The sequence below is a fragment of the Ipomoea nil genome, unplaced genomic scaffold (genome assembly GCF_001879475.1).
Source record: "Ipomoea nil cultivar Tokyo-kokei standard unplaced genomic scaffold, Asagao_1.1 scaffold2036, whole genome shotgun sequence".
Taxonomy (NCBI): Eukaryota; Viridiplantae; Streptophyta; class Magnoliopsida; order Solanales; family Convolvulaceae; genus Ipomoea; species Ipomoea nil.
Window position 1 is genome coordinate 4,558,474 of NW_017618464.1, and position 60,948 is coordinate 4,619,421.

Genomic DNA, 60,948 nt, shown 5'->3' on the forward strand with positions numbered 1-60,948 from the left:
CTGCGAACAAACTGAATTGAATGAACTGGGAATGAATTAAACAAACGCAAACATGAATCTAAAACAATGCCAAGATACGAACGATAAGACCTGCTGCCTCGAAAACTATCCACAAGAACTGCGCAATCCGTCAAGATGACAATATTGTGATGATTGTATTTCCGTCAGTTCTGTGGTTTTCTTATCATAGCTAATAATTCATGAAATATGTTTACTTAATTCCTAAAAAAAATGATTAATTATGTGAGCTAGCAATTCAACTACTCCAACAGTACAGTGATTGAAGACATCCGATGCTTCATTAAACTATAAATATGTAATTTGTCGTATGTATATATATTCCAGTGTGGAAATTCCATCCTTAATTGGCCAAACCAATCATTTGCTCAAATGATAATTATAAATCCATAAGAAAAAAAAATAAAAAGAAAAAAGAAAAGAAAAAACACGACAGTAAAGATAAGGTATTCTGTTGCCACCGGGCACCGTCCTATGATAATTTAGTTTATTGGCCCGTCATTAAGAAAGTCTTAATTTATGTAAAAAATAATTGTCAATAATTAATAGAGTGATGAAGCTTTTATTTAATTGCTTAAACTTTGCTTATATTAAATTTAGGGAAAATGACGCTTTTTACCCCTGAGTTATATACTTATAGCACTTTTCCCCCCTCAATTATTTAGGTAAGCACATTAGCCCCCTCAATTATTCTAAAAGTGGTGCCTTTTCCCCCTAATATATTAAATTGACATTTATACCCATAAAGTAAATATTTTATTTATTTTATTACTCCAACAAATTATTGCGTATACGTAGAGATGACCACGGTTCGGTTTGAATTGAATCGGATATTAAAGTAATCGAATTAATATTTACGGTTATAATTCAGATCTAGAACCCAATATTTAAATGTCAATTTATTAAAATTATGTATCAAAAAAATTGAATCTTGAACCGTGAACCGGTGGTTCTGGATCTGATTCGCGATTTTGAACCGTCTTTATTTTAAAATTTTATTTTTTATTTTAAAATAGTCTAAATTCAACAATAAATGTATTTTATTTTTTCAGTTCGGAACATGAACCGTCCGTTCCGGTTCACGATTTTAATAAACTCTAAATATCGAATTTCGATTCTAAATTGTAATTGGAATATTTCGGTTTGGTTACTATAGTGTTTGTTTAGTTTGAACCAAAATATGGTCATAATTTGTTGGAAAAAAAATAAATTAAATATTTAGTTTAAGGGTAAATATGTCCATTTAACATTTCAGGGGGAAAAACAGCCACTTCAATAATTTAGGGGGAAAAAATGCTATAGGTATATAACTCAGGGGGAAAAAGTGTCATTTTCCCTTAAATTTAAAATTACTTGATAAACCTCTTGTGTGATTTTCTTCTTCTTCCAAAATGTTGAATTCTCAACTCCAAAGGTCCCTCACATCCCAACTCGACAGAATATTTGGGAGAATGTAAATCACGGTAACTCAATGACTCAACAGATAGGACCAAATGACGATGCGCATAAGTAATTGGATTATTTATGATAGCATATATTTGTGCTCATCTATGTTTGTTTTTGACTCAAATGTAGGTAAAGGAAGGTGGAATAATGCTCAATATGGTGTATTTTTTATGGAAGGAAGAAAAGATCGGGTAATGGTGTAAGCAAGCATGAAAAGATCGGAGGTTAATTTTCAAAAAAATGAGGAATTAGGGCATAAGGCAAGAACCCGAGGAAACACAGAGAAACAAAATGAGCAGAATGATAGCGTGAAGGTAATATGAAAGAGCTCATCCGCATTTTGGTTTCTGATCATGAGACTCACGTAGTGCCAGCGTGAGTGTACTGATTAGATTCTGATCCCTGAGCCTCACGCTAGCACTCACATGGTGAGTCTCAATGATCAATTTTCATGTTGTAATTCATTCAAACTCAACACTATTATTTGATTTACAAAATTTAATTTCGAGATCTTATTTTATGAAAAATCAAACCTCTCTTGCTCCCAACCACAAATCTTGATTTTTCATTACAACAAAATGTATTCTTAAATAACTTAACCTTTCGGTACAAATGTACAAAGCCTGAAAATGGCAATGGCCGAAATTTGAAGTCCAAAATTTCCACCACCACCACCGCCACCACATAATCAAAGTTGGGCGGTGGTGGAGAGTACTATACAATTATACATCATCAGAAACACAATAGCAACATTGATAACGTTATAGAATTGTATGGACCTCCTTGTGCCAGCAAGGATCCATGTCCCAACAGCTAGGACGACCAAAACCGACGTCTCTTTCATTAACACACCATTAACATTAACAAAATGATATATGTAGTTATCTATTTCCATTAAATATAACTTCTGTCACATGTACAAATTTAATTGGATAAAGAAAAATAAATGAACAAAAACTGTAACTCATTTTGTTTTTTAAATTAATCAGAAGATCACACCTAATATGGAGTATAAAGACCCCACCGGACTTAACTTAGTGGTTTGTTGTTTAACTTAATGTCATGACTGAATGTGATCGTGTAGAGATTCGAATCTCACTGGAAACATGAATGAAATAAAGGAAAAAAAAAAAGGGATGCACATTGAGACGGATTGAATTTTTCATAAGCACTAACATTAATTAGCTTCATTGCCATAGCCAAAACTAATCATCATCATATTATATATTCGTTCCTGGTCGGCGGCCACCATGATAATGAACTACTTAAACGTATAATTCATTATTAAACTTAATTAATGTTCACCAAGAATGTGTATATAACCATCCTTCTTCCTCCCTCAAAGAACTCACTCACTCACTCATTCATTCACATACTAACATATTGAGATCGAGTTTGTTTGGGTACTTGAGAGGAGAAAATGGAGCACAGAGAGGAGGATGTGAATTTGGGGGCTAACAAGTTCTCCGAGAGGCAAGCCATCGGCACGGCGGCGCAGCAGGATAAGGACTACAGCGAGCCACCGGCGGCGCCGCTGTTCGAGGAAGGCGAGTTGATGTCTTGGTCGTTCTACCGTGCCGGAATCGCCGAGTTTATGGCCACCTTCCTTTTCCTCTACATCACCGTTTTGACCGTCATGGGAGTCGTCAAGTCGGAGTCCAAATGCTCCACCGTCGGCATTCAGGGCATCGCCTGGGCTTTTGGCGGCATGATCTTCGCCCTCGTTTACTGCACCGCTGGCATTTCAGGTATGATACCAATTATCAAGATCAAACGTTTTAAAATTATAATTTATAGTCAAGACAATACTTTATTTACTTATACTTGAAATTGAAGCATGTGCTCCATCTCAATTAAAAGTCTAAGCTGATAGTTGAATTGCACTTTTATATATATTATATGCTCAACACTTGGAAGCAGTTAGCTCCCAATCAGCGTAATTTTAATGGCAGGATGCTGGATTTGGCTCATCAGGCCGGAACCCTACAATCACATTAGATCTTCTTCACTTAATTTGCATGGTTTATGAATGTTTGTATGTAGGGGGGCACATAAATCCGGCGGTGACGTTCGGGTTGTTCTTGGCGAGGAAGTTGTCGTTGACTAGGGCGGTGTTCTACATGGTGATGCAATGTCTGGGGGCAATTTGCGGCGCCGGAGTGGTGAAAGGCTTCGGGAAGACGGTGTACAACGGCAAGGGCGGCGGCGCCAACGTTGTCGCCCCTGGTTACACCAAGGGTGACGGCCTTGGTGCCGAGATTGTGGGCACCTTCATTCTTGTTTACACCGTTTTCTCCGCCACCGATGCCAAACGCAACGCTAGAGATTCTCATGTCCCAGTAAGTCTTATAACTACTTACCCAGATTTAATTTAATCCATGGATACTCATATTGAAGTGTAATTGGTTTAATTTGTAATAATTACTATGATTGTGATTAGGTTTTGGCACCTTTGCCTATTGGGTTCGCTGTGTTCTTGGTGCACTTGGCCACTATCCCAATCACTGGCACTGGCATCAACCCTGCTAGGAGCCTTGGTGCAGCCATCATCTACAACAGGGATGAAGCATGGAATGACCATGTGAGTGTTTCCATTCCCCCACTTTGTTGCTGTTTTCTTTGTGCTTTTTGCATATGGTACACTTTGAGACAACCCCAGTCAAGTTGGTTTCATAATCATATGGTTCCAAGTTTGACTTCTAGTAGGAGCGATCTATTGATTTTCTTAATTTGAGCCAGTTAACTATGAACAACTTAAACTGGTTTACCTTATTGCAATCCTTTGGTGATTGGGGTCACACAGCGGATTTGAACTGGTCAGCTATGAATAACCTTAACTCATTTACTTATGATCCTTTGACCGTCAGGATCATAAGACAGAATTGAGCTAGTCAGTAATGGAAAACCTAAACTTGTTTACCTTCTCGTACCATATAAGGTCACAAAGTGGAGTACGTTCACTCTCTACACACTCTCGGATAGTGGTTGTCACTAATTTTATCCAGAACAAATGACAATGGTCGTCTTAATTGGCCTTTAAATTTTTAATTTTTTTATTTATAGATGGTAATAAGAAGGGCATTTTATAACATATTTGAGTGTGGTGTGTGCAGTGGATATTCTGGGTTGGACCATTTGTAGGGGCAGCACTAGCAGCACTATACCACCAAGTGGTAATCAGGGCAATCCCATTCAAGTCCAGCTGAATTATTTCACAATAGTTTCTTGCGTTGCCATCCACAATTGATATATGCATGCCACAATGAACTTTTTCAATTTGTCGCTACCTGTTTAATTTGCAGAAGGGGCTGAGAAAAGTATGTGTAAAAATGAAAGCTCCATTTCACCTTTTTCCTGTTTCTCTTTAATTTTCTTGTCTGTCTTTGCGTTTGTATGTATTTTAATGTACTTACGCAGTGGGAGGGAATGTGTGTGATGGGAACATAATGTGTTTTTCATTAATGTCCAAAGGGAGAATTCAATCTTGCTTGCACGCTGTTGGTCCCAACAGGAGAAAGTAAGCTAAGGTGCAGTGGTTATCTTTATGTCATCAATTATTATTGTTTGTATGTGTGGACATGTAATGAGCTGAGGTTACTAAATAAGCATTACCATGTTGCGTTCCTTTCAAGTATCAATCCTCTCTGATCTGTCCAGTGCCTTTTTTTTTTTTTTTTTTTTTTTTTTTTTCTCCTTTTAATGAGAAAAATTTGCAATACTACTTATGTGTGCACTAATTAAGAACACCAAATGTGTTGGCAAGAATTGAATTCGTAATATTCTGGTACGAGAGTGATGCTTCACCCGCTTATTCATCCCTTTCAGGAAAAATTTAGTGTCCAATGCTCTTTTTTTAAACCGAGGGTCGTGTGCATAGGATAACCATTACCTTGCGATTTTACCCAATAAAGAATCACACGGAAGTAAATCAGTCTATATTGATCATATAACTGATCGATCAATTTAAATCAACAAAGTTAATATACTGGTCTCGTTGAAGTCAAACATGAAACCTTGTGATTATGAAGACAAGAACGCAAATAACTTGGTTAGAATTATTGTCTCGTTCAATGCTCTTTTTAGATATATTTATGAATTGAAGTCGAAGAAAAAAGACTAATATCATACAATAATGAGTGCTCAATTTTGAAAAAGTTGCATGATAAAAATTTTATTCTTTTTTATCAATGAGACAATGACACCCGAAAATACCTTCGCACACAACTTTAGTTGGGAAGGTTCTGAATTAGTGATTTTCAATCTTATCTTTTTTACTTTTATTTTTTAATTTAAACCCAAAAAAAAAAATTACAATTCTAAATGGAAGGTACCTTGTAATTTGATGGTATCATTGTTACCATTCTAAACGAGAGAGTGCAATTAAAGATGTTGACAATTCATGTTGAGAGGCCTCATCTTGTATGTCTAACTATAGTGTAGGTCAAATTTGTTCAAAGTAAATCGAAAGGGTATTATAGACTTATAGTAGAAGCTAGGTGGTTAATAGCAAATTTAAATCTAACATAATGAAAGTAAAATTAAATAGAATTTAAAGTATGTGGTCCAATGGTACCCGGGTTGGACTTCCATTTGAAAGGTTGTGAGTTCGAGCCTCAGTGGAGGTATTACAGATACTACAATGTAATAGAGCTAGTAGCATTCAAAAAAAAAAAATAGAATTTAAAGTCAAACATATTATAGATAATCATAACTTATTTACCATTGTACTTGGACTACAATCAACAAAAGTAGTATGAGCATAGAAATGTCAAAAAAAAAAAAAAAAAAAAAAACTACTAAAATATCCCTAAAATAATAAAACAATTTATCTAATAATTCTGAGTAAAGTGATGTCAAGTGGACTATTGGCTTAGACCAAACTCACTTAATATAATTTATTAAAAAGATTTTAATTAATAACTTTTTAAAATTATTTAACTTTATATATGAATTATAATTTATACTTAGCTTAGCTTTTTAGAATTTTAATTTTATATAAGTATTAAATTATATATTATGTGTTCATTTATAAATTTTAAAAATATATATATATATACTTTAAAATTAAAAATATACTAACTCAATAGGATTGACAGTGGGTAATCTAACCACTTGTACAATTGTAAAGTCACGAGTAACAATTTTAAGCTACAAGTCTTTATAATATATATATATATATATATATATATATATATATATATAAAGTAATATGGACCTAGACTTGATTGGAGGTCCTGAAAGGGTTATTGGGTTACAATTATATTCTAGTGGGTCGGGGAAGGTAGGAGTTGGATAGACTTGTATATATTTTTGAAAATTCTTTACAATTTGAATATTTTAGAATTAAAATAAACTTAAGTTAGAACAACTTATTATAAAGAATTTTGAGCGGCGGAAAATGTGAACGCTTTTTAAATATTAAGCATAATTTAAAGAGTTTTAGGTTTGGTTGTTTTAGACTAGAATATAAATGTTGTAAAATAAAGAGAGAAAGAGAAATTTTTGAAGTTGTTGGCCAATCATTATTGTGTGGATCATATTTTATATACTGTAAAATAATGTACATCCAATACAAAAATAATGTACTTTTAGTATATTAAAAATGTACATTGTATTTAAGAGATATACACTATTTGTGTACTGAGTGTATATTATTATAATGTACATTCAATACACAAATAATGTACATTTAGTATATTAAAAATATATTTTTTATTATTGTCCACACAACACTGTCTGGACCATGATTTGCCTATTTCTCATAGCCCCTACGTACGGGATGTGTCGCTCCAACCCAAATACTATACCATGTGACCTATACTTATTAGCCTGGATTAATCCCAAATCGACACTCACATTATCATTTCTAAGTAAGCTTTAATAATCATTATAGTACCAAAACAAAAGAATTAGTTAGTGTGTCAAACCTTGGGTTTAAATTTTAAAAAAAGTTCCAAAACAAGCAAGTGATTTTTACTTTGATCAAATCCCTTAATCCCGTATGCACTACTCATCGCCGAACCACTTCCGATGTATTTTTGCAAATTTGTTTAATTTAATTTTACTGACAAAAATCTAACATTTAATAAAACTTAGGCGTAATATATATAATTAAAAATCTATTCCCCTTCAATAATGATGGAGATGAGGTTATGCATTATCCATTTAATTTACCTAGAGAGAATGTATATACTATACCTAGATGAAGTTTACATTATGATTCTAATTGATAAAAAATTATAATAACATAAGTCAGACTATATTGCTCACTCATATATATAACTGATTGGTTCAAATCAAAAAGATCAATAGACAGTTTTTAATATGAATTAAATTTGAAATATTAATTTAATTATCTGATAAATTTGAGATGTTATGCATTATTGAAGTTATGATTAGACAAATATATATATGTAGGCAGTAGGCGGCAGTGGAAGCTCCTGCTCCGCTGTAACCTTGGATAGAATGGAAAAAAGCAGAGATAACATTAGACTGCGATCCGATATATATGAAGTTTTGTAGTATTCTTAGGTTGTCAGAAATACTGAAATGAAGTAGTTGTAGTGTGGCGCTGTCATGCATGCATTTGATCACTACTTTTTGTCATTAATTAATATAAAAAATTTCCAGAAATACATTTTGATGTCTCAGAAATGGGGTTTCTAAAACTTCCATTACTGGGCACTGACCATCTTAGTGGAGACAACAAAGTAAATGACAGGAATTAGGGCGGCCTTGATTTCACGCCGGCCTGCTCCATCTCCCTTTTCATCAATCTCCATTAACCAATTCAACGAGCATGAATACCAATACGAGAAGCTCGGTTCCCCTTAAATAAAGTTACACATTTAAATCTTATACGTGTAACATAAATTATGTCTATATATACACACATATGTCAGCTTAAATTTTTAATTAAGATTAAACACATCATTTAATTTGAGATTAGAGTCAATTCCATTATGAATAGTCTATATACAAAACCTTTTGTTTAAATTATCAGATGTGGCACCAATGTTACGTTAGTTTGACGATCAAAGAAGTGGACGATTAGCCAACACCACTAATCAGAGACAAAGTATATTGTTAAGGGCATTTGGAAAAATAGAATGTTGTTATTGCTTAGAGTACACTGGAAAAGGTTTTGAATGGTTTACACATTATTTTTTCAAGGTATATATACAACTCATCTATCTACCAATTGATATCCTCAAACATAAAGAAAATAATCCTTTAAATTATAAGGAAAACGACTCCTAAAATCAATCCAATATCTTTCATGTATTACTTTTCATAATTAAGTACGGTGACACATTCCTCAAGTCTCGAACTGAGTTACCATGATTTACATCATCCAAAATGCTCTGTCCGATCGGAGCGTGGGGTTGAATTGGGGTTAAGGATTCAATTTTTTAGGAACAATAAAACATGGTAGAGGAGTAATTAAAGGGGTAAAAAAATGAAAATGAAAATGTAATGATGAAAATGTTAATTAAATTGAGGAGTATCAACATGGGACAAATGGAAATGACAAGGTAAATCCGACCATGGCACTTTTACCAACCTCAACTTTCCATCTTTCCTATACCAGCGTGGCAGCGTGCTTCATTATGTATTCCTTCAAAAATCTTACCTCCCTACGTACTCTTTACAATTTTCTCATAAAAATAAGTTTTGTTTTTTCTCGACAAATGCAATTTTACTTAATTATTTTACATAATATATTTTAAAAAACGGCAAAAAAATGTATTGAAAAAAAAAATTATAATCTTTTAATACCAAAATCATAATTCACTCCATCGTCAAACAAAAATCAAATTTATAATCTTTTAATACTAAAATCATAATTCGCTCCATCGTAACACAAATTATTTTTGAATTTATGCTGTTGTTAAGTTTTTAATTCACATATTTAATCCCATTTACTAGTACTATGTTAAAGTGTTAAACCATCGAATATGTAGTAGTCAAAGTGCAAATTAAGCCAAGTGCTAGCTGACAAATTAACTGAATAATATAATTATTTGGGAGTGGTAAGATCGAAAGTTCATTGGGAATGGTTGGTTGCCGCGACCAAATTTCTTTAACTATAACCTATAATAATAATATATATATATATATATATATATATATATATATATATTTTAAAGAAATGTTAATTTACGACATTAATATATAATCATCTACATCTACATCTACAAATTTACATCTACCATGCATCTATGAACCTAATAAAAGCCAATAAAGTTTTTACCCTATATTATATCATATATATTATTCTAAATATTATAGATATTTAGAATAATAATATATATTATTCTATAGATATTTAGAATAATAATATATATTATTCTAAATATCCCTGCAATCCATCATTGTAAACTTTATTAACGAAATATTCTGTTAAATATTTATTATTGTTAATTTATTCACTGATTTTTATATAAAAGGTCTTAGGTTCGAATCTCATTGCAATCAAAATTGATATAATTGTTAAACATATATTATGAATATGTTAGAGTGTATTAAAAAATACAAAATAAAATTTAACATGAACTTCGGTCAATTAATTAGAATCAGACATTGGGCATTGATGAAACAGTACACCTAATTACAGTATATACTCAACACAAATGAGAAATTATGCCTATTATCATTGCCTTTTTGGGGAATGAGGACTTGGTTATGTTTTTGAAGGTGCACTGCGCCAAGACACTAAAATTACAGTGAAGTACACCAAAGGACTAGATCAAATCAGGAATTCATTCTTGGCAGAAGTTACAACAAGAGGAAGCAAGGATTACACCAATTAATTAATAGGGTTTCGTGTTGCAAAAACTATGTTTGCATACTATCCACTGTGATTGCTTCCCTCTAAAACTGTTATTGTAACACAGTTAATCTAACATTTCTGCCACATGTCATAGTTATGCACTCTTGAAATATTTATTTTTATGAAAAATTTGATAATCTTGCATTGATATACGCCAGCAGGGCCGCTTCATTAAAAACAGAGACCCTGTCTAATAGTTTAATTTAGACCTTTATTATTTTTGTTCCGAGATGCAATCTAAATATAATATAGTAAACTGCAAAGACAAAGACGATAATAGAGAGACAAGAACATAGAGAGGGAAAGAGATTTTTTTTAATATTTAAATTTTGCTATAATAATAGAGATTTCTATTTATAAAGGTAAGAAACATAATCTCAAAAGACCTCTGAAAGATGGATATATAGAAGTCTAAAAGATCTAGAAAATCTCTGAAGTAATTGAAGTCAAATCCATTTAAACTTCAAGTTATTGTATTCTATGACAAAAATAAAAATGTAATTAATTTTTGTTGTCCAAATATATAATGCATAAATATTTAACTAAGAAAGAATATAATTCAAAAGTTAATTTAAAAGTGTCATTTTTCTTTCATATTTAAATACAAAATTATTCACCAAAATTTCAATGTCAATTCCTTCTAAAATTTTATTTTCAATTACAATCAAGACCAATCTATAAATTTAAAAAATAATAATTATCAAGTATAAAAAAGAATAGATTATATATAAAAAAATATATTTTTTTAAGTAGGGGCTCGGTCAAAAAATTGGGGGCCCTGTGCGGTCCTGGCCATGTGCTATGTACGTTAGGGTACTGAATGATACGTTGATAAATTATGAAACACTAATTTAAAAATACATATTGGACATTGGACTATTCACGCAATGCGCGTGTGGTAATTAGTCTATAGTTGAAGAATAAAATTAAAACATTTTTAGTATGTCTTGATATTTCTAAGGTTTAGATTCGAGATCTTTGAATTGATTAAGCATATTCATGTTTTCTCATTCACACGCATCCATGTCATGATGCCAACAAAGGTGACAATCTCTTTGTTATATTTTTCTTGTTATTATTTGTTTATCGAGACTAAATTTATAATACATGCGGTAAACTAGTGACTTTTTGTTGTTGTTATTATTATTTTTTTACCATCTTATCTCTCAAGCTCTCAGCTAAATTAAAGAGAAAAGAAATATTTACAAAATTAAAAGTTCGATTGTTGTAATAAGAGTCAAATTTTACTTCTGCGACCTGAATTCAATCTACTTTTAAGTTTAAATGTGGTGTGGGAATTGGGATGTAAATTTGGTGGGTTTTATGTCATTTACCATCTTGTCTGCACGCCCTAAAAAGAGGCTCAATTTATACTTTTCACTCCCAACAATCTCTGACTGGACAGTACAGTTACTATATGAGTCAACTAAAACTCAGTGTTGCAACACAGATCACAACCATCCAACTAGGATCAGACAATGTGAACTTTGACTTTCACCACTCTCAAATCTTCTTTGCCTTTAACATTTTATTATTCTGCATTCAAACTAGTTTAATTAAACTTTATTTCTTAACTCTTCTTTATGTCCTGGTGGATTTGGTCTTATTGCACTACCCCATTACTTTATTCACAACAAAACAAATCTTTTTATATTTTTATATATGTGTCTTAGTGCATGTGTATATGTATATGTTAACCTTTAAGATAATTTTTTTTTTTTTAAATTAAGGAAGTTAACTAGTTAAGATAACAATTAAAGAATCAAAAGTGAAATATAATTTGGTCTCATATAATCAATTTTAAGAATTATAAATTATTTTTTTTAAACAATCAAATAAATATTATTGACTAGCAATTAAATGGTAAATATAGGACAATACGTGGGACACCATCATAGAGCTCCCGACTAACTTGAGAACCCGTACATTTAGCTATAATATAAGCTATGAGATTCACTGGTCGCCTAACATGGTAAATAGGTCGGGAATACTACCCAATGAGGACATGCATCAAGAATTATAGCCTTTTAATTGTTTGAAATGTTGCAAATTTGGTATCTATCTCTACTAACCAAATTCATAAATAACATTTGAACTAGGTTTTTAGAAAGAAAGAAACTTAGCTTGCTAATATCTGTTTGGGTGATTGGTGAAGAGAATTTTTTTTTTAATTTTTTATTTTTGAAAATAAAAGGTTAATTCATTAATCATAAGTACAAATGTTTACTATACAGATCGTTAGAATGGTAATGCATTCTTTACAGTCAGACATAGAAACAAATTTTCTAGCAATGTTATAAAAAACTTAGATCGCAGACTGTTTTACAAATTTGAAGTCGAAGTTGTTAGATGCATTCGGTGCTTCTTCACAGATCTGGTCAAACATAGCGAAGCCTGACTCTGGTGTGACCATTTTATCATTCCAAACGCTTATGAGGAGAACTCGCCAAAGAAACGAGATGAAAACTCGCCAAAGAGACGAGAGGGAAACACTCGCCAGAGAAACGTGAGAAAACAAACTAGTCAAAGGAACAAAGGGATAACGTAGAACCAAAAGAAAACAAAATAAATGAAAAAGAAGGTAGAAAACCTGTAAGATCTGTAGAGTCTTTGAAGTCTTCTCTGAAAACGATTAGAGATTATCTGAGATCTAACACTTATTCCTAAAACAACCAAAGGATGTAATCTACTAATGGCACCGCCGGCTCAACCCTCCATCAGAGCGTTAGCCGGCAGCACCAAATCGCCGGGCCTTTACCTCGTGGGAGCATACGAAAATGGGAGAGAAAGCAGTTGAATTTTCATTGGTGAAGAGAATTGAAGATGAGTGGAATGCCAACACAATTCTCTAAAAACCCTAATTCAAATACTTTCCATAATTTTCATTAGTAGAAGGGTCTGGTAAACTAAATTGCACAACAAATCAACAATGACTAAAGAATTAAAAGTACAAATTTTCAAAGCTAAATCGTAGAAACCATAATCAAACTATGCCAAAACGTTATTCTGTGAGAAGTTTAATTAAGATATAAAAGCTTAATCACAAGTGATCAAACATATGAACATATTATTATATGAATAGACTTGGTTTATACACACAAACTGCAACCAACTCAAAAGAATATGGCCCTGTTTGGTAAAATGGCTGTTTGCTGATAGCTGTTTGCTGGTAGCTTATTGTATTAATTAGAGGGTATAAATAGTTGATAACATTAGCTAATTGTAGAAAAGTGTTTGGTAAATTAGCTGTTACCTGATAGCTGTTTGGTATAATTTCTTTTCTCAAAAAACTAATTGAAAAAGTTGCTAGGAGTAGCTTTTTTAATTTTAGCCTATTAGAGTTGCAAAAAACTAATTAACCAAACATTTATATTGATATTTTAACTAAATCAAACAATTAATAGTGGTCAAATAAGTCAAAATTGGCCTATAAACCAATTTTTTACCAAACAGGGTCTATATCTGCACAAAAATCCCACTAAAACTTGAAAAAGGAAAGAGACGTTGGATTGCAGCATCGATCCTGGGCAACAAAACAAATGTTTATTAAACAAAGTAGCTTAGTACACGTAATTATATTAGTACATTATTAGTATAAACAATAATGTACATATTAAAATGCAAAAATTGAGGATCGGACTCACTTGTTTGTCTTCTCGCAGACCGAAACTTTGAACAGTGGCAGCTTTTGTGCATGTCTATCTCCTCTGCACAAAAAACTATGCAAAAAACAATCCTCAATTCCCTACCCTAACTTTCCGTAATTTCAACGCACTGCACCACTCTCACAATTCACAAATAAAACAAAACCCTATACCCTTCTGCCCATCTTAGATCCCAAAATTCATTTTTTTTTTCCAATTTTTAATATAATAATAAATATCATCTCAAATTATATGTTTAAATAGATACTATTAGATATGTCTCATATGTTACTAGAAGATATCATGTATTGGAATGTAATAATGGAGAGGAGTGCAATGAGTGAAGCAATATGATAAAATGGTGATTTTGTAAATGTACCGTAAGTTATAGTTACATATAAATATGATACCTGTAATCTTAAATGTATTATCATCTCAATCAATAAATAACTGCTTTGCTCGCATGGATGTATGCTCATTTCTTGAGCAATCAGAGAAATACGCAACCACCATAGTACAGTGGAGTAAACCAATATAGGTTGTCCATCAGTTGCAGCAACATACGTTGTCAATAACCAATTGTTATATTACAGACCGAGGTCTACTTTATATTGTGGATCCTGCTTTAAAAATCACGTGTCTACCGTTAATATATTATATGCTTTCAATTTATAAATTATATGCATGTAAAGGCACATAATATATTAAAGGCAAAAACATAATCTAAATATCATTTTATTAGATCATGGTCCACAATACAGGAAAAACTCTGGTCCATAATATAATTTGTCGTCTATAACTAACAAATTCAAATCAAAAAGACCAATAGGATTATAAACCATTCTTAGAGAGAGCAAAACTTTTAACTTTTTAGTTACCAAATCAACAGTATACCCCTTGACATAGGTACATATACATTTCCAACCATATAAATCTTGTTTGTTTTGTTTCTGTCTTTGTTTTGTGAGTATCTTTAACTTAACTATAGATTTTTATTTTTTTTTAAATGTGAAAATAGAAAATATTAATTAAATAAGGTTCCATGCCTCCATGGTGGACTATATATATGTCTATATATATCCATGCAAAGCGGTATGAACTCTTTGAATTGCTTTAATTTCCAGTAAGGAGCTAAGTAAAGATCCAATCAAAAGCTTCAAAAGAAGTGTGAATAGGGTATACATATTGGGTAGGTAGAGGGTATGGAAGAGGGAATGTCGGGATTTTATGTTGGGGCGCCACGCGGCGGCGGCGGCGGCGGAGGGAGTAAATGTGGGCGGTGGAATCCGACCAGTGAGCAGGTTAAAGTTCTGACGGAGCTCTTCAGGTCGGGGCTCCGAACTCCGACCACCGATCAGATCCAAAAGATTTCTTCTCAGCTCAGCTTTTACGGCAAGATTGAGAGTAAGAACGTGTTTTATTGGTTCCAAAACCATAAAGCCAGAGAGCGACAGAAGCGTCGCAGAGTCGTCTTGGTCGACGAAACCAAGGAAGATAACCTTATTCCCCAACACCAACGTAAGGATACCAATATCCCATCAACCAAACGTAAGTTTCCTCGTCTCTTAGTAGCTTTATTCATTGATTTCCACAGTCTGGTTGTTGACTTAGTAATCACAATATTACAAGTTCAATTCACAAATCAGTGTACACCTTTAATAGTTGTTGCGGGTTTCACTCGTCACTAGTTTTAAAAAAAAAATCATTGATCAGTCAAATATCACTCTTTTTTCTAATTATGTTTATTAAACAGGTTTTTCAGACATAAATACCAAATACAATGAAGTATCTGATGCAGAAAGAGTGATAGAGACTCTGCAACTCTTTCCCTTGAACTCAACAAGGGAATCTGAATCAGAACCGGAGAAACTGAGAGTTTTCGGGAACGAAGAAGATGGATGCAACAATAACAAGGAAAATTCTTCATTTGGATACACCATTAATGGTGCCGAAGTGTATCATCATCATAATCCTATGTTAGATCTTCGTCTAAGCTTCCTTTGATTCCATATACATATCATTAGGGTTTCGAATTTAGCTAAGCTAGCTCATGATGTTCAAGAAAAACCATCCATGCTATTGTTAACAATTGTACCACGTTCCTTTGGTGCATCATCTGATCTTTAGATGCGAACTTTCTCATAAATTAAATATCAAAATCATCTTGTAAAAATAATGTTTTTTATTTTTATTTTTATTTTAATTTTAGTTTGATCTTTGTGTTTACTATGTCGGATAGTTTAATATTTGTGTGTGAAAACGTGAAGGGTTGGAAAGAGTAGTGCATATATCCTCTTTCGAGGAATATAAGAATTATTATTATTATTTGTGCACGTCGCCAAAAATGCAACAATTGCCTCGTGGGCAGTTTGACGATTGGAGTGAGTGCATGTTCTAAATGGTGCAGCCAGCACACATATCATATATGATTTTTGGTCCGACATTGTTTTAATTAATTATTTAAAATATAGTATATGCTTGTCGATATATAATTGATCACATCCTCAGCAAGTAGGATTAATTATGGTTTCAACTTTTACTTGGTTAATATAATTATGCAAGTGAGTCGGTCCAAGTTGTCGTTTGCATTGATGAAATATTAGATTGCAAGTGGGGCGATAGTTTAATGGTAGTATATATATTCCCAAGTTTGGTTGTTTGCAAGTCCGATCCCAATTGGCAAAATATATTAACCAATAACAATTTATATTTGCTTCATATACTACATTAGCTCCTATCCCGTTCAAGTGATTTAATTAATTATTGATAGTGATGGCGATAATATATGATGTGTTGGGTGCAAGAGGTTTAGAGTTCGGCCTTGGTACAAGAGGTCAATTGCAGTTTGAGTTTTCAAGACACGTCAACTTATTTCAAGACCAAGCTAATAATACAATGGGGCTTGGATGGGTTCTTCCGGATGATCATGGCGTGTTCCTAGTTGCGAAGAATATGTGTGTGCATGGTATTTATGATGTAAAGGAAGCCGAAGCCTTTAGCATGAGGGAAGCTCTGAGTTGGTTCAAACATATGGGATTAATGGGTGAAGTTGATGTGGAAATAGATTCACAAATACTCTTTAAGGCTACTTCTAGTCCTTCATTTTTTTTTTTATCTGCTTTTGGTTTAATAGTAGGAGACGATATTAAAGAATTAACATCTTTGATTATTGATGTTGAATTTCGGTTTGTTAAGCTATACGCGAATTGCGCCGCCCACATTATTGTTCGGAAGCCATTTCTGAGTCAAGTTGCGAGGAGTGATTTGATATTCCTCATCTTTGTCTTGTTCATTGTCCTGCTGATGATTTAATGAATTAAGCTTTTTTATTCTCATAAAACTAGAAATAGATTATTGCATAAGAATTGAAAACAAAGTCAAGTTGGACAATGTCAAATCAATACAATATGTTAGTTTGAGAATATGCTACTATAGCTAAAGTGTGAGCTATCATATTAGTGCTTTTTAGAACCAAGAGAACAGTACAATCAGAAAAGTAGAGCATGCATGATATTCCCGCAATCACAAGCAGCAATGCCATTGGAGCTCAACCCTAAGAACAGTTAAAATGCTATGTAGGGAAGAGCAGTCGATTTGCACTTGAACAGAAGTTATCAAGTTTTTAAATTTATTTTCTTATTTTTAAAGACAATCAATTTGTTATAATTAAACAACATGATTTGAGGGATTTATTTATTTGTTTATTTTTAATTTAGGTCGAGTACTATAGTTAAATTTGAGAGGTATAAATACCTTGAAAAAAAGCTTACAAAGGGTTTAGAACTCTTTTTACGGAAAGCAATAAACACTTTTTTTCACACTTTATCCAACTTGTATTGGGTATGGGCATAATAAAACCATCAAATGGGAGAAGAAGTTAGAACCCTAACTCAATATTGAATATTTGATGACCAAGTTCCACCCAATCATTATTGTGTGGACCAAGGTCCATATAAGTTGTGTGGACCATATTTTGTAACTATAACATAATGTACATTTAGTACAAAAATAATGTACATTCAGCACAAAAATAATGTACATTGCATTCAGGGAATGTACATTATTTTTGTACTCAGTGTACATTATATTTTATAATGTACATTCAGTACAAAGATAATGTCCATTTAATATATTAAAAATGTTTTTTTTACTATGGTCCACATAACACTGTGTGGACCAATAATTTGTCAGGTCCACCCCGTCATTCCACATAGGATAATATTCAGATCCATTTTTAATATGGGCCAAACTTTGAGATGTCCCAAATATTCCAATTTCGGGTGGCCCAATTATATTAGCCCACCCAAAATACTAAAAATCGAGTCCAAAAATTTCAAAAGAACTCTGACAAGTCCCCCGAGATTTGTTATAAATTCGGGAATTCCCGTACTAATTATATTTTTTTTCTTTTCTAAAGCTTCGTCGTTGTTGGAGTGGAGCTCAAGTTTGGTTTTCCAGTTTTTCTTCAAATCGAATCGAATCGAAGGAGGAAGAAATGGACGTAATAAAATCGCAGCAAATATCTTCGCGGCCGATCGAGAAGGTGATAGTCCACCCGCTTGTTCTCCTCAGCGTCGTCGACCACTACAATCGCGTCGCACGCGACACTAAGAAGCGCGTCGTCGGCGTCTTGCTCGGAAACTCATCCAGAGGCACCGTCGATGTTACCAACAGCTACGCAGGTCAAGATCTGACTCACCTTTTTCCTTGCTTTTTGTTTTTGTTTTTTAAATTTTGGTTTATTTGTGCTAGCGAGCTTGGATAGCTGTAACTTGTGAAATTGAAGATATTGTTCGATTTGAAAACTTAGGTTAAATTATCGCTGGTTATGCTGGCATTGATATTACCGAGGAGTTTGTTTTTGTCTTGTATGTCTGAAGTAAAGGTAGTCTAGGCTGGAAATTGGAATTACCAAATTAGGTTGTCTGTATTTGAGGTGCATTTATTTAGTAGTTCTCGAACTAGATTTTGGTGTAGCATAGTTTACAAGGCCTTGCTGGTGTTAGAGTTCTGAACCCTAATGAGAAATTTGTGGATTATGAAGCAAGTGCTGCTAATGTTTGCCAGAAATTATGCATTGCTTGTGGTTTTTGAATATGTGCATTTGACTCTTCTGGAGTTGGTTGTTGTTTTCTTGTAGACATGCATATATTGTCTGTTTCTGAATGTTTTGCTTGTACATGCAGTGCCTTTTGAAGAAGATGACAAGGATCCAAGCATCTGGTTCCTTGACCATGACTACCATGGCGCAATGTTTTCCATGTTCCGTAGAATAAATGGTATCACCACACTTATTTCTCGTTTGGAATTTTAAAGAAGTATGCATCCATTTCATTGTATTTAGCTAAATTGATTTGTAATTTGTCTCAGCCAAGGAGCATGTTGTTGGATGGTACAGCACTGGTCCAAAACTACGCCAAAATGATCTGAACATCCATGCACTCTTCAATGAGTATGTCCTTAAATTTTTCAGAGCAAATTATGATAAGTAACCTAGGACCTAGACTCATCCTCTAGTTTCTGCGTTTATTTTTTATTTTTTAGGATTGTGATTTAATTGTGGAAAAAGTTCCTTGTGGTACATGTGCACAATATATTTTTAATAAAAAGCAATGTACCATTTATTGTTGTTCCAAACTTATTGTCTAATAAAATGCTATACTGGTATTATTGCAGCTATGTTCCTACTCCAGTCTTGGTTATTATTGATGTTCAGCCTAAGGAGCTTGGCATACCAACTAAAGCGTACTATGCTGTTGAGGAAGTAAAAGAGGTAAGAACATAAAAACTTTTACCTTGCCTTTTGAGGAAGGAAAAGAAACTAACCAGAACTGGGAGATTCTTTCCATTCACTGGTAGCACAATTTAGTGCTCTAACTGTCTTAACTGAGACTTATTTATCGGTTGCACAAACTTGCAGAATGCAACACAAAAGAGTCAGAAGGTCTTTGTGCACGTGCCTTCAGAAATTGCTGCCCATGAAGTTGAAGAGATCGGTCAGTTGGCTTATCCCTTTTTGGTAGATTGTTTTCATTGTTGGGTGGGTGGGGTTTGGGGGTGTTGTCATCACCTAAACCCTGCCCAGCCGGGCTGTGCTCCGTTTGCTCTTTTGTTTGCCCCATTTTCATTGACTTTTCTCCATTGTCTGTGGACTACAATCTTGTTTCTGCATTTTACCACTTCTTTTGCTGATGAATAGGGGTTGAACACTTGCTGAGGGATGTCAAAGATACTACAATCAGCACTCTTGCGACAGAGGTTTCTTTTTCTCTTATTAACTCATTTTGTGTGTGTGGAAGGATAAAAATTACTACTCTTGAACTTAAGCTGAAATATTATTTGCAGATTAAAAAATGTTAGATAATATTTCAGTATGTGTTAAGTTTGGTCTAAATTCTAATAAGTTTTTCATTGTGGTCCTTGAAAGCTAGTGGTTTCAACTTAGTTATTAATGATTAATTTTGGTTTCAATCAACTGAACATTCCAGACAAACTGGACAAGGTTTTAACATGACTCCCATGTTCACAATGGTAAGAGTATTTTAGGGATCTTATTTTGGAGTAGAAAAGTAGTGCCAAAATTCAATTACAGAAAAATAAAAATAAAAGTAGAGGCAAAAATACCAATTTTCCATCCAGAACTTGTTCCATCACACTCGAAGATGTCCCTGCCCACAAAACATTTAAGATTTTCACAGTGATTGTCAATAATAACTACAATGAAAACCAAAAACTTATTTTGACAATTCAAATGCTGCTATAGTAATCAACATGAAAAAAATTTTGAGAACACAATTGTATCACCCATAAATAATCCAAGCATATCAATAGGAAACAAGATTGAAACTAGTACTAAAAAGTTTGAAACACTAGGTGAATAAGTTATACATTCAAGGAAAATTGTTTTTGTTATTTGCAATTCCACCCGAGTTTTCCCTTAAAAATGTTATGTCCACAGTAACCTTACCTCTGTGCACATGATAATAATTTGTTATCTGAAAACACTCCATTTTGGACAGAAAAGTGGGTTCAGGACCAAATTGAAACCAAATCTAATTGTTTTGGACAATTGTTACTTTTAAGAATAATTGGATGTTCACTAAAATTTTTGAGATCAAATTTAAATTTTCTTGAAAAAACTTAAAATTAGTGATGGCTTGTACAGGTAACTGGGAAACTTGCAGCATTGAAGGGTTTGGATGCTCGCCTTCAAGAGATTCGGAGTTACCTTGAACTTGTCGTCGATGGGAGACTTCCATTGAATCATGAGATTCTGTACCACTTACAGGTAAACCAATAGTGTTTTCACATAAATTTGATATGCCAATGATAACGTTCTTGCCATATCACTTGTTTGACCACAAAAGGAAGAAAAAATGTATCCATGTGACTTCTTCCAATGCCACCTTGCAGTGATTTGCATTATTTTACTGCTGTCAAACGCAGTTCGTAATATATTTAATTTATCAAATTCTATTTGCAGGATGTTTTCAACCTACTTCCAAATCTTAATGTGGCTGAGTTGATTAAATCCTTTGCAGGTGAATTGACAGAATATCTAATATGCTTCTGGAAAATTGTGTGATGCTTTCCTCTTCTTTTAACCTGGAACTATTTATTTGTTTTCTTGCTGCAGTTAAAACAAATGATATGATGTTGGTCATATATTTGTCTTCTCTTATTCGGAGTGTGATTGCTCTTCATAACCTGATTAACAACAAGGTATTTTTGTTTTGTTTTTGTTTTTGTTTTTGTTTTTTGGATGCATTTTTCTGCAGGTTTTACCATGTTGTGTGGCCTTAGGCATTTTTCACTGCTATACCACAGCTGATGATACGTTTATTGCTGACCTTGTGTCTTAAGAATTTGATACGGAGTACTAATTAAGCATGCAGAATATACTATTAATGTGCATCAATATCCTTGAAATTGACTTTCATGACAAGCAAGATGTTAGGCAACCTGCATGACTGCTTGTTCAAAACATGTTCATGTTCTATTAAGTACTCCGTAATTGTCAAGTAACAGGCTTACACGCATGCATTATGCAGTTATTTGCATGCCTATTTTTCCCTCCCAAGTCCCACCAATTATGATTCCTTCTGTTCTTAAGGCTTTCCCGCAATATTGCATAAACCTATTTTGACTCGTGATTTTCTCTCATAATTTCAGCTGCTTAACAAGGAACACGAGAAGGCAGAAGACTCCAAGCCTGTTGCTGTACCCACCGCAGCTGGAAGCTAGAAATGAACTTTACGCATCAGCAATTTGCTGCTTTTGGCTAGTGGTGTCTAACTGTGTAATCTGAACCCAACTTCATCCTCATGTGTTGCCCAAGAGGGTTCTTTCGTAATATGTTAGCACCGTACTGTTTTTCTCCCGACTCCCCTTCCTACAATTGAAATTGTTGTTCTTGGGAACTTAAAAATAGAATTTATAGTTGAGTGTCTTTCTTTCTGTATTCTTAGACACAGTTAAACTGTATTCTTTATTTTCATTTGATCTGAAGTCTGAACAAAAGCTTAAGCTTGAGATTTGGGGACTGTACCACTTCCATGGGGAACTATGAAAATCATCTCACTTTTGAAGTTTGAAATTGGGTAGTTGAAGTTTAAATTAATATATTGATGATGTGCATCATAAAATTACACTTTTTGATAAGAAACTAAGTGACATTCATTAATAAACTTTCTAATGCAAGACAATAAACGAAGGTGAAAGATTCAACAACACCCTACAATAAGAAAGCTAATTTGATGAAATGTTCAACATCTGTCAGATATATACACAAGAACTATAATCTATCATATCATTCAATATAAACAAGCCTGGAAAATATTTAGTTTCAATTGTACATTTTGCATTACAAGCTACAATTTCAAGGAGTTTTAACAAATTTCAGTGCATTAGAAGCTACACTAAGATCAATCTCCTCCACTATAATCTGGACGAACAGACTGTTCAAACTCGGCATCCATTAACACACCATTCATAACATGAACAACAATCTTCCCTCTCCTTAAATCCACCATTTCCGATCGGACTCCATTGACCACCAATGAACCCTTCGAATCCTTCACAATCAACAAAGTGAAACCAGACAATGAATCATATCTAATCTCCTCCCCAGAAACCACATTCTCCAAATGAATGATCCTCGGCAAGGCGGAAAACCCCAGCACGCGAGTAAGTACTGCATGAGTATCATCCACCTTCTCCTCCGCCAAGCTTTCGTTTAACCGCAGTCCCAAATCACGCTCAAACGCTTCCTCCGACGGTAGAAATAAAGTGAACCCCAGATCTTCAGGTAACATCTCAATCACCATTCCACCGAACTTCCCCACTTTCGCATCTTTGGAAGTCGACTTGATTTTCTTACCGCCCCATGAAAGGATTGCATTGTCCTTCTTCAATGGAAGTTCATGGATTTTGAGGATTGAAATGAATAGAATGAAGGTGAAAACAATAGAGACAAGTACGCACATAAATTTTACTGGATCTATCGTGTTCTTACCTCTCCTCATTTTCTGACCCTAATTTGGTTCTTCTCAGTAACGGGCCAACCGGCCAATCGATTATCTGGACCGACGCAGGCTGGAATATTATTTTTAAATGCCTATGTTACCAAAATGACAATTTGACCCCAAAACGAAAATACGGAGTACTAAATTATCCATAAACAATCCACACCTTGCATTAACCCTCTGCATGTTTGTTATTCACTGCTTAGACTTTGCCATCCATTTGATATAACCTGAAAATGGCTCTCCATTATTCATCTTGGCTCCATTATTCGTCTTAGGGAAGGATATCTGCAGAACTTGAAGGCCGAAACACTGAGGTAATGTTTTCTTTACAAACCTGCAAACAATGCATTCTTATTTAGAAAATAATATTTTCTTTCTTTATAGGCACATATGTGCATGTAAACATTCCTAAAGACTATGTCCCACAATTTAGAAAACTATTAAAGGTAAAGTCTATGCTGTAAAAGATTTTGTGGTCATGTATCACTCATACATGCTCAACAGGTTCCATTATCAAGAGGTCTCTTATCTTTTATCTTTTTTTTTTTTTTTTTTTGTGTGTGTGTGTGTAAATCAAGGGGTGATCTTACTAACTGTAAACCATCAACACGTCTATGCAGCAGATATCTGAATGTGACGAAAAGTACTGTGATGCATTGGATGACATTCCTAAAGATTTACAGATATAGAAAGTTGAGGTAAGCAATCAATGAAAACAATAAATTACATCAAAAAACATTGTCAATGCTAGAGGTAAACAAGCAGATGAGTGTAATGTTCATTGTGTGCATGGATATGAAATCTGAAATAGAAGAGGTAGCGAAATAATAAAGTGTAAAGGGTCTCTTCCTTAGGGATGGCAATATGCCCCGTCCCCGTCGGGGATCCCCGGCCCCGTAGGGGATGGGGACGGGGACGGGGAAAAATTTCGGGGATCGGGGACGGGGATGGGGAATTTTTGAATTCCCCGGCGGGGACAGGGATGGGGACGGGGATACCCCTCCCCGCCCCGCCCCGTCCCCGAATAATTATTATAACTAAAATAAATTTTATATATATATATATATATATATATATATATATATATATATATTACATAATGCTACGGTACACAGTACATTGCTAATACTACTTATTTTAGTTATAATAGTATATATATATTACTTAATGCTACTGTGTACAGTAGCATTGCTACTGTGTACCGTAGCATTATGTAATATATATATATATATATATATATATATATATATATATATATATAATTTTTTTTAAAATTAAGATTTAAATTTTTATTTTAAAATTAAAAATTACACTAATTTTATATTTTAACTAAGAATTGATCGAGGACGGGGAATCCCCGTCCCCGCCAAATTCCCCGCGGGGACGGGGATGGGGACTATTTTTAATTCCCCGCCGGGGATGGGGACGGGGACGGGGATGGGGACGGGGTTTCGGGGACGGGGACGGGGAGTATACTCCCCGCCCCCGCCCCGCCCCGTTGCCATCCCTACTCTTCCTTGAACAAGATGTATGCATTTAAATACAATAGATAAATTATTCAACCAGCTGAGTACTACCGTTTTACCTTTTTTTTTTTTTTTTTTCTTTAACACAGTATATGGTTTATTTCCTTTTAAATATTGCAGGGGAATTTTGTTCATGCGATGTTTCAAGGAGCATCTAGAGAACTATTAGACTGTTCTAGGCTTATTGATTTTGTTCATGCTTCTCTTAAGAAGATACATCTGGAAATGATTCACCAATTGTTGGAAGTTATTGCAATTTTGTTTTTTTTTTTTTTGCAGGGGTAGCATGTACCAGTGAAAAGGTGGAAGATTATTCTTATCTTTCAATAAAGAATAGTGTCAATTAAGGGTATTCAGAAACCAAGTTACATGAACAAAATGCAATGAACCAGTGGAGATTCTCTTTTTATACATGTAAAGTCAGCTAAGTATTGATTTTTTAGTGTTTTTTTCTTTACTTGCAGTCTGTTTTTGAGAGTATGCACTTTTTAGAATTCCTTTATATGCTATGTTTTTTTTGGTTTTATTTCTTATTTTGTTATCTTTATTGTTCTATATTGTAACTCCGTATTTTAGTTTACAACCACTATTCTATAGCTTTAACAACAACAAGGGTAAAATTACTTATGCACATGTTGTTTGGATAGAATATTAAGGCTACTTAGTAAATATCATTCTTATCAACTACAACAAGAAGGCTAAAAACTAATTATGCAGATTTTGAAGAAAAAATTGATCAAACTAAGTTTTTGAAAATAAAAGAAAAAATATACCTTTGATAGCTATGTCTTGACGAAATATTTCAAAATATTTCCCAGATTGTGTAAAATTTTTGAAACATTTATCATTATTTTTTCGAACATGTATAGATTTCGAAAAAACAAAAAAAAAACAAAAGGCGCAAAATTTCCGATCTGTTTTTCGGAAATAATACAAAACGAAACCTGTACGCTTTTTGCGAGCGGCGCTCCGGAAGAGCGATGGCGGCGCGTCTCGGGTGATGCGGTGGGTTTCTTGGCTGATCGACCTCCTTTTTTTCCGATCTGCACCATCGATCGGTGGTGCTGGGGTAACGATCGGCGGTGGTTTGATGCTTTGCGGCGATGGCGACGCAGGAGACCTCCCGTCTGGTCAGCGCCGTGATAGTGGCGAGCGATGGTGATGGCTTCGGCCGGCGACCTCTCACCTCTACGCGTCTCCCTCTCTCTCTCTCTCTTGTCTGGCCGCGTGTATGCTGATGAAACTTCTATGGTGTCAATGTTTCATCCTTTATTTTATTAGCTGAACCCAAGTTTTGGATCTCTTGGCCCTGTCTGTTTTTTTTTAATAATGTGTGTTTTTTTATAAGACCATAACTGGCCCAATTTGTTTTTTTTTTGGGCTATATCTTTTAAAAATAATATATATTGCTTTTGGGTCCTTAGACTTATTTATAGTATTTGGACTAATCTTTCTTGGGCCTGTATTTCTTGGTGTTTGGTCTACATGTATAAATTCGCAAATTATGCTATGGACTCGTGTCCACTATGCATTGTGGACACGAGTCCGAAACGCCGTCGTTTTAGGGGAAAACGGCGGTATTCTAATTTTAAAAAAAAAATTGCGTTTGTTAAGCCGTTAACGGCGTCATTAATTTTATTCTTTCCTTATTTCGTTTTGGCAATTTGAGATTGCAATTCTATATCGCAATTTTTCCTTCTTTCATTCTATATTGCAATTCTATATCGCTATGATTTCTATCTATTCTTTCCTTCTTTCATTCTATATCGCAATCGCAGAGTTTGTTGATCATCTGTATTTGAATAAAGAGTTCTTTGATGGATGAGGCAACAAATCAGAGCGATGGAGGTATTTTGCGATTTTGAATATACTTGATATTTTGTGTTTTGAGATTTATTAGGTAAAAACTGAATTCGATTGTATATTTGTGTGCGTTAATGCGATCAAATTTGGTGTATGTGTATGGTTTTTTTTTTGAATTTGTGGTTGTTGATTGCGTACAATATGTGAGATTTTGGTGAGGTTTTGCTGGTTATTGAAATCAATGTATGCGATTTTGGGTAGATTTTACAGGTGATTTCAGATTTTGGAGTGTTTACAATGCTCATAAATCTCTGCAGTTTGCTTGTGTCATAATATTGCAACTATACATTCATAATGATTGACTTGTACATTCATACTGTGTGAACTATATATTCATAACATTTTTTGGTACTCTGTAGCTATTTGTTAAGTGAATGTCAGTAAGTTGCATGTTATATGTTCAACAATTTTACAGTTGTATGTTTATATATTTGATTGCTATGTGTACACTGTTTATGTATTTTCAGTGAACGAAGGTTTGGTGGGTGATTCATTAAGTACAGATCAAGGAGATTTAAACATTGATGGATCTTCTTCCATTCCAGGTTTTTTACCAGTGTTTACTCTTAATTAGAATGTTTTATTCAATAAGTACAGATCAAGTATGGTGATTTGTGATGGTTTTTATTTGCTAGAATGATGTTTTTGACCATATATGTATTGTGCTTATGTGAATAGATTGATGAAGTTATGAATATACACTATGAAATTATGAGTATGTAGGGTGAAATTATGAATGAACAGATATGTAGTTTTGAATATACAGTTATGCAATTATGAATGTACAGTTTTATAGTTATGAATATACAACTATGGAGTTATGAGTTTATATTCATAATGTTCAGTGAATGTTATATATATTTTTTTATCATTTGATGGAAATTCTGTTCCTATGTAGATCATGGCTGGATTTATTCGGCATTCCCCTCTCCCCCTCTACGTTGGAATTATATTTCCATCAAATGTTATTATTTGTTATACTTGAGGTTATATATTTTGTAATTGCAGTTGATGAAGATTTGGTTGGTGTTGTAGTAAGTAATGGTGATGAAGCTTTTGATTTGTATAATGAACATGCATATAGAGTTGGTTTTAGTGTGAGGAAGGGTAAACAACGTTACAAGGCATCTACCAAGACAATTCAAATGAAGAGGTTTTACTGTTCTAAGGCTGGTTTTAAGTGTAAGGCAGATGGTGGTGTTAAGCTTTATTCAAAAATTGATACAAGGACAGGGTGTGGTGCATTTGTTCAGTTTGATGTGGGGGGTGATGGATTGTGGACAGTTGCAAAACATATGAAGGTGCACAACCATGAGCTATGTGATTTAGATAAGAGTCATCTACTTCGTTCACATAGGAGAGTGGGAAGTAACCAGCTTTCATGTTTAAAAGATTTGAAGCAGAGTGGAGTTGGGGTGGCAGGGGGTATTAGGTTTTTGAAACACCAATCAGGCGGGTCTCCATTGGTTGGTTTCACTAGTCGTGATGCTTATAATTCGTTGGCTTTTGACACAGTTAAGAGTTTAGATGGAACTGATTCAAATTCGTTGATTGAAATATTTAGGAGGAGGCAGTCTAATGAGTCTGACTTTTTTTTCGATTTTGAAGTTGATTCTGACTCAAGACTGTGTAATTTTTTTTTGGAGGGATGGTCAAATGAGACGGGATTATGAATTGTTTGGAGATTTGTTAGTGCATGATACAACATATCGCACTAACAAATATGATATGATATGTGGGCCGTTTGTAGGGATGAATCATCATTGTATGAATGTAATGTTTGGTTGTGAGTTTTTGAAGAACGAGAGGATAGAATCCTTTGTGTGGTTGTTTAAAGCCTTTTTAAGATCTATGGATGACAAGTGTCCACAATCGATTATGACGGATCAATGTGCAGCCATGGCTGCTGCTATTTCTATAGTTTTTCCATCATCACGCCATCGTCTTTGCATATGGCATATTGGTGAGAATTCGAAGAAGCATATCAAGACGTTAAGGAACAATAAGGAGTTCATGGATATCTTCAACTGCTTGCTGAAATACACAGACACTGAAGCTGAATTTGAATTCTATTGGACTAGGTATGTTTCTGTTTATGGGTTTTTGTTTATGAATGTACAGTTTATAGGTTATGAAGTTGCAGTATAGAAGTTATGAATTTACAGTTTAGCTAGTATATTTGGAAGTAGGAATATATGCCATGGATATGAAATATATGCAAGTAGGAATCTGCATTATTTGAATTATGAATATACAGAACATCAGTTATGAATATATAGTATAGAAGTTATGAATATACAGTTTAGCTGTTATGAACCTACATTATATTAACTATGGATATAAAATATTTGCAATTATGAATCTGCATTATATGAATTATGAATATACAATACATAATTTTCAGGATGGTGACTGAATTTAAGTGTCACAAGAATACATGGCTAGGGAAGCTTTATGATTGTAGGGAGAAGTGGTGTCCAGCTTTCAATAAGGATTATTTTTCTGGGGGTATTCTATCTTCACAAAGGAGTGAAACCACTAATCATTCAATTTCTAGAAGGCTGTCTAAGACTGCTGGTTTGTGTGATTTCTACTCATCGTTTGTTAGTGTTATTTCTGAGTGGAGAAGTAAAGAAAATGGTGAAGACTTTCGATGTGCTCAAGGTGTACCTGCCATGATGATTGACAATGTGAAACTTCTTTCACATGCTAGAGAGGTGTATACAATTGAAATCTATTTTCTGTTTGAGGAACAGTTAATGAAAGGCAGTGCGTGCCACCAAGAGATTGTGTTGAATGATGGGTGTCAATATAAGTATCATGTGTGGCGACCGGATGTAGATATTATAAGGCATGAAGTTAGTTTTAAGCCAATTAATATTGACATTTCTTGCAGTTGCAAACTGTTTTCTGAAATGGGAATCCTCTGTTGTCATTGTCTACGCATACTTGATATAAACTGTGTTCCTAGTATTCCGGACAAGTACATTATGAAAAGATGGACCAAAAAGGTTGCAGCTCTTAGGAATGTGAACTTTGATTTACTGTCTTATAATGTTGGTGTTCCCCCTTCAATTTGGGTTGTTGAGATTAGTAGGAAGTTTCAAAAATTGGTTGTTTCAAGTCAAGACAATAGTGTAACTAGACAGTTTTGCGATGAAGCTGTTGAGAATGCAAAGAAATTGATTGAAGCTGAGATTGGGGAAATGAATATTGAAGGGTGTGGTGCTTCATCTTCAAATGGTATTGTTCAAGATCCTTCAAGCCGGAGATTGAAAGGTGTGCGTAATAAAAGGAGGAGTAGTATTATTGCAAAGAAGTACACTATAGCAAGGGGAAGAAGGAGTGCTGCAAACAAGATTGCTTCAAATATAAAGGGTGCCGTTCAATCACTGGTTTTGGAAAATATATCTGAGATTGCTGGTGATGGATATCTTGTACACCCAACTTCTAGTAGTTCACAGTTTGTTCGGTTTAATAAGAGTTTAGATGAGAATGTAGTTGCAGACTGAGATTGTGATATGTCAGTTGGTTAGATTTGAACTTTATATTCAAAACTTTTATATATACATTTACAAGTTTTGCAGTATATATTCTTAATACTTGTTCTTTATTTTTTAAAGAGGTTTAAACATCTATGTTGACAGTGTACATTCATGATCATATAACTGTACATTCATATTTCCATAATTGTATATTCATAATATCATAGTTATGAATTACGTAATTTAGTTCAACAAATTAACAGTAGAATCGTATTATTTTTCATGTTAATTTACAAGTTTTTTTTTTGTATATATTATTAATATTTAATTATTATGTCTATTAAGAGGTTCAAACATCAAAGTTGAAAATAATAAGTTTTACCACTATATATTCATAATTATAAGGTTATAATGTCAATGCTATGTGTTCAAAATTCCAAAGCTGTGTATTCATAATCACAAAACTGTACATTCATAATATCATAATTGTACATTCATAACCACAAAACTGTACATTCATAATACAAGTACATACATAATGCCATAACTGTACATTCATAACCATAATACTGTACGTTCATAATCTTATAGATATCAAATATGTTATACATGTTCACAAATTAATAATAGAACCATATGCTTGAAACATAAAGTCATAACACTAGAACCATGGTCACAAGTGCAAAAATAGACATGTTTGAAATATAAAGTCATAATAATAGAATCATGGTCACATGTGCAAAAATATACATCCCCACAATCCAACTACACAATTCGTAATATCAAAAATCAGAATTCACAATTGTTCAGTCAACCATGTTCAAAATAACAGTATTTCAAATTCATTTCAGGTCGGACAGATCCCTTGCTGCTTTCATAACCCTGTGCATTTCTGTGTTCTCTTCCCACGTTATGATTGTAGCAGCATACTTTGCTCGCAACCCATAGATGAAATCAGCCTACAAATGAAGAACATTAAATAATAAGTCTCATGCAATGGAAAAAAAAATAAAAAAATAAAAAATAAAAAATCTGAAAGTAATATGTTTTCCTCTTACATTTACACTAGAATTTCTTTTGAATCCTGGGTTCCAATTCTTTAGAGTTCCTTTATATGATTCCATATGTCTCATGACATATATTCCACAGTCAATGGAATTTTCAGTCTCTTTCCAGGTCATAGGAAGCACCTCTATAGGAATATCTTCTATTTTCTAGTACAAGGATGAACTGTTTGCTGTCAAGTATTCCTGGAATGCAGTTAGCTACACAAAAAATATGTCAGTGTTCATTATGCATCATACTTCATATATTTCAAATGACAAGAAGTTAAAGTTTTTGGATAAGTTACCAATAATCGAGGGCAATCTTCATACTTAAGTTCTTCTGTAACATCAGGTGGTAGGGCCTTGTTGTCTATCACTTCAAGCTTAGATGAAATCGTGTTGATGCAAATAACAAAGAAGTGTCCATGTCGATACACAGGGAAAAATATCTGTTTTGAAGAAAAAAAAAGTTATAGTACAAGAATTATGAATCTACAGTATGGATATTATGAATATATAGTATAGCAATTATGAATATGCAGTGTTTTGGTTATGGATATTGAGTGTGGGTAATAGAGCTTACCAATTGTGCATCACTGATATCAAGATTTCCAAAAATACTCAGCTCATAGTTTAACCTCTCATTGAAATTTTGCTTCTTTTTATCAAGTGGGAGACTCTTCATCCATTCGTCTGTTGGTTCAAGTTGCAGCTAATGAAAAAACATTTATGAAGAGAATGAGAACTTTGCATACTGTAAATTGAAATTCAAATAACAGTTGCTTGCAAGTCAAAAGATACTTACATATACCATTGTGCTGAAGAACACACGTTTTGGCTGTCCCGGTGCTCGTTTGATGTTGCGTAATGTATGCCTATAAGACCACACATCTATCAGACTGTTTGATATTTCTCCTTCACTCATTGTTAGGAACTGTTGTCTTGTCAAATAGAAATCCTTATAGCTGAACAGTAACTCACTATAACACCCAAAAAAAATAAAAAATAATCAGTTAATACATGGTAAATACTTAAGTAATTAAATAGTTTATTAAATATTTAGATTTCAAACGTACTCATTTGGATGATTATCAGAATCTTGCATGAATGCATAATTTGAAGCGATCCTTTCCTTAACAGTGGTATTGCGAATATATTTTGCATTCTTTGTCCAATAAGGAGATCGTAGATTCAACGGGATATTCTTGAATGTTCTTTTTGGCCTTTTTCGGATGGTGACATCCTCAATATCAGTCTCACTCTCATTCAATGCTCTGTATTTATACAAAAAATACAAGTAGGAAGTTATAATAATACAATAGAATATTTATCAATTTAATAAGTATATGTTAACAATTTACCTAGTGTATATTCATAATTCATAAAATGTAGATTTATAATACATAAATTGTAGAATCATAATTACGAAACTGTATATTCATAACTACTCAACTGTAGATTCATAATTACTTAACTGTAGATTAATAACTAATAAAATGCATATCAGTTACATGCAATAGGTATCATATTAGTTGCATTCAAAATATATGAAACCTAAGCATATATTTACATATCAATATCATCAAGCTCAGCAGTAGGGGCAGCAGCAGCAGCAGGGGTGGCAGGGGAATCTAACGTGAATGGAACCCTAATTAAAGGAGCTTTTCCCTTGTTGCCGGAGGTTGAAACAGCATCAGTTGATTTTTCTTTAGAGTTGTTGGAGGTTGTCAAACCAGCTCCACATGCAATGCTGTCAACAAGGACATCCAATTGTATTCCCTCCGTTGTGCTATGCCCTGCTGGTCTCTTATGTAATGGGGCTGGGGTTAGGGAAATTCCTAGATCAAAAGATGGAGCTTCTATTTCCATTTGCCTGGTTGTTTTCTGAAAAGCCTCTACCAAAGCATCCACTGCAGCTGTAAAAGTTTCTTGACCAAAGAAAATGTCATCTAGCTGCGATGCTGTTGGGGTTGGAGCTGCTTGCATTGTGCTTGCCACAGAAATCATATTTGAAATACCAGAAAAAGTTTTCTTTATCACCTCCACAGGTGCCCCCTCCCTTCCAACCTCAGTCATTGCTTCTCCAAACTCAATGACATCGGCAGCAAGCCTTTGCAGTACTTGCGTCACTCTATCTATACTGGATGATGGCACTGAAATCGTTGGAACTACTTGTGCAGAAGGACAAGCTAAAGCAGAAACATTGCGAACTGTAGTAGGGTTCTTCATTCGTGGGATAACCTTTCCCTTTCCAAATCCACCAGAATTCTTCTCTGCATCCACTCTTTTTCTCAAAAGTTTAGTTGTCCACGAAAGAATGGTAGGGTGTGTTCTAATGACTTTCATCCCCTTGAATTGGACTCTATCAACATAGAAAAGCTGCAAAATCCCCCATAAAATGTATGAACTGCATGTTCATAATGATAAAGTATGATAAAGTATAACACAATACAAATAAAAAACAATATTGATGAGCATATAATCCTTAAGTAGAGGGGGGATGGGGAGTGCCGAATAAATCCAGCCATGCTCTACAAAAAGAACAATATGTCCATCAAATTAAAAAATTCAGCCATGCTCTGCAAATGATATAACTGTACATTCATAAGCATATATTTCTATATTCACAACATCCAAACTACAGAGTACCACATGCATAATCTTTGAACTGTATGTTCATAATGATATAACTGTACATTCATAAGCATATATATTCTATATTCACAACATGCAAACTACAGAGTACTACATTCATAATCTTTGAACTGTATGTTCATAATGATATAGGTGTACATTCATAAGCATATAGTTCTATATTTACAACATAATAATATAAAGTAGAGACATATCAAGGACTTACAAGGAGGAATGTGACTGGACCAGTAAACACAGCACCAGATTTTTTCTGTTTCTTGTCGATTGATTTGATAAGGTACTTGTAGGTATAGCTGCACCAATTGTAGTTCTTGATCTCACTAACATCAATCAAAGAGTTCAGGATTCTGACATTGCAGTACCGTGTCTGGAATCCACTGAGCATTGAAGAAACAATCAAGACCATGAAATCTCTCTTAAACTCATCTCCATAATCTCCCCTGTCAATAATTGTGTCTCCCATCCTTGTTATGATTGGTGATCCGGTTTGTATTCCCCACCGTTGTCTCCAAGTACGTAATAGAGCCCTGTACTCAGCTTTTCCATTCTCTTCAAATTTTGGAGCCTCCTCCACCTCTTTTACGCCTCGCGGGATGCCTAAAGTGCATTCAATGTCCCTCTCAGCAACATGTAGCTTATCACCTTCCAATGCGAAGTCACACTTGAAAACGTCAAAGGCGTGGACTAGATACTCCACCAACTGAGACTCACTGGTGTTCAGTTGAAGACTTAAGATTGATTCAAACCCAATATCAGTTACAGCCTGTTTTTGCTATGCTGATAGTCTTTTAATAAGCTGATGCATAACTCTTGGACCCATTCTAGTGCTAAAGTATTCAATATCAGATCTATGTTCAGCATTTCGTGGTTTTGTGGCTGGTCTTGTCCTCTTTTTTGGATTGACTTGACTTTCTGAATGCGGCTGTGATGGCCCTGCAGTCTGTGAGTTTAAGATTGCCTTCGTTGTCTTTCTTCTCTTGATTTCTCTTTCTGGTGGTTGCTGTGATGTATTAGCAGCATTTGCAGCTTTACCTCGTGTCATTTTTCTTCGAATTTCCTTTAGTGCGTCACTCAATGTAGGCTCAGATTCCATTGCTACCATTGAAAACATTAGGAATGCATGACTTTATGTATGATAAAGTATAACACAAGACAAATAAAAAAACATCATTGATGAGCATATAATCCTTAAGTAGAGGGGGGATGGGGAGTGCCGAATAAATGCAGCCATGCTCTACAAAAAGAATAATATGTCCATCAAATTAGAAAATCCAGTCATGCTATGCAAATTACAGAGTACCACATTCATAATACATGAACTGTATGTTCATAATGATCCAACTGTATATTCATAAGCATATATTTCGATATTCACAACATGCAAACTACAGAGTACCACATGCATAATCTTTGAACTGTATGTTCATAATGATATAAGTGTACATTCATAAGAATATAGCTCTATATTCATAATATCCAAACTACAAAGTACCATATGCATGATCTCTGAACTGTATGTTACAAAGTATATAACCCTTGAAGTACCATAAGCATATAACCCTATACACGCAGTCTGCAGATTACAGAGTACCACATTCAAAACCCTTGAACTATATATGTTTATAATGCTATAACTGTACATTCATAAGCATATAACTCCATAATCACAAAATTTATGAACATTCATAACATTTTGAAAACTATAATCGTAATATTTGAAGTTTATATACTAATATATACACAATATTCCAGAATATGCAGAATGTACAGTGTTAGAACACAAACACTAGGTCAAAAACACAAAATGTATACAGAATATCGTTTAGTATGTAGAGTCAAAAACACAAAATATTTATGCTGTAAAAAACTCACTTTTAAGAGGTAAGGTTAGACACAGAATACCTGTTCGTTGAGTATATAGAGTAAACAATAGAGGCCTGTGGTGCGATCGACGGTGATGGAGTCTATTTTGAGAAAAAAAACAGACAAAAATGACGAGAATGGGGGTGAATGGAGGTTTTGCGAGGAAGGAGATGGAAACTTGATCGAAAGGAAACCGCGAAATGGAGTATAACAGTGACGAATCGGGTTTTAATATTCAACATTCAATTTAAAAAAAAAAAAAAAAAAAAACGATTGGCTGGTGATAACGGTGCCACTTACGGCTCCGTTAGTGCGCTAGTATGAAACGATGTCGTTTCAATCCGTGTCCACAGTGCGATGTGGACACGGGTGCATAGCATAACGATTGTATAAATTGATTTGGGCCAGAAATTTGATTTTTTTGACAGAATTGAGAATTATATTGCTTTCAAATTGCCATTCAATTTATTATTGAATATGCTCATAAATTAAGTTGCTATTGTGTGCAATTTATTTGAATAGTATTTTTTTTTAAAAGTTCCTATGCATATTCTATTAGCATAATATATAGTTTTATTATTATGCGAATTATTCTTTAGAGGTGGACCTTCGTTTTTAGCTAGTCTTAGTATATATAGATCTTGGCTGCTATCACCAAGTGTGAATTCACCAAACTTGGTTCAATGGGAGCAATTACTCAGAAGTCCACGAGCGATGAGGCCTTGAAAAAAATATTTTAAAAATTTTTAGTGACTTTGAAATATTTTGTGAAGTTTCCATAAATTTATGGAAAAATAAAAATATTTTTAAAATGTGAAAACACTTTTTCTTGAAAGTTTCTAAGTAAAATGAGTTAAATTGTTCTAACCTGCACTGTTTATGGTTGAACTAACTTAGCTCATGATCTATAATTGATTGGATTGACTCAATCAGTACATTAACTATGTACGGCTCAATTTAGTTTATTAGTCTTGATGGGCTATCTCAACCCACTATTATATTATTTAAATATGAACACTGGGATTCAATTTTTAGAAAGAAAAAGTATGAACATTGAATTATAATCTCTAGAAAAGAATAAAAATAGAGTCCCGTGAGACACAAGTTGATACTATTAATTAATTAATTATTGTCGTTGTTGTTAAGCATATATTTTCAACAATTATCAGATGGGCTGCGCGCAACTATTCAGTAGGAGCCTCAACTTTGTGGTACAATTAACCAGTGTGTACGTACTGCATTTGAACTTATTGTACCGTCCAACACTCCACCTAGTTTTACTTCATGTCTCCTCTTTCTTTTATCATTTTCTAAAGTTACACATGCAAAATATGCTATTTCTGTATACATTATATATGTCTGAAATTGACCGCATAACAACGATATTTTACCTACCATAGTTCATGATGTTCAATAATCATACTAAATTTTAATTAATTTAAAATTAAGGTGAGTTTGGAAACTCGAAAAATGACTTTCGAAAGTTATTTTCTTTTTCTGTGTTTAGAGATGCAAGAGGAAAATATTTATTCTGGTCAATAAACAAAAATCAATTTGGCAAAAAATATCTTCCTAACTAGATTTTGAGCCATAGAGTTGTCAACTGAACACAATATTTTTGCCTATATTTATTATTATATAAAACAAATAAGATTTTCATTTTCAGGAAAATGAACTAAACAGAAAAATGTAATTTTTTTAAACTTTTAGTTAAATAGAAAATATAGTTTTCTCACGTTCAATCAAACATTAGAAAAGTAAATTATTTTCTAAAAAATGAGTCATTTTCTGAAAATCAATTTTCAGGTTTCCTAACAATCCCTTAAGCAAGGTTGCAAAAAACGTTAGGCGCCCTCTAGGCGCCGGGGGGCGCCTAGCTCCTAGGGCGCCAATTATTATTTTTTTTAATTTTTTAAAAAATAAAAAAATTAAATTAAAAATTGTGAAATTCACTAATAAAACATAAGGTTCCTCTAGTTTTTTCTTACAAATTATTTACTAAGTGGTTGTAAAATTGTTTTGAATATTGTTGAAACCATCTAAATACATAAAAAAAAATTAAAATTAAGAGCAAAAGAAGCATTTTTGGAGAAATACATGATTTGAACAAAAAAATTGTTCAAAACAGACAACCGAGTCAAAAATTATGTCTTCCCGAACTTTTAACACTTTAAAACTATTAGAAAAAAAAAAAAAAAAAAAAAAAAAACCGACCGAACCGGCGGGCCGCGGAGGAGGCCGATTCTGGCCTTCCTCGCGGCTGCCGCCTAGGCGCGATTTTTGCAACCATGCCCTTAAGTATGATTGAGTTCATTTAATATATACATAATAGATTTTTTGTAAAAAAGAAAAAAAAAAAAAGATCAAAAGTGTAGTTTATCCCTATTATAATAATACATATGCATATTAAAAAAGCGGTGGAGGGAGGTGGGGTAAGGGCCCTACCCCAGGGGGTAGCTCCACCCCTGGTTAGATAGAAAATTCTCAGATAGAAAATTAGACAGAATATGACCAATAATTGGACGGAAATATTACAGAATGTTAGTTGTGTTTCTTTCCAAGTTCTAACTGTTGGTAGGAAAATCCTAAATCATATGGAATATTTTTTACTTGTTGCTAGAGCTGCTCGTTGATACAAGGCTGCATGACTCGGAACTTCTTCAAGCTTTTCTTTCTATTCGAGAACAATATACAAAATACACAACATACTCAGTGTAATATTATAAGATAAGCTATATTAATTTTTTTTTTCAAACTTACCAATCTTCAGCGATTCTCCGTCAATAGAATAAAATCACAGTTGTGATGTGAACACCTAGTCCACCGCAGTATGAAATGTTATTCCTCTTGTTTTTTTCTGAGAGCTTTTTGAACTCTTCACTCTCTCAAATGGGAACTAAGTCAGTCGTCATGTGCTCTGGAATCCAGTGTGGTTTGGGTTTATTGTTGTCGAGTCCTCGCGAACTTCTCGTTTGATGGCCTGTAAGCTACTTTGCAGCTATTTTCTCAACATTCACGCATTGAATGAATGAAGTTTAGTGACTAAAAGTTAAAATTTTTATTAAAATATCGACCAATATTATGATTAAACGAAAATATTGAACGGAACTAGTCAGACTTTCAGCTGGTGTACTATATAGTTCGTGCGCACAAACTTTCTGAAGCATATGCAGAAAGCAGTCAACAGGCATTGAGATGATCAGATGCAAGGTATCTTAATATACATGCATGGTGTTAAAAGAAGAAATATGTATCACACGTACGTGAACGCTGTATGCTCTTGTCTCGTTCACACGAATTTCTTGACCTTATTATGGTTTGTTTTTTTTGAACACACCTTATTATGGTTTGGTTGGTAAAAATCATGTGTTGCTATCTTCGTTGACTACTAATAATTTACTCCGTAGTATATATTACTCTTAAAATAATCTTTCATCTTATTTTTAAGATGGCAAGTCAAATTCTCAATCATTATTACTTGAATTTATGTATGTTTGTCTTTTTTTAAAAGTGAAATGAGTTACTACAAGAGGGAAGAAAAAAGCACGAAAGTATTCCGCGGGACTTAGTTCAATAGTTTATATATTAAGGGTCGTTATTCGAAAAGTTTTGTTCTAGCGGTACACTAAATACATGGGGTTATTTGGAGATCGACCCAAAGTCCAAAAAATTGATCAGAAGTAATGAAGACTCCTTGTGTGTAGAGTGTACATAAAAGAATAGATACTGAGAACTGATCAAAGGTCTAACTATTTAGCTCTTGATAAAGATTTTTAGGGGTTTAAAATTAATCTTGTGTAAGTAAAGAAACTTAATGTATTGTATACATGTAAAAACAAACCAAATAAAAAATAAAAAATAAATAAATAAAAATAAAAACAAAACAAAAAACAAAAAAAAAAATAACAAAAAAAAAAAAAAAACATACATTTTGTGGATAATCATGTATGTGTTTCAGATGTTCCTTGAACTGGCAAACAACCTCAGCTCTTTGTCTAGCAAGGCTGTATGTATGGTCCCTTTCCGCAGATTATAACTTTTTTGTGGACACAAAGATTCCTATAATGGAACATTCTTCTTGTTTTTATATAAATTTTGGATAATCAAGTAATAAATGTTCTTATTTTTTTAGTACAAGATACTCGTAACTAAACTTGCTCTTATGTATTAATTCATAAAAATAAGAGTTATGCTATTTATCCCTCTAAAATTTTCCCTCCTTACATTGTATTTTTTAATCAGACAATTAACTTTCTTTTTAATTATTGGTGTGGTCACTCAATTCATGGACAACATATCAATGATCTTAAGTCACATCATTGAATAAAATATTAGGGGAAAGATTTGGAGGGGAAATTATTAGTTTCTTTAAAAATAAATGTTATTTTTGAATTTACGAGAAGGGACAATTTTGTAGACGTTATATTAACTCACATTTATATAATTAGTCAAAGTTCCCCGACCTATTCAATTCCTAGCAGGGTTTAAACCTCCACTCTACCAAAAAAAAAAAAAAAAAAAAAAAAAAACACTAATGATTTGTTTGAAAACTCGAAAAATGATTTCAGTGTTTGGATGTGCCTGAAAAATCAAGTCAACGGAAAATGTTTTCCTTTAACTTTGGAAAATATGCTTGGAGGAAAATGACTTTTTTTTTTTTTTGGTTTGGAGAAGTCATTTTTCAACTTTTACACCAACATCACACCACCACCATTAACAACATACCACCACCATATATACCGCCGCAATCACCGCCACCACACCACCACCATCACACCACCACCACCAACAGCATACTACCACCACCCTCGCCGCCACCATGACACCACCAGTTATTAGAGTTAATTCCATAAATGGTCCTTCGACTATTGACTTTTACTATTTTTTGTCCTCGACTTTTAATTTGACCAAGGTTGGTCCCTTAACTATTGATTTTATTCCAATTTTGATCCGTTTGTTAACTCTTGTTACATAGGTGTTAAAATTGAGGGCAAAAATAAAAAATAGATATATTATATCAATAAAGAAAAGCTTTGTCCGTCTTCTTCTTCCTTATATCTTCTTCTCGCTTCTTTGGTTCGACGGCAGCTGTGGTGGAGTAAAGCAACCGATGAGCTCACCCAGTAGCAACAACGGAGCGACGTAGCATCCTCCAGCGGCGGCGACCCCTGTATTTCCGGCGATAGAGAAAAACAGTAGGGCAGTGGTAGTGCGAGGCTGGGCAGAGCAATCTGACGAAGATCTGAAAATCCCCCTTCTTTCCAGCGGTGTCTGAGCAGCTCCGGCATCCAACATCCTAAGCCCTCAATTTTGAACAAAACTTTTTGCCATTTCTTCATGGAATTAACTACCCTTCGTTCCAATTATTTTTCCCTTCGTTCCAATCACTTTTTGCCATTGCTTCAAATTCAGGCAAAAAGTTACGGTTCTAAATATGATGGAGGAAAAAGGAATAAAAGAATAAAAGGTTAAAATATTTGGTTTTACATTTTTTCCCCTAATTTTAAATAAAAGGTTTATGTTTAATTATACAATTCTACTCATTTTCCAGAAAATAAACCAAATACACCAAAACAGTTTTCCATAATGCAATCAAACACTCACTACAAGAAAAAGCGCGAATCGCGACGGAAATTTTCCGTCGCGAATGGGCATTATTCCGTCGCGAATCGCGTTTTGCGACGGAATGGCGACGGAATATATTCCGTCGTCTATCGGCTTGTCGTTTTTTGGTAGACGACGGAATAATTCCGTCGCAAAGTTTGGCGATAGAATTCGCGACGGACTATTTCCGTCGCCATATGGCGACGGAATTATTCCGTCGCAAATTTTGCAACGGAACTGTTTCCGTCGCAAATCCGTCGTTATTTCTGAACCGAATATTTCGTCGCCATATTATTTTTTCGGTCGCTAATTCCGTCGCTCATTTCGCAACGGAAATGTTTTCCGTCGTAATTCCGTCGCAAAGTTTGGCGATAGAATTCGCGACGGACTATTTCCGTCGCAAATCCGTCGTTATTTCTGAACCGAATATTTCGTCGCCATATTATTTTTTCGGTCGCTAATTCCGTCGCTCATTTCGCAACGGAAATGTTTTCCGTCGTAATTCCGTCGCTTCATTGGCAACAAATATTCCGTCGCAAATCTTATATTCCGTCGCAATTCCGTTGCGTTTTTTAATTATTTTAAAATAAAATTTTGATTTTAAATAGTAATGAATGTTTTTAAAATAAAAGATAACATAATTCTAAATTAAATTAAAATACTAATACATTACCAATCCACATTTCATACATAATATAATCGTCAATTAAACTCTAAACAACATAATAATACATTGTCAATCCACACTTAATACATAATATAATAGTCAATTCAAGTCTAAACAACATAATAATACATTATCAATCCACACTTAATACATAATATAATAGTCAATTCAAGTCTAAACAACACTAACAAACAGTCATTAAAATCAATTGATTTGAGATGGAGGTGATGATGAAGTACCCGCTCTGCCAACATCTCCCATTGCGATTCAACTTGTTCCTAAAATATGTTAGAAATTTAGTACAAAATATATGTAAAGGCATATATCTTTTAAAAACTTAAAACGAATCAAACTTACATGATTTGTTTGGCTTTTTCAGCTATGAATGTTTGCCCATCGTGTTGTTTGGTATGTGTATGTCTGAACAGTTCATAATATGATGGACAATGACCCAATTGTCCTTCCTACAAATTATATTTAACAAACAAAAGCAATTATTAAAGTAAGAAAAAATTCGGCAGAGTTTCCTTTGTATATAAGACTATCTCCCTGTTCAATATATAATACAATTCAATTATAATCTCCAACATCAATCAATAAACACAATAAAACACAATCACAATCAACAAAAAACATAAAAGTTGGAGCCAAATGAGATGTGACGACATCTTTTACATGGACATTGAATTTTAGTTCCATCCATGAAATTCGGCTGACTACATGCAAACTCAATAAATGTTTCTAATTCTTCGATAAAGACTTGATTAAGATCACCACGTTGAGTTCGTCTTTGATACATCCAACTTCTATCCATATTACTCATTTATAGATGCCTACATATTTACACATATATTATCATGATTTTCAAAGTAATGATTATGCAATAGAAAAAACAAAAAAGAAGCAATCAAATTAGTCCTTAGAGAAATGTTAATTGGACTTGTAACATACCGATCTTAGAGAAATCTTAATTGATAGGCTAACTATTTTACCAAACAAGGCCATTATTAATTATATCTTGGGGATTTGGTATTGTTTTTAGGTACAGTGATAATATATTCAATTTATGAAGAAAACTAGCACAAAACAACAAACTTTATTATATGTTGAGTGACTTTGATTTGCACTGTATTGTCTATGGTGATCTATCCATGTGCAGCTTTCTCCTAGTCATTGCACTAATATGAATGACCAAAATAACTAAAACCATATATACAGGGATTAAAAACGAAAACTATACCTTTCATTTGAAACTCAAACATAAGGTAAACTATATAGTCCAGAAATTTCACAGAGGCAATTAATATAAAAAGCATACAAGATATGAGTCAGATGGATTTAATTGTCTTTGATGATAAATGAGTAACCAAAAATAAAATAAAATCAATTCATTAACCACATCAAAGTTAGTATCTGATAGAATACATTTGCTCAATTGTAAACCTGAGTTAGTATCTGGTAGATGAACCACACAAGACTTGGACAGCACCAGACAACACTAAATTTACTTAAAAAAAAAAAATTAACTGCGTAGACGGAGTGAAATATTACGAGATGAATTACCAGACGGAGGAGGTCGACGGTGCCTTGCTGCGACGGCGACGGCGACGGAGTGCGACGGCGTTCTGCGATGGTCGTTCTGCGTAGACGGAGTGAAACGGTGGTCTTGGTCTATCTGCGTCGATGAGGCAACTTAAATTAGGGTTTTTATTTTCCTTCTTAATATATTTGATTTTATTTGATGATTTTAATCTGACTTTGAAAACGACACCGCTTATATAGATAATATAAAAGAATAATTTCTTTTAAAAACATATTGCGACGGAATTAATTCGGTCGTTAATTCCGTCGCAACATTTAGTCAAAACATCACAAATTAATTTTTTCACGACGCAAAAAATTATGTCGCCATTTCGGTCGTTAATTCGCGAAGGAAATAATATCGGTCGCTATTTCGTCGTGAACTGGACGACGGAGTTTAATCCCGTCGCAAATTCGGTCGTAATAATTTACCGCCAAACTTTCGCGGGTTTTATTTTCTCTTTGCGCCAAACATCGCGACGGAATTAATTTCCGTCGCGAATTCCGTTCTTAAATTGCAACGGAAATTATTCCGTCGCGATATCCATCGCTATATTGCGACGGAACATTGTCCGTCGCAATTTTCCGTCGCAATACGCGATTTTTCTTGTAGTGACTGGAAAGAAAAATGTTTTCTGAAAAATCTCTCATTTTTTAGAAAATATTTTTCAAGTCATTTTCCTGCCTTACAAACGACCCTAAATGATAATTGATCAACTATTTATACTAAACATGACTTAAATCAATATTTTAATATTAATATTAATAAAGAGAGTCAAAACACTTTACCACTGAAAATAGGTAGGAATTGAATAACGCATTCACAATTTATATAGTTTTTTTTTTTTTTTTTGAAAGCCACAATTTATATAGTTATTAATGCTTTCCGTTACACATTAAGAAAAAAGTTGAAAAACAAAAATTTAATCTAACATGATACATTATACTCAGGGGCGGAGGTACAATGGGAACAATGGATGCAACTGCCCCCACTCACCCCACTCCCACCCCTAGCCCTTGTATATATATATATGTATATGTATATATAGTACCTGGTAGGGAATATCCCGACCGACATAGCTTCACCACGACCGAGGGGCCTTTTGTCTCTTTCTCCTTGTCTTTACAGGTAACAGGTCGGGCTCCACGAGAAGAACCCGGTCGTAGACCGACCGGAGTTGCCCGAGCGACGGTGTCGACCACCGAGCGGTAGCCCTTTGGCGAAAGAGCTGACGAAGGACACGTGGCGGCTCTTTACATCGACAGGCAGGGCACCCGGGAGGATGACACGTGGTGGCTACGTGGAGGACATGCCGAACGGCTGGAATCCTGTCCCCGGCATAGCGGCTATAAATACCCACAGTAGCTACAGTGTAAGGGACTTTTGGACGATCGATAGGTTGTTGTTAGAGAATCCCGACCGCAGTCAGTCGGTACTCAGAGCAGCCAAGTAGATTGTACTTAGGGCCTTTACCGGGATCAATAAAGATTTTACTTGCTTTAATTGGTCCCGTGGTATTTTATATTGCTTACACAGAATTAGCAGTATCATTTTGGCGCCGTCTGTGGGGACCGTGCAAGAAACCAACGTCTTGACGAGCACCCGATCACCATATCGACATGTATCCGTGGGCACACAACAACTTTGCCGACGACCAGGCGGACGCGGCGAGCTCCTCGCAAGGTCAGACGATGGACCTCAACCTCAACCTTTCGCCACCGCATCCGTCAAATGCGTACCCGGCCGCCCAGCAGCCGGTAAATTACATACAACCGGGATACCCACCACCCGGTCTGCCATACCAGCAGCCGCCGATGATGTATCCCTCCCAGTATCCGTACCCGGTCCCACCTCCACCGTACGGGTACTGGCCAGGCCAACCAATGTGCTACACTTCCCCGGTTGGTTATCCACCATATACGCCAGCTTGTACAGCTCCAGCCGCCGCCCCTCCAGTACAACCGACCGCACAAGTAGAGCCGCAGCGTCAGTCCACTTCCCGGGCTCGACGCTCGGCTCATTCGCGGTTGGGGTCGGGGGGTGCTGATGCGATGGAGGCACCAGCTCAGGCCGTTCAAGCGGAGGACCCTGAAGAGGTTGCCCGAGCGGTAGCTTTCGATCGTCTCCGACCAGAGATGCGCCAGCGTTTGGGACCCCAAGACCCGAATCGCGGGCAAGAGGACGTACAAATGCAGGAAGCTAGCCACGAGGCTTCATCCGGGTATAGCGGGTCGAGATCTCACCGACGACGACGCGCTCGGGATACAGCCCAAGCCGCTCAAGCTGCCGAGCTCAACGAAACCCGTGGATTGCTCTACAACCTCCAGGCTGAAGTTGCGCAGCTCAGGAGTGCGTATCCTACAGCACCCCCGGCCGACCGATCGACCCTACACCAGACGCCTTTCACAGCAGCGGTAATGGCTCAGCCTTACCCGCTCGACTTAAAGGTCTCGGGAGAGAAGAGTTACGACGGTCGGACGGACCCTGAGGCTCACGTGAATGATTTTTTCAGCAACATGATGCTGAAGGGCGTTTCGAACGCCGTGATGTGCAGAGCCTTTTACTCGACCCTCACCGGTCGGGCAGCAGAGTGGTTCCGTACCCTGGCCCCGGGGTCGATCGATAAATTTGAGACCCTGGCAATCAAGTTTGTACGGAAGTTCATTACTTCCAAAGTGGTGAGGAAGTCCTACATGTACCTCGAAAAGGCCAAGCAGCTCGAAGGGGAGAGCTTGACCGACTTCCTCATCAAGTGGAAGGCAGCGGTCGGGGAGGTCGAGCCCATGGATGATGCGACCGCCACTCACATACTTCACATCTCCCTCCGGGCGGGGTATCTATACCAGGATTTTATCCTCCACCCCCCGACCACCTATGAGGAGGCCCTACGAAGGGTCACTGATTATGCCAACGCAGGTGAGGCGAATGCCGTCAAGCGCTCGCAGGAGGTCGGCTCTTCGTCCCGTAAACCGGCCGGCCGGGCGGAACATCGATCGGGAGATGACAATCCCCGACCCCGCACCAGGCATGGCGAGTTTACGGCCTTGAACCGATCCGCAGCGGAGGCCATGCAATATGCCCAGTCCTGCAATCTCATCAAACTTCCCCATCCCGATCGAGACGGCCCTGACAAGAGTAAGCATTGTGCTTACCATCGATGCGCCGGGCATGACACCGAGGAGTGTACCCACTTGCGCCAATTATTGGAAGATTTGCTCAATTTGGGAAAATTGGACAAGTGTGTGGGGAAGAGAGAGGAAAACAAGAGGAACACCGATCGGAGGGATCATAGACGTTCTCATCACCGCTCTGATCGATCTGGGCAAGACAGAAGGGATGGTCGTCATGATGACCGGCGGGACCCCGACCCTCCGTCCGGTAGCCGCCCGTCCGGAAAGCCTACCATCCACGTCATTTTTGGTGGGCTGGAAGATGCTTCCCGACCGCGGACTAATTGCCCGGTCGCAATAGTGGATTCCCGGGGAACCGGGAAGAGGCAGAAGATGGAATCCATAACCTTCACCCTTGAGGACCAACCTACCAGCAGTGATCACGGCATGGAGGCGCTCGTGGTCACGATCGACGTTAAGGGGACGGACGTCCAAAGGGTTATGGTTGACACGGGCAGCAGTGTGAACGTCCTATACTTGGACGTGTTTGAGAAGCTTGGCCTTGACAAGAAGGAGCTGACTCCGGTCGGTGTACCACTATCGGGATTTACCGGGGCTCTTATCTACCCCGAGGGAAAAATAACGCTCCCGGTCGAGATCGGCACGCCTCCAAAGTCGATCCAAACGGAGCTGGAATTTGTTGTGGTCAACCTCCATTGCGTCCACAACATTATCTTGGGCCGACCCGCCATTATGAAGATCGGTGGGATAATTTCTATGCCCCACCTGTGCATGAAATTCCCCACCCCTAACGGGGTCGGCGTGGTCCGTGGCGATGTCCAGTCCGCCCGGAAGTGTTACACCCGAGCGGTCAATAGACGTGACTCCGGTCCGTCTTCCCGGGTGAACACCATAGCCAAAGAGGAGGCTAACGAACGGAAGGAGCAGCCTGAGCCTTCCGAAGAAATTGAAGAAGTTCCCCTGTCCGAGGACCGCCCGGACAGAAAGATAAAGATTGGACGAGCCCTCACCCCCGAGATCCGAGCGGAAGTTCTGGCCGTGCTCCGGGAGTATGCAGATATCTTTGCATGGGGGCCTGAAGACATGCCCGGGATCGATCGGTCGGTCATTTGTCACAAATTGGCCGTCGATCCCGCAGCTAAGCCGGTCGTGCAAAAGACACGACACCTTTCCTCCGATCGCCGTGAGTTTGTAAGAGAAGAAGTCAAAAGGATGGCGCCGATCGAGCACATCCGTCCGGTGATCTATCCTGAGTGGGTGGCAAATATTGTTCTTGTTCCTAAGCCCCCAGCATGGAGGATGTGCATCGACTTTACGGACCTCAACAAAGCCTGTCCGCTCGACCCGTATCCTCTACCGAGCATTCATCAGATGGTCGACGAGACGGCTGGGGCCGAGTTAATGAGCTTCATGGACGCCTTTAAGGGATACCATCAGATCATGATGCACCATGAAGACGAGAGCAAGACAGCCTTCGTGACCCCGGATGGGCTGTATTGTTACCGAGTGATGCCGTTCGGCCTCCGAAACGCAGGAGCGACCTACCAAAGGATGGTCAACATGCTCTTTGCTGATCTGCTGGGCCGAACGATGGAGGCCTACATCGATGATATGCTGGTCAAGAGTCGCGACCGATCCGATCACACTCGGGACCTTCGGGAGTGCTTCCAGATCATGAGGAAGTACCAATTGCGGCTGAACCCGACCAAGTGCACATTCGCGGTTCAGACCGGCAAGTTCCTCGGCTATATGATGACCAAGAGAGGAATCGAGCCCAACCCGGCCAAAGTAAAAGCGATTCTGGACATGCAGCCACCTTCCACCGTTCGGGAAGTCCAGCAATTGACCGGTCGGCTGGCAGCCCTCAGCCGGTTCCTCTCCAAGCTAGCCGAGCGCGCCTTACCTTTCTTCAAGGTATTGCGAAAGGTTAATGGATTCGTCTGGGACGAAGAGTGCCGAGCGGCTTTTGACGAGCTGAAGGAATATCTCGTGTCACCAATCGTGCTCTCAAAACCCGAGCTCGGGGAAGAGCTAGACGTGTACCTCGCCGTGTCCGATCGCGCAGTAAGCGCAGTGTTGTGCCGAACCGATCCGGAAGGGGTCCAGCGACCGGTGTACTATGTAAGCCACGCGCTGCATGGTCCCGAGCTCCGATATTCCCGGCTAGAGAAGGTCGTCTATGCCCTATACATTGCTGCAAAGAAATTGGCTCCCTATTTCCAAGGTCGAGCAATTCGCGTGTTGACCGATCAGCCGATCGGGCCAGTCCTCCGAACTGCTTCATCATCAGGTCGCCTAGTCAAATGGGCGTTAATGTTGACCCAGTACGCGATCGAATACCGACCAAGACCGGCTATTAAAGGTCAAGCTCTTGCGGATTTCTTGGTTGAGTGCACCGCCCGGGATACCCGGCCTCCCGAGGTTGCGGATCCCGAGGCTGAGTGGTGGTCGCTGGCTACAGATGGGTCGAGTAGCAAAAAAGGGGCAGGAGGAGGAGTGGTGGTCACGAGCCCGGAAGGATTCAAGATCTATTTTGCTCTTATGTACCAGTTCCTCCCGACCAACAATGAAGCCGAGTACGAAGCATTCGTTAATGGCTTGCAATGCGCTCGGGATTTGGGGGCTGAATACATCCGAGCTCAAACCGATTCTGCGCTCGTGGTCGGGCAAGTTCTCGGGGACTATGAAGTCAATGGTGAGCGTTTGCAGTTGTACCGAGACCTTGCCATGGAAAAGCTCGCTCAGTTCCGGGGGTATACCGTCCGACACATACCCCGGTTGGATAACGCCGATGCGGATATCTTATCCAAACTGGCCCAAGACGCCCCGGAACACATTTCGAAGATAGCTCGGATCTTGGTAATCCCAAGGCACAGTATTCACCGTCTACCGGTCAATCCCATCCAACCGGTAGATGACAATTGGATCACCGATCTGAAGGAGTATCTCGAGCACGATCGCCTCCCCGACGACCCGCAGCGTGCTCGGAAGGCCAAGCTAAGAGCCCCAAGGTTCCAAGTCTTGGACGGTCGTCTGTATAGGCGATCGTATGGAGGCCCCCTCATGCGTTGCTTGACCGCATTTGAGGCTGAGTTGGTCATGAAGGAGCTACACTCGGGAATTTGCTCTTCCCATCAAGGAGGTCGATCCCTGGCCCGTCGTATCATGTTGATCGGGTACTATTGGCCGTCCCTCCAGCTAGACTGTGAAAAGTTAGCTCGGGAATGTGAGACGTGCCAACTGTACGCCCGGATGCCTGGCCGACCGGCAACGTTTTACCAGCCAGTCACGACCGCAATACCTTTCGCTAGGTGGGGGGTAGATATCTTGGGCCCCTTCCCTCAACTCTCCGGTCGGAGAAAATTCGTGATCGTCGCCATAGATTACTTCTCCAAGTGGATAGAAGCCGAGCCCTTAGCCACGATCACATCTCAGCAGTGTGCTCGCTTCCTTTGGCGCAATGTCATTTCCCGTTTTGGCGCGCCCGTGCATCTCATTAGCGACAACGGTCGCCAGTTTGTGAGCCAATACTTCCAGAATTTCTTGGCCACGATCGGGACGACTCACGTCCGGTCGTCAGTCGCTTACCCACAGGGAAATGGACAAGTGGAGAATGCTAACCGGACGATATTGGAAGGTCTAAAAAAGAAGTTACACTCGGCCGGTCGTAGTTGGGCCGATGAGTTGCCATATGTTTTGTGGACTTATCGGACGACCCCGAGGGAAGCTACTTTGGAGACCCCTTTCGCCCTGGTTTACGGAGCCGAGGCCCGACTTCCGATTGAGGCCTGGATTCCGACCGATCGAGAGAGAACCTATAATGCGGAAGAAAACGAACACGCGATGGCCGTGGACCTTGATGGGATCGAAGAAAAAAGAGAGCTAGCCGCTCGACGCATAGCCGAGTATCAGAAGCGCGTCAAGAGTTCTAAAGATGTTCGGGTCAACCCTCGTTATTTTCAAGTCGGAGACTACGTTCTACGACGAAGGGAGGCCAGCCAACCTCTAGAGGGCGGAAAGCTAGCTCAGAACTGGGAAGGGCCGTACATCATCAACGCTGTCATACGGCCGGGTACATACCGACTAGAGACAACAACTGGTCGGCTAATCGAGGGGACTTGGAATTCCGAGCACCTCGTTCTTTTTAGGCATTAGCCTATTTTTTGTATTTTTAGACGAAGTGGGGGCTCGACCTGCGAGTTAGTCCCGGTCGTCATTTCTATGTAAATTTATGGTTGTAAAATTAATTCAACCGCCTGCGAGTGGGAAAGTTTAATGTATATACGATCGATGATTGCTCGACCGTTTGTATGCGGCGGCCCGATCGGTTATTTTCTTTCACCTCCGTTACATTCATCAACCGGGCGAAATCTATCGACCGGTCAGAACGCGCTCCACATTGGCGGACACTCAAGTCACGCCGCTGATCGGGGAAGCCAGGAGCTCTCAGCATTATTCCCCGATCCGTCCAACTTCTGTCCACTATTGCACCCACTCGTGCCTCGAGCGCACAATAGTGTGGGGGCCGGGATAAGGAAGTATTCGCAGGCCCGTCGCTCGGTTACATCCCGACCGTAGAGGCTTTCAAAAATTTTTCGACAAAGGCCCGGGGATCGGGTACACCCGATCGGTTGGCCAGATTTGACGTCGAAATATCAGGCGCACGACCAGGCCATAAAGTCGTAAGGTCGGGCGTCGAGTGGGTCGAAGCAGTGCAAGATCGGGCCACAAGGCCGCGAGGTCGAGCATTAAGGATCAGCGCTTACGCGATTAAAGATAAAAGTGCGAAAAGAAAGAACGAATAACACGAGTTAGAGCAAAGACAAATTTTATTAACAAACAAAAAGGTGCCCGGTACAATTCAGGACCGGGCTCCCAATCAATAGTCCTTTACAAAAAAGAAGAAGAAGAAAGGAGCCTATTCTACTTCTTCATCTCCCGAGCTCCGGCAGCCGGTTCCTTTCCGCTCGGGGTGGCCGCCGTTGATGCCCCGGCTTCAGACGCCTTGGCTTTTGGGGCGAAGGGAGAGGGACCGGGATCGGCTAGGTCCGGGGGCAATGCCGAGAGGACCAGCTGAAGGTCTTCCCCGTCTAGAGCCTGCTCCAACCGGGAACGGACTCGTTCAAGCATCTTCCGCTTCCCGGCCGTAAAGCCCCAGCGACCGAAAGAGACGATCAGCTCTTCCCCGATCTCTGTTCCCCGGGCTGCTGTGAGGAAGGCCGAGCCCAACTCCCTGTCTTTGAAGGCTGCCCGCGCCAGCTCGCTCGGATTCTCGAGCTGAGCCTTCAGCTCCTTGGCTTCTCCGATCGCCCGGCTGGCGACCTTCTCGGCAAGAACCCGCTCCTCGTCGCCCTTCTTCAGGGCCTTTTGGGTCTTCTCCAACTCGGCTTGGAGGTCCTTGATCTCCTTCAAGCGACGGGCGGCCGTCTTCTTGTGGTGATCAGCTTCCTCGGCCAGCATGGCTCGACCTTGTAGGAGCTGGGCGGCCCGGGATATCTGCAAAACAAAAGACGTTCGGGATCAGCCCGATCGAAAGCACTTGAGCAAAAAAGCTGTTGGCTGAGAAAAGTTTACCTCGGCCAGGTCGTGGCCGATCCGCTCGGCCACTTGGGTCGGGGTCATCTTCCCCAGATCCTCCTTGGCCGGCGCGGCGTTGCCGATCCGGGCCAGCATGGACGCAGAGTCCCTTTCTCGCCCGACCGAAGGGCTCGGGCTGCGCTGCTCACGGCGGCGCTTCAGGCTGCCCACCTCGGTCGCGCCCTGGTCGGCGACCTTCTCCTTGCCCCGGGCGACCTCTACCCGGGTGACCAGGACGTCAGGCTGCTCGACGACGAAGCCCTCACCCGTCGTCACGGTCGAGGCGCTCAGTGGTCGGGCCAAGGGGATCTCCTTCTCCCCGGCCGGCTTCGCCTTGGCCTTCTTCTTGCCGCCAAGGGAGATCTTGGCGGGCGGGGGAAGGGGGGCCTCTTCATCACCAAAGTCCGCCATAGCTGCAAAACAAAGAAAATCGTTAGTGTGGTCGAGGCATAAAGATGAGTCGGGGGGGGTTTAGCTCGAGTTAAACCTTTCTTCGTTCGCCTCGCAGGTTTGGCGACCGTCACGCCCATCGGCACGGGCAGATACTTCTCCGGCAACTCGTATGTGGGGGGCGGGAGTTGAGCCGCCTCGAGACTTTCAGCCGTCCGGAAGATTGTGTATTCGTGCACCTCGCTCGAAATCCGGCTGACCGTGTCCCTCAGCGCTTGCGTCTCGACCGGCACCACTTGTTTCCGAAAGTGGGTGCTCCAAGCGCGATCAACCGGGAGGATCCAAGGGTCGTATTTGAGGGAGAAGATCCTATTCTTCCACCCCCTGTTGTTCCCGGGCAGTCCTTTGATCGCGCACATATCGGCCCGGGACTGCAACATCAGGAACCCGCCTCCATAGTTGCCCGGGAGGACCTTGATTTGGTAGATGAAGTTGAACAACTCCATCGTGCACTCGGCCTCGTGCCGAGCGCATATCTGCGGGAAGCAGGCGAGGATCCGGTGGGCGTTAGGGCAGATCTGGGCCGGGACGACCCGGTAATAGGCCAAGAAGGCGTTCAGGAGGGGGGTGAAGGGAATGGCGATCGGGGCCATCAGGGAGTCGTAGTGCATCCCGATCCATTTGCCCCGATGCCGATCGATGACGTTCCCCAGCTGCCGGCTCGTGTCAAATTCTACCCGACCCACGAGCCTTTCGGCGATCCTAGCCGCCTCGCCCTTAGTGAGCTGGCTCATTTGCTGTTCGACGTTCTCGCTGTTCAAGAACTCGAACTCCGCGACGGCTGGCCCGGCCGTGTCCTCTTCGGTCGGCTCAGGAGCCGGACTCGGGTGGTCCCCAACCACCCGAGTGGGCGTTTCCCTAACGCCTTCAGTCGGGGATCCTTGTCTCTCCGACGTGGTTCCTTCTTCTTTTTCCTCGTCGGAGCTCCCCGATCCGCTTGAGCTGGAGCTCGACGACCCGGATGAGCTGGACGACGTGTCTTGTGCGGCGGCCCGCTCGGGAGCTGGACCCGGTCGGCTGGTAGCTTCGGGGGAGTAGGACATGATGTCCACCTCCTCGTCGCTGAGGTGCTCGACCTCCTCGTCGTAATCCGCGATCGATGCGTTTTGGCTATCCGAGTCCGACATAGTTCTACCTAAAGGTCGGTCGGGAGTTAGTATAGGGTTCGGGGAGTTAGCTTGAAGTTAGTGCTATCCTACTTCTACGCTAAGTGAAGAATAAAGAAAGAGTAAAGAACTAGGAGCTTACCGAGTGAAGAAACTTGGAAGAGGATCTGAAGTTTTGCTTTGCTTGATCGCCTTGCTGAGATGCTCTGCTCGGGATTCTTAGAGGATACCGACTGAAGCAAAAGAGTGAGGAAAGTTCAAATGAGGGCCTCAAGGGCCTATTTATAGGAGGGCATTTAGGCGGGAAATGGGCCAACTTGCCTGACACGACCCGCGCTGAATCCGAGGCGACGGATGGGATCGCCGAGGCCGGCAGAGGCCGACACGTGGCGTAGGAGGGAATGACAGCTGGCAGGTCGGCTTGGTGGCTGACGGTTGGGCTTCTTCATCCCGTCCCGTTTTTTCCCGACTGATCAAAAAGGCCCGGGCTGGGGGGCTCTTGGTAGGGAATATCCCGACCGACATAGCTTCACCACGACCGAGGGGCCTTTTGTCTCTTTCTCCTTGTCTTTACAGGTAACAGGTCGGGCTCCACGAGAAGAACCCGGTCGTAGACCGACCGGAGTTGCCCGAGCGACGGTGTCGACCACCGAGCGGTAGCCCTTTGGCGAAAGAGCTGACGAAGGACACGTGGCGGCTCTTTACATCGACAGGCAGGGCACCCGGGAGGATGACACGTGGTGGCTACGTGGAGGACATGCCGAACGGCTGGAATCCTGTCCCCGGCATAGCGGCTATAAATACCCACAGTAGCTACAGTGTAAGGGACTTTTGGACGATCGATAGGTTGTTGTTAGAGAATCCCGACCGCAGTCAGTCGGTACTCAGAGCAGCCAAGTAGATTGTACTTAGGGCCTTTACCGGGATCAATAAAGATTTTACTTGCTTTAATTGGTCCCGTGGTATTTTATATTGCTTACACAGAATTAGCAGTATCAGTACCTGTAGTAGATATTTTTTTTTGAAAATGTACCTGTAGTAGATATAAATATATGAAAACAGCTAAAAGTAAACAATAGAAATGTTAGATGAGTTGGTAGATATGTGTTTGACCTTACCAAATGGTGGGGTTTTGAACCTAATGTTGCTGATTTCAACTTTTAATTGCTTCTTTATGGTTTTATAATCCTTATTGCTGTTTTCGACACTTTCAATTGCTTCTTTATGGGTTATATATATAAAACTTTTTTTATATTAATAATGAGATGTATAATTTATAATGTATTTTCTATTTGAATTATTTTATCAAATTAATTACTATTAACAATTGCCCTAATTACTAATTGCTAAGTCATGTGAATTACTAATATGATAACTAGTAATTACTAACTGTGGATTATCCCTAGTTAATTACTAATTTGTCATATGTTGAAATGATTGCTTATTATCGTATGTTGAAAAATATATTTTTGATCAAGTTTCAAATGAAGCAATTATACAATAATTTCAAAATATGAGAGAGTATAGAAGAGTATTATCTCGTAGTTTATCATAAACATTGTATTGTAATTTATAATGTATTTTTTACTTTAATAATCTTATTTGTGTTTGAATTTTGTATTTGAACATTTTTTAATTTAATTTTTTTTTTCACCCATGAAGAAAAATCCTGATTCTGCCATTGATTGTAATTGTGATTAATTAGTTATGTATGGTCCCATCAGACACACACACACACAAAAAAAAAAAAAAAAAAAAAAAAAAATGATTTCAGTCTCTATCTATATTTCGCCGCCACCCTTTACTACGGACTATTAAATTTTCCATTTTAATAATAATGATTCGAAGAATAGAATTAAACAAAAGACGAAAATGGCAAAACTTAGGAATATATATATATTGAAAGCCTTTTGGATATATAAAACTAAAATTTATGACATCACCATACAATACATTTATAGTAACAACTAAAAAAAAAAACATTTAAAAAAAATGCACGAAACCATTTCAGTAACCCGACACATATTGCATAAATTCCGGGTCGGACTCAATGCCCGCCATTGTTTCCGGTGCCAGCACAACCTCTAAATCCACCGTCCCGTTGCCGTCTCTCCCCGGAAAAGCCGAAATCTTGCCGTCGAACTTATTGGCCCGTCCACTCCTGACGGCGACGGGTCTGCCCCAACCGAAATCGTTGTCGTACATCGGGAATCTCGGAGAGCTGCCCATCGTGATCATCGCCCCGTCGAAATTCCCCAACGGGAAACACCGTGGGTCCCTCTCCCAATCTCCGATGTACTTCTTCACCGTCGCGTCGTCGTGCGCCTTCACGTTCTTGTTCAACTGCTCGGCGCACCACCGGAGATCGTGAGACAGCACGTCGCCGGCGGTGGCGTAAGTCGGGATGCTCTGGATGGCGTTGCCGAAGTACAGCGGGTCGAGCTTCGGCTCCAGCCGGTGGCGGCAGTTCACGGCCATGCGGAACGTCGTCGTTTTGGAGGACGGCAGTTTCCTCGCACGTGTCACCGCACGCCACAGCAATGCGCAGAGCGATTGGAACGACGAAATCTCGGCCGTTGTGGCAGTTCCGTTTTTCGCGGCGGTCCTTATCCGGTTTAACGGCGTTACATTGGCGTCAACGGTTTTCAGGGGGTCGTTCCTCTGTTTCCCCATTAACTCGACGGCGTCAATTTCTCCTCCGTCAACTCCCCATTTCTGATGATTCGTATGGGCTTTCAGCTTCAAAATCGATTCTCTACTGAAGCTTAAAATTCTCTCCCGTAACGGCGCGTCGACGTTGAAGGTAACCTTGGGGCCGCCGGAGGGAAGTTCCAGCACCGCCGGCGAGATCAAAACCGATTCACGGCTAAGATCCGGCTGCCTCGTGATCCTCTTGACGCCTCTAGAAACCTCCGCAAACGTGTTGAAGAAGTTCCAAAACGACGTCCCGTCGGTGACGGCGTGATTGACGGAGCACCCAACGAACACCCCGTCGGCGAGCTCCGTCACCTGAACGGCGAGAATCGGCAGGAAATGGCCCTGATAGCTCACCGTCCGGTCAAACTCAAAGAACCCCCTCACCACCTCCGGGACATCAACGGAGCCAATAATGTCGCGCACGAGAACATGAGCGGCGGCGGCGTGGACGAAACTGACCCCGGCGTCATTGCAGGTGATGTAAACGTAGCCGTCGGAGTCGGTAACGAGGCGGCCGGCGAGTGGGGGGAAGTGAGTCAAGGTGTGGGAAAGGCTGGACTTGAGCAAGGAGATGAAATCGGAGAGCGGAAACGGAGGGCGGGTGTAAAGGCCGCCTTTCTGAATGTAGTGAGTGGAGAGCATGGGGAGATCGGAGACGGAGAGCTTCATGTCCGGCTGGGAAGATTCCCGGGCGGGGAAGACGGTGCATTTGGAAAGGAGAAGTGTCTCCATGGTAGGGCAAGGCATGGTGAAGATAAGATGTTGTGAGTTATAGAAATGGTGAAGTGGAGGTGATGGGAGTAGTGGATTGGAAGCAGAGGTTTATATAGGTGAGAAATGGTGGCAGGGTTCATGCACTGAGCTGTCTCTTTCGAGTTGGCGGACGCACTGTTCACTCACTACATTCTATAATTATAGCTGTTAGTAAATTTTGTTGAGCAAATACCCATTAACATTAATATGCAATCCAACTATCAACTTAAGTTTTTTTTAGTTGAGATAGAGCACACGCTTCAATTTGGTATCATAGGTATGCCAAAGGTCAAGGGTTCAAATTTTAACGCCACTCATAAGCGATTACGGTTACAGTCTACTTGGGTTCGAATTTCAAATTTCAACGCCACTCATAAGCGACTACGGTCCACGCGCGTGTTGCTTAAAAGTTATTGAATTTTAGCATTTTGAAGCACTAAGCTCTTATAAAAAGCTGATTAATCAAATACTTATATTAAATGTTTAATCATGTCAAACAAGTTAAAATTGACTAATAAGCTAATTATGTTACATCGTTACCAAGCTGTAGACCTTAATTTTGAGGGTCTCCAATATTCCTGTTGTGCAGTTTTGACAACTTAAGTAAGGGTGTGTTTGGTTCACACATAGGAATCAAAATCGGAATGGGTATCAAATACTTGGTAATGGTAATGCGTTTTGGTGAAAGTATTTAACATGTTTGGTAGTAGAATGGAATGAGAATGGTTACTAATAGTAGTGCTTGAGAATGAATAAGAGAATGAAACCCTTATTTTATTTGGGTATGAGTTTTTCAATTGATGGGGTATTCAAAACCCATAATAATATTCTAAAAACCTATCAACCAAACAACAACAATCACTTTCATATCCATTCCTATGAACAAAACCCACCAACCAAACACACCCTAAATTGTGTAACCTATTGATTTACATGTTCTCAAAAATAATAATTTGAACCATTAAAATACTACATATTGACGGAGGGAGTGCTTACTACACAGATGGAGAATTGGAGTCAGTGCACGTATGAAATAATAATTTCCCTGTTACAAATGACCAAAAAAGGATATCAGAAAAAGAAAAATAAATAATAAAAACAAACACCACGTGGCATGCATGCAAACAATGTGATTTGAAACGTTTCCGTTTCGCATAATTTCTGAACGAAAATTATATTAAAGTAACATATTTTATAAATATACTGCAATTCTAGTCTGAATCTTGTGTAATTATCTGTTTAAAATATTATAAAATTTCTTCCTAAAATTTGAACAAGTGCACTTGACAGAACATTTAAAAGAATGTAAATTACGATAATTTAATAGTTCAATCAATAGGACCAAATGTCAATGCACATAAAAAAACAAATATATCTACTCAGGAAGTGTAAAATTAAGATAATGAATTAATGATAGATATATTGACAACAACATATATAATAATTGTTAAACATTTTCTATTATTCCCCTAATTAATAATATCCATCCAAATAAAACTAAATATGTCGTTGCGCCGACATTTAACGCTCTGGACAATGGCTGTCATTCCATTTCTCTAGCTTGTTAATCCCAGAAAAATTAAAGTCGGTCTGGAATCTCTCCTCCTCCGATCGATCTGAGATTCAGTACAACTGATAAGTATATATCCAAGCACTGTCTGTCCTGACATTATTCAAACTAATTCTAAATTAATTAAGCAACCTTAATTATGCTTCAATTCTGTTCAGAAATGGGTCGGTTGTTTAATCCCAGAATCACTCATTAAAACCGCCTTTTCTTAGTATAATCACATCTCCTGTACCTTACAATTTGTTTATTATTTGACTCATTAGGGCAAGTACTTGGGACCTATATGCTTTATTAATGTTTTTGCACTGTCCACGTGTAGGACAGTTCAAGACCAACCATGAAACACTTAGATTATTATTATTATTATTATTATTATTATTATTATTATTATTATTATTATTAACGTACAGTTGTGTTAAGGCTTTAACTAACTTAGGTATGCTAAGCTAGCCAGTAGCCAGCAATCAGTGGCAATATACACTGAATTCAATGAGCTAATGTTTTGTACAGTAAGGATGCTTCTTTTTTTTTTTTTTTCCAAATAATTAATTGCAATTTGAAAAAAAAAAAATTGCACTCACAAAGTTTGACTGAAAAAGAAAAAATGCATGTTTTGTCCCCTTTTCAATCTATCTTAGGTGAAAAAAGAAAGTAGATAAATTTTAGTTGAAATTTGTAAATTTTCGTCCACTTTTCATTTTTCAAGGTGGACGGTCATAAAAATTTGGTGAAGAAAATTGACCAGAAAAAAGATTAAATTTAAGTGGCTAAAATATAATGGATTATACTATCAATGGATGGTTGGATGTAATAATTGATAAATACGTTATTTTTTTTTTAAGTCTTAACTAAAAGTTTAAACAAATAATTAGAAAGTATATTTATTATTTATATATTATAAGCATGAGTTTTATTAGAATAGGGATTCCACTTAACAACTCACAACCCTAGTCATCCTGCAAGGGGTCTCGAGCAAGAAAATCTGCAAAGCAATTTTTGTTTCTTATAGCCATGTTATATTGTACTATATTATTAACTAGAATAGGGATTCCACGCACTTAACAACTCACAATCCTTTATTTCATTTTAGTTTTTTTATAACTCATTAGATTTTCTAGTTTTACTAGATTATATTTTGGACCGATGAAACGTCTCAACCCATAAAGAGATAAATCGAATCAATCTAACTTGAGTCTCAACCCTAAATATACACTTCTGTGCACAAGGGGGTGGGGTCATCCAAATTCCCAAACCCAAACCCCGGCCTCAACATTCGTGTTGCAAGAATCAAATACTCATCATGTCGCTGGGAGCAAGTCTTAAGTGATACTTCTAATCTACTAGAACAATCCTCTAAAGGAAACAACCTCACAACCCTCAATAATCATGCTAAAAGAAGTTTGTAACTAGCTAGCAAATTTAATTTGAAATTCAATTTTGTTCCCTATAGTCATGTTACACTATAATATTGGAAGAAATATTCCACACCAATCCCCGACACCATGAAAATTAAAGAAAGACAAGATAACTATTTATCAATTATTCACAACCCTGGTCATCGAGAAAGGACTCTCTAGCGAGAAAATCTATAAATTTCTTTTGTTCTTTATTATTGTCATATTACAGTACATTATCAAATTAAAAGTCAATTATAATCCCAAAAACCAATGACAAATAAATACCCATTATTATACCAAGAGATAGCAACAACCAAAATTGTTCGATCGAGATGCAAACACGATCATTATCAGTAGGCATCGATCGTGGGCAGTCTCTGAGGCTCGCAGGATTGAAAGAGAGTTTAGGCAAAGAAACTTTCTGTCAACTCAATGAATTGAAAGATCCAATATATATATAGGTTAAGAATTGAATTGAAATGAAGTTGAATAGTCTTCATCACAGAAG

At 37.9% G+C, this 60,948-nt stretch overlaps 6 protein-coding genes across 8 annotated transcripts; 4 read left to right on the forward strand and 2 right to left on the reverse strand.

Moving 5' to 3' along the window:
- Window positions 1–2,722: 2,722 nt before the first annotated feature.
- Window positions 2,723–5,098, forward strand: LOC109148035 (aquaporin PIP1-2). Its single transcript, XM_019295755.1, has 4 exons — window positions 2,723–3,212; window positions 3,508–3,803; window positions 3,905–4,045; window positions 4,578–5,098. Exons 1-4 carry the CDS (start codon window positions 2,885–2,887, stop codon window positions 4,668–4,670), a joined length of 858 nt encoding a protein of 285 aa, XP_019151300.1. The 5' UTR covers window positions 2,723–2,884; the 3' UTR covers window positions 4,671–5,098.
- Window positions 5,099–15,036: 9,938 nt separating this feature from the next.
- LOC109148037 (WUSCHEL-related homeobox 7-like) lies at window positions 15,037–16,096 on the forward strand. 2 transcript variants are annotated; one of them, XM_019295760.1, is made up of 2 exons: window positions 15,037–15,489; window positions 15,704–16,096. In XM_019295760.1, the coding sequence occupies exons 1-2, from the start codon at window positions 15,144–15,146 to the stop codon at window positions 15,943–15,945; spliced, it is 588 nt and encodes a 195-aa protein (XP_019151305.1). In that variant the 5' UTR covers window positions 15,037–15,143; the 3' UTR covers window positions 15,946–16,096. The 2 variants fall into 2 exon arrangements, with proteins under 2 accessions (XP_019151305.1, XP_019151304.1); XM_019295759.1 differs by having other exon boundaries at window positions 15,040–15,489; window positions 15,695–16,096.
- Window positions 16,097–18,333: 2,237 nt separating this feature from the next.
- Window positions 18,334–22,537, forward strand: LOC109148034 (26S proteasome non-ATPase regulatory subunit 7 homolog A). The gene is made up of 10 exons (XM_019295754.1): window positions 18,334–18,623; window positions 19,128–19,220; window positions 19,312–19,393; window positions 19,618–19,714; window positions 19,862–19,937; window positions 20,141–20,199; window positions 21,107–21,229; window positions 21,425–21,482; window positions 21,578–21,663; window positions 22,114–22,537. The coding sequence occupies exons 1-10, from the start codon at window positions 18,437–18,439 to the stop codon at window positions 22,183–22,185; spliced, it is 933 nt and encodes a 310-aa protein (XP_019151299.1). The 5' UTR covers window positions 18,334–18,436; the 3' UTR covers window positions 22,186–22,537.
- Window positions 22,538–22,725: 188 nt separating this feature from the next.
- Window positions 22,726–26,227, reverse strand: LOC109148036. Of its 2 annotated transcripts, XM_019295758.1 has the most exons (3): window positions 25,939–26,227; window positions 23,632–23,802; window positions 22,726–23,535 (listed from the first exon to the last, which is right to left on the reverse strand). In XM_019295758.1, exon 3 carries the CDS (start codon window positions 23,463–23,465, stop codon window positions 22,866–22,868), a length of 600 nt encoding a protein of 199 aa, XP_019151303.1. In that variant the 5' UTR covers window positions 23,466–23,535; window positions 23,632–23,802; window positions 25,939–26,227; the 3' UTR covers window positions 22,726–22,865. The 2 variants fall into 2 exon arrangements, with proteins under 2 accessions (XP_019151303.1, XP_019151301.1); XM_019295756.1 differs by having other exon boundaries at window positions 22,726–23,802.
- Window positions 26,228–26,836: 609 nt separating this feature from the next.
- Window positions 26,837–30,369, forward strand: LOC109147830 (protein FAR1-RELATED SEQUENCE 5-like). The gene is made up of 6 exons (XM_019295487.1): window positions 26,837–26,842; window positions 27,273–27,402; window positions 27,866–28,486; window positions 28,608–28,820; window positions 28,905–28,938; window positions 29,262–30,369. The coding sequence occupies exons 1-6, from the start codon at window positions 26,837–26,839 to the stop codon at window positions 30,367–30,369; spliced, it is 2,112 nt and encodes a 703-aa protein (XP_019151032.1).
- A 25,549-nt stretch (window positions 30,370–55,918) lies between these two features.
- On the reverse strand, window positions 55,919–57,535 carry LOC109147680 (uncharacterized acetyltransferase At3g50280-like). The gene has a single exon (XM_019295306.1). It carries the CDS (start codon window positions 57,465–57,467, stop codon window positions 56,031–56,033), a length of 1,437 nt encoding a protein of 478 aa, XP_019150851.1. The 5' UTR covers window positions 57,468–57,535; the 3' UTR covers window positions 55,919–56,030.
- Window positions 57,536–60,948: the final 3,413 nt, after the last annotated feature.

Bases quoted from the DNA above. Each gene is read 5' to 3' on its own strand.
- LOC109148035 (XM_019295755.1), top strand. From the start codon at position 2,885: ATGGAGCACAGAGAGGAGGATGTGAATTTGGGGGCTAACAAGTTCTCC. The intron at 3,213-3,507 runs GTATGATACCAA...GTTTGTATGTAG, and splicing joins CTGCACCGCTGGCATTTCAG to GGGGGCACATAAATCCGGCG. The intron at 4,046-4,577 runs GTGAGTGTTTCC...TGGTGTGTGCAG, and splicing joins ATGAAGCATGGAATGACCAT to TGGATATTCTGGGTTGGACC.
- LOC109148034 (XM_019295754.1), top strand. From the start codon at position 18,437: ATGGACGTAATAAAATCGCAGCAAATATCTTCGCGGCCGATCGAGAAG. The intron at 21,483-21,577 runs GTGAATTGACAG...TTCTTGCTGCAG, and splicing joins GTTGATTAAATCCTTTGCAG to TTAAAACAAATGATATGATG. The intron at 21,664-22,113 runs GTATTTTTGTTT...TCATAATTTCAG, and splicing joins ATAACCTGATTAACAACAAG to CTGCTTAACAAGGAACACGA.
- LOC109147830 (XM_019295487.1), top strand. The intron at 27,403-27,865 runs GTTTTTTACCAG...TTGTAATTGCAG, and splicing joins TGGATCTTCTTCCATTCCAG to TTGATGAAGATTTGGTTGGT. The intron at 28,821-28,904 runs GTGAGAATTCGA...TGAAATACACAG, and splicing joins TCTTTGCATATGGCATATTG to ACACTGAAGCTGAATTTGAA.
- LOC109148036 (XM_019295758.1), bottom strand. From the start codon at position 23,465: ATGAGGAGAGGTAAGAACACGATAGATCCAGTAAAATTTATGTGCGTA.
- LOC109147680 (XM_019295306.1), bottom strand. From the start codon at position 57,467: ATGCCTTGCCCTACCATGGAGACACTTCTCCTTTCCAAATGCACCGTC.
- LOC109148037 (XM_019295759.1), top strand. From the start codon at position 15,144: ATGGAAGAGGGAATGTCGGGATTTTATGTTGGGGCGCCACGCGGCGGC. The intron at 15,490-15,694 runs GTAAGTTTCCTC...TTTATTAAACAG, and splicing joins CAATATCCCATCAACCAAAC to GTTTTTCAGACATAAATACC.